The sequence below is a fragment of the Anopheles merus genome, unplaced genomic scaffold, assembly GCF_017562075.2.
Source record: "Anopheles merus strain MAF unplaced genomic scaffold, AmerM5.1 LNR4000110, whole genome shotgun sequence".
NCBI lineage: Eukaryota > Metazoa > Arthropoda > Insecta > Diptera > Culicidae > Anopheles > Anopheles merus.
In genome coordinates, this window is record NW_024427690.1 from 10,153 (window position 1) to 81,452 (window position 71,300).

The 71,300-nt window shown below is 37.0% G+C and overlaps 11 protein-coding genes across 11 annotated transcripts; 6 read left to right on the forward strand and 5 right to left on the reverse strand.

Annotated features, from left to right (window-relative positions):
• Positions 1–22,581: 22,581 nt before the first annotated feature.
• Positions 22,582–23,088, reverse strand: LOC121601521 (histone H2A). The gene has a single exon (XM_041930345.1). The coding sequence runs from the start codon at positions 23,026–23,028 to the stop codon at positions 22,654–22,656; it is 375 nt and encodes a 124-aa protein (XP_041786279.1). The 5' UTR covers positions 23,029–23,088; the 3' UTR covers positions 22,582–22,653.
• A 175-nt stretch (positions 23,089–23,263) lies between these two features.
• Positions 23,264–23,725, forward strand: LOC121601515 (histone H2B). The gene has a single exon (XM_041930340.1). It carries the CDS (start codon positions 23,311–23,313, stop codon positions 23,683–23,685), a length of 375 nt encoding a protein of 124 aa, XP_041786274.1. The 5' UTR covers positions 23,264–23,310; the 3' UTR covers positions 23,686–23,725.
• Positions 23,726–24,402: 677 nt separating this feature from the next.
• On the reverse strand, positions 24,403–33,021 carry LOC121601520. The gene is made up of 5 exons (XM_041930344.1): positions 32,561–33,021; positions 30,761–31,111; positions 25,216–25,414; positions 25,109–25,127; positions 24,403–24,947 (listed from the first exon to the last, which is right to left on the reverse strand). Exons 1-5 carry the CDS (start codon positions 32,966–32,968, stop codon positions 24,458–24,460), a joined length of 1,467 nt encoding a protein of 488 aa, XP_041786278.1. The 5' UTR covers positions 32,969–33,021; the 3' UTR covers positions 24,403–24,457.
• Positions 25,083–25,491, forward strand: LOC121601519 (histone H4). The gene has a single exon (XM_041930343.1). It carries the CDS (start codon positions 25,124–25,126, stop codon positions 25,433–25,435), a length of 312 nt encoding a protein of 103 aa, XP_041786277.1. The 5' UTR covers positions 25,083–25,123; the 3' UTR covers positions 25,436–25,491.
• LOC121601512 (histone H2A) lies at positions 30,241–31,189 on the reverse strand. The gene has a single exon (XM_041930337.1). The coding sequence runs from the start codon at positions 31,127–31,129 to the stop codon at positions 30,755–30,757; it is 375 nt and encodes a 124-aa protein (XP_041786271.1). The 5' UTR covers positions 31,130–31,189; the 3' UTR covers positions 30,241–30,754.
• LOC121601514 (histone H2B) lies at positions 31,364–31,821 on the forward strand. Its single transcript, XM_041930339.1, has one exon. It carries the CDS (start codon positions 31,412–31,414, stop codon positions 31,784–31,786), a length of 375 nt encoding a protein of 124 aa, XP_041786273.1. The 5' UTR covers positions 31,364–31,411; the 3' UTR covers positions 31,787–31,821.
• A 161-nt stretch (positions 33,022–33,182) lies between the features above and the next one.
• Positions 33,183–33,568, forward strand: LOC121601517 (histone H4). The gene has a single exon (XM_041930342.1). The coding sequence runs from the start codon at positions 33,224–33,226 to the stop codon at positions 33,533–33,535; it is 312 nt and encodes a 103-aa protein (XP_041786276.1). The 5' UTR covers positions 33,183–33,223; the 3' UTR covers positions 33,536–33,568.
• Positions 33,569–37,406: 3,838 nt separating this feature from the next.
• LOC121601511 (histone H2B-like) lies at positions 37,407–40,196 on the reverse strand. The gene is made up of 2 exons (XM_041930336.1): positions 39,782–40,196; positions 37,407–37,660 (listed from the first exon to the last, which is right to left on the reverse strand). Exons 1-2 carry the CDS (start codon positions 40,150–40,152, stop codon positions 37,639–37,641), a joined length of 393 nt encoding a protein of 130 aa, XP_041786270.1. The 5' UTR covers positions 40,153–40,196; the 3' UTR covers positions 37,407–37,638.
• LOC121601516 (histone H4) lies at positions 37,953–38,361 on the reverse strand. Its single transcript, XM_041930341.1, has one exon. It carries the CDS (start codon positions 38,318–38,320, stop codon positions 38,009–38,011), a length of 312 nt encoding a protein of 103 aa, XP_041786275.1. The 5' UTR covers positions 38,321–38,361; the 3' UTR covers positions 37,953–38,008.
• On the forward strand, positions 38,523–39,024 carry LOC121601510 (histone H3). The gene has a single exon (XM_041930334.1). It carries the CDS (start codon positions 38,576–38,578, stop codon positions 38,984–38,986), a length of 411 nt encoding a protein of 136 aa, XP_041786268.1. The 5' UTR covers positions 38,523–38,575; the 3' UTR covers positions 38,987–39,024.
• Positions 40,197–40,374: 178 nt separating the features above from the next.
• Positions 40,375–41,001, forward strand: LOC121601513 (histone H2A). The gene has a single exon (XM_041930338.1). It carries the CDS (start codon positions 40,435–40,437, stop codon positions 40,807–40,809), a length of 375 nt encoding a protein of 124 aa, XP_041786272.1. The 5' UTR covers positions 40,375–40,434; the 3' UTR covers positions 40,810–41,001.
• Positions 41,002–71,300: the final 30,299 nt, after the last annotated feature.

Below are 71,300 nucleotides of genomic sequence, written 5' to 3' on the forward strand. Positions count from 1 at the left end.
TTTATCCGGACGACGCGAAGTTTGATACAATTAAAAACTTCCCGATTCCTACTAATGCTGATGAAGCAAGACGTTTTGTCGCATTTTGTAATTATTATCGTAAATTTTTACAGAATTTTGCTAAGATAGCTAAACCAATTAATAATTTGATTAAGAAAGCCGTTAAGTTTGCATGGACTTCAGAATGTCAAGCAGCTTTCGATACATTGAAACAAAGCTTACTCTCACCCACAATTTTACAATATCCAGATTTTAAAAAGCAATTCATAATTACGACAGACGCATCGGATATGGCATGTGGTGCAGTGTTATCACAAATAACAGATGGAAACGATTTACCAGTCGCGTTTGCGAGTAAAAGTTTTACACCAGGAGAGAAGAATAAGCCAATTATCGAGAAAGAGCTTACAGCTATACATTGGGCAATTAATTATTTTAAACCTTATGTATATGGACAAACATTTATAGTTAGAACAGATCATAGACCACCAGCTTACTTATTTGGTATGAAAAATCCTACTTCTAAGCTTACTAGAATGAGGCTAGATTTAGAAAAATTTGACTTTGAAATAGAATATTTAGCAGGTAAAGCTAATGTTGCGGCAGACGCACTATCAAGAATAATCCTTAACTCGGATGACCTAAAGGCATCAATACCAAAATCCAAAACGATTTTAATGGTTAATACGAGAGCCATGGTTAAGAAAAATAACGTGAAAACTGATACAAACAAAGATAAACCAATCGCAACAACAGGAATTGATCACCCCGCGATGTGGAAAACAGATAGACCTTCAGAAGTGAGAAAGGTATTGAAAATATGTACGCAGAAAAATAAGAACAACGTTGAATTCATTATATACAACCATTCATATGGTAAAGCACTAGGAAAATTTCTTTTGAGAAAATATGTAAATGGAAGTCAAGCATTAGAGTTTGCTCTTCTAGAAATGTGCAAAATCGCGAAACAATATGGAAGAAACAAGCTAGCATGGTCAGAAGAAGACCACTTATTCAAAGAATATTCCCAACAAACTATTCAGGAAATCGCCAATAGAGCCATTACCAAGTTTGAAATAATCCTGTTTACTCCAACTAGATGGATAACAACAGAGAAAGATAGGCTGAGAATAATTTCAGATTATCATATGACCCCTTCGGGAGGACATATAGGCCAGTACAGACTGTACCAGAAAATAAGGGAAAATATAAATGGAAAAATATGAAAGATGATATCAAGAAATACGTACGAAATTGTAAGGCATGCATAGTTAATAAGACGATTAGACATACTAAGGAAGACACAGTTGTAACTACAACACCGACAAAACCTTTTAACATAATATCAATCGACACAGTAGGACCTCTAACAAAAACTAACAAAAACAACAGGTATGCAATAACCATACAATGTGACTTAACGAAATACATCGTAGTAATACCTATCCATAACAAAGAAGCAAATACTATAGCAAGAGCATTGGTAGAAAACTTTATTCTTACATTTGGAACATTTATCGAATTAAAATCAGATCAAGGACTAGAATATAACAATGAAATATTACACAAAATCTCAGAAATCTTAAAAATCAAACAGACTTTTAGCACAGCTTACCACCCACAGACAATAGGATCATTAGAGAGAAATCATAGATGTCTAAACGAATACCTAAGAAGTTATACAAACGAACATCATGATGACTGGGATGATTGGACAAAATTTTACGAATTTGTTTACAATACAACAGAACACACAGACACAAACTACACACCATACGAACTGGTATTCGGAAGAAAAGCGAATTTACCACAAGATATATTCAAAACAAAAATAGAACCAGTTTATAATATTGACCAATATTATTTCGAAATGAAATATAAACTCCAAAAATCAAACGAAATAGCTAGAGAAAATTTGATAAAAGCAAAGAATAAAAGACAGCACATCTTAAATAAAGATACAGTACTATCATTATAAAGATAGGAGATCAGGTATATTTGGAAAATGTAAACAGAAAAAAATTAGATCCAGTCTACATTGGACCTTTCACAGTAGTAAATGACCAAGGGCCTAATTGCGTAATACAAAACAATACAACAAAGAAAACCTCTAAAGTACACAAAAACAGACTAATAAAGTACACAGGAGAATAACTTCAATCATTGTAATTCATTACGTTATTCTATTAAAGGGGGAGGTGTAGCATATCTGCTATACAGAACATATTGTAATACACACTATCAGCCATAGACACATAGTAACACACTTTGGAAAGCCAAATCACACCATTGCAACACATCCATTATAAAACACTCAGCAAATCAGATCATACCATACACACCCGGAAGAGCTCAGGCCACACCGTTCATATAAAAACAATTGTGACACACTTAACAGAACCAACCGAAACGTACAACATAAGCAGGAACAGTTTATGCATTATAACCCAAAGCAGGAACATTTTATGCATTATAACCCAAAGCAGGAACAGTATAAGCATTAAACCCAAAACAGGAACTTAGTGACAAGAACCATCATTCTTGTCAACAAAAGACAAACGTAACTAGCTTAGTGAAAACAATAACTTTCCAACATACAACCCGGAACTAAATGTGAGAAACCCTTAACTTCTTATGAGTATAAATAAAACCAACTCCGATCATGGCAGGTCAGATTCGTTCGCACTGTCAGGATAGGACTATGCCCATCCTACATCTATCGAGTTCTCATTTAAAGAGTTTAGATATGTCCCCCTGCCCAAGGTAAGGCCTCTAAACTCCAACGTTTCCAGTAAGGGAATCCTCCTAAAGGTTTCTATGATCGCCTGGACGATCAAGTGTCGAACGTCCGCTTCGAAACAGTATCCACCTCAGTTCTACTTAATTCGGCAAACGATGACGAAGGCCACCCTGACCAACGCGAGTTCAAAGTTACTACATAGCAACCGTCCAAAAATCGAATATACCGTGACTATCCCAAAACATACCACATGGCAACCGTAACAGTCATCAAACACATTACAACCCTTTATACACATGCTCAAATTGACAGGTTTTCCCGAGTACAATGCCTTCACAGGCCATTTACTCGGCTACCAGTGAGTCTTATCTTTAAACCTATGTGCGGATCTTGTAGACCACTTCAATACCTTTCCAAAACTATCTTAATCATCACGCTAGAACACATGGTTACGAAGTTATGGCCATTTGAAGGAACATTCAACTACATCACTTGAGCTTTCTCGCCCTATGGCCATGCTTGAAATTTTGACGAAAATGCAAGGTCATCCATTATCGTTCTTATATCATTGAGGCTTCTTGAATAAGCAAACCAAAGCCCTGGGACACAATAACAAGGATCTAGGTGACGAAAAAGTTTCATTCTGGGTCATATTACCCTTTATACACATGCTCAAATTGACAGGTTTTCCCGAGTACAATGCCTTCACAGGCCATTTACTCGGCTATCAGTGAGTCTTATCTTTAAACCTATGTGCGGATCTTGTAGACCACTTCAATACCTTTCCAAAACTATCTTAATCATCACGCTAGGACACATGGTTACGAAGTTATGGCCATTTGAAGGAACATTCAACTACATCACTTGAGCTTTCTCGCCCGTCCCTATGGCCATGCTTGAAATTTTGACGAAAATGCAAGGTCATCCATTATCGTTCTTATATCATTGAGGCTTCTTGAATAAGCAAACCAAAGCCCTGGGACACAATAACAAGGATCTTGGTGACGAAAAAGTTTCATTCTGGGTCATATTACCCTTTATACACATGCTCAAATTGACAGGTTTTCCCGAGTACAATGCCTTCACAGGCCATTTACTCGGCTACCAGTGAGTCTTATCTTTAAACCTTTGTGCGGATCTTGTAGACCACTTCAATACCTTTCCAAAACTATCTTAATCATCACGCTAGGACACATGGTTACGAAGTTATGGCCATTTGAAGGAAAATTCAACTACATCACTTGAGCTTTCTCGCCCGTCCCTATGGCCATGCTTGAAATTTTGACGAAAATGCAAGGTCATCCATTATCGTTCTTATATCATTGAGGCTTCTTGAATAAGCAAACCAAAGCCCTGGGACACAATAACAGTCTTATCTTTAAACCTATGTGCGGATCTTGTAGACCACTTCAATACCTTCCCAAAACTATCTTAATCATCACGCTAGGACACATGGTTACGAAGTTATGGCCATTTGAAGGAACATTCAACTACATCACTTGAGCTTTCTCGCCCGTCCCTATGGCCATGCTTGAAATTTTGACGAAAATGCAAGGTCATCCATTATCGTGCTTATATCATTGAGGCTTCTTGAATCAGCAAATCAAAGCCCTGGGACACAATAACAAGGATCTTGGTGACGAAAAAGTTTCATTCTGGGTCATATTACCCTTTATACACATGCTCAAATTGACAGGTTTTCCCGAGTACAATGCCTTCACAGGCCATTTACTCGGCTACCAGTGAGTCTAATCTTTAAACCTATGTGCGGATCTTGTAGACCACTTCAATACCTTTCCAAAACTATCTTAATCATCACGCTAGAACACATGGTTACGAGTTATGGCCATTTGAAGGAACATTCAACTACATCACTTGAGCTTTCTCGCCCGTCCCTATGGCCATGCTTGAAATTTTGACGAAAATGCAAGGTCATTCATTATCGTTCTTATATCATTGAGGCTTCTTGAATAAGCAAACCAAAGCCCTGGGACACAATAACAAGGATCTTGGTGACGAAAAAGTTTCATTCTGGGTCATATTACCCTTTATACACATGCTCAAATTGACAGGTTTTCCCGAGTACAATGCCTTCACAGGCCATTTACTCGGCTACCAGTGAGTCTTATCTTTAAACCTATGTGCGGATCTTGTAGACCACTTCAATACCTTTCCAAAACTATCTTAATCATCACGCTAGAACACATGGTTACGAAGTTATGGCCATTTGAAGGAACATTCAACTACATCACTTGAGCTTTCTCGCCCGTCCCTATGGCCATACTTGAAATTTTGACGAAAATGCAAGGTCATCCATTATCGTTCTTATATCATTGAGGCTTCTTGAATAAGCAAACCAAAGCCCTGGGACACAATAACAAGGATCTTGGTGACGAAAAAGTTTCATTCTGGGTCATATTACCCTTTATACACATGCTCAAATTGACAGGTTTTCCCGAGTACAATGCCTTCACAGGCCATTTACTCGGCTACCAGTGAGTCTTATCTTTAAACCTATGTGCGGATCTTGTAGACCACTTCAATACCTTTCCAAAACTATCTTAATCATTACGCTAGGACACATGGTTACGAAGTTATGGCCATTTGAAGGAACATTCAACTACATCACTTGAGCTTTCTCGCCCGTCCCTATGGCCATGCTTGAAATTTTGACGAAAATGCAAGGTCATCCATTATCGTTCTTATATCATTGAGGCTTCTTGAATAAGCAAACCAAAGCCCTGGGACACAATAACAAGGATCTTGGTGACGAAAAAGTTTCATTCTGGGTCATATTACCCTTTATACACATGCTCAAATTGACAGGTTTTCCCGAGTACAATGCCTTCACAGGCCATTTACTCGGCTACCAGTGAGTCTTATCTTTAAACCTATGTGCGGATCTTGTAGACCACTTCAATACCTTTCCAAAACTATCTTAATCATCACGCTAGGACACATGGTTACGAAGTTATGGCCATTTGAAGGAAAATTCAACTACATCACTTGAGCTTTCTCGCCCGTCCCTATGGCCATGCTTGAAATTTTGACGAAAATGCAAGGTCATCCATTATCGTTCTTATATCATTGAGGCTTCTTGAATAAGCAAACCAAAGCCCTGGGACACAATAACAAGGATCTTGGTGACGAAAAAGTTTCATTCTGGGTCATATTACCCTTTATACACATGCTCAAATTGACAGGTTTTCCCGAGTACAATGCATTCAGAGGCCATTTACTCGGCTACCAGTGAGTCTTATCTTTAAACCTATGTGCGGATCTTGTAGACCACTTCAATACCTTTCCAAAACTATCTTAATCATCACGCTAGAACACATGGTTACGAGTTATGGCCATTTGAAGGAACATTCAACTACATCACTTGAGCTTTCTCGCCCGTCCCTATGGCCATGCTTGAAATTTTGACGAAAATGCAAGGTCATTCATTATCGTTCTTATATCATTGAGGCTTCTTGAATAAGCAAACCAAAGCCCTGGGACACAATAACAAGGATCTTGGTGACGAAAAAGTTTCATTCTGGGTCATATTACCCTTTATACACATGCTCAAATTGACAGGTTTTCCCGAGTACAATGCATTCAGAGGCCATTTACTCGGCTACCAGTGAGTCTTATCTTTAAACCTATGTGCGGATCTTGTAGACCACTTCAATACCTTTCCAAAACTATCTTAATCATCACGCTAGGACACATGGTTACGAAGTTATGGCCATTTGAAGGAACATTCAACTACATCACTTGAGCTTTCTCGCCCGTCCCTATGGCCATGCTTGAAATTTTGACGAAAATGCAAGGTCATCCATTATCGTGCTTATATCATTGAGGCTTCTTGAATAAGCAAACCAAAGCCCTGGGACACAATAACAAGGATCTTGGTGACGAAAAAGTTTCATTCTGGGTCATATTACCCTTTATACACATGCTCAAATTGACAGGTTTTCTCGAGTACAATGCCTTCACAGGCCATTTACTCGGCTACCAGTGAGTCTAATCTTTAAACCTATGTGCGGATCTTGTAGACCACTTCAATACCTTTCCAAAACTATCTTAATCATCACGCTAGAACACATGGTTACGAAGTTATGGCCATTTGAAGGAACATTCAACTACATCACTTGAGCTTTCTCGCCCGTCCCTATGGCCATGCTTGAAATTTTGACGAAAATGCAAGGTCATCCATTATCGTTCTTCTATCATTGAGGCTTCTTGAATAAGCAAATCAAAGCCCTGGGACACAATAACAAGGATCTTGGTGACGAAAAAGTTTCATTCTGGGTCATATTACCCTTTATACACATGCTCAAATTGACAGGTTTTCCCGAGTACAATGCCTTCACAGGCCATTTACTCGGCTACCAGTGAGTCTTATCTTTAAACCTATGTGCGGATCTTGTAGATCACTTCAATACCTTTCCAAAACTATCTTAATCATCACGCTAGAACACATGGTTACGAAGTTATGGCCATTTGAAGGAACATTCAACTACATCACTTGAGCTTTCTCGCCCGTCCCTATGGCCATGCTTGAAATTTTGACGAAAATGCAAGGTCATCCATTATCGTTCTTATATCATTGAGGCTTCTTGAATAAGCAAATCAAAGCCCTGGGACACAATAACAAGGATCTTGGTGACGAAAAAGTTTCATTCTGGGTCATATTACCCTTCATACACATGCTCAAATTGACAGGTTTTCCCGAGTACAATGCCTTCACAGGCCATTTACTCGGCTACCAGTGAGTCTTATCTTTAAACCTATGTGCGGATCTTGTAGACCACTTCAATACCTTTCCAAAACTATCTTAATCATCACGCTAGAACACATGGTTACGAAGTTATGGCCATTTGAAGGAACATTCAACTACATCACTTGAGCTTTCTCGCCCGTCCCTATGGCCATGCTTGAAATTTTGACGAAAATGCAAGGTCATCCATTATCGTTCTTATATCATTGAGGCTTCTTGAATAAGCAAACCAAAGCCCTGGGACACAATAACAAGGATCTTGGTGACGAAAAAGTTTCATTCTGGGTCATATTACCCTTTATACACATGCTAAAATTGACAGGTTTTCCCGAGTACAATGCCTTCACAGGCCATTTACACGGCTACCAGTGAGTCTTATCTTTAAACCTATGTGCGGATCTTGTAGACCACTTCAATACCTTTCCAAAACTATCTTAATCATCACGCTAGAACACATGGTTACGAAGTTATGGCCATTTGAAGGAACATTCAACTACATCACTTGAGCTTTCTCGCCCGTCCCTATGGCCATGCTTGAAATTTTGACGAAAATGCAAGGTCATCCATTATCGTTCTTATATCATTGAGGCTTCTTGAATAAGCAAACCAAAGCCCTGGGACACAATAACAAGGATCTTGGTGACGAAAAAGTTTCATTCTGGGTCATATTACCCTTTATACACATGCTCAAATTGACAGGTTTTCCCGAGTACAATGCATTCAGAGGCCATTTACTCGGCTACCAGTGAGTCTAATCTTTAAACCTATGTGCGGATCTTGTAGACCACTTCAATACCTTTCCAAAACTATCGTAATCATCACGCTAGGACACATGGTTACGAAGTTATGGCCATTTGAAGGAACATTCAACTACATCACTTGAGCTTTCTCGCCCGTCCCTATGGCCATGCTTGAAATTTTGACGAAAATGCAAGGTCATCCATTATCGTTCTTATATCATTGAGGCTTCTTGAATAAGCAAACCAAAGCCCTGGGACACAATAACAAGGATCTTGGTGACGAAAAAGTTTCATTCTGGGTCATATTACCCTTTATACACATGCTCAAATTGACAGGTTTTCCCGAGTACAATGCCTTCACAGGCCATTTACTCGGCTACCAGTGAGTCTAATCTTTAAACCTATGTGCGGATCTTGTAGACCACTTCAATACCTTTCCAAAACTGTCTTAATCGTCTCGCTAGGACACATGGTTACGAAGTTATGGCCATTTGAAGGAATGTCCAACTTTCCCATCCATCCATCCATATGGCCATGGTTGAAATTTTGACGAAAATGCAAGGTCAACCATTATCGTTCTTATATCATTGAGGCTTCTTGAATAAGCAAACCAAAGCCCTGGGACACAATAACAAGGATCTTGGTGACGAAAAAGTTTCATTCTGGGTCATATTACCCTTTATACACATGCTCAAATTGACAGGTTTTCCCGAGTACAATGCATTCAGAGGCCATTTACTCGGCTACCAGTGAGTCTAATCTTTAAACCTATGTGCGGATCTTGTAGACCACTTCAATACCTTTCCAAAACTATCGTAATCATCACGCTAGGACACATGGTTACGAAGTTATGGCCATTTGAAGGAACATTCAACTACATCACTTGAGCTTTCTCGCCCGTCCCTATGGCCATGCTTGAAATTTTGACGAAAATGCAAGGTCATCCATTATCGTTCTTATATCATTGAGGCTTCTTGAATAAGCAAACCAAAGCCCTGGGACACAATAACAAGGATCTTGGTGACGAAAAAGTTTCATTCTGGGTCATATTACCCTTTATACACATGCTCAAATTGACAGGTTTTCCCGAGTACAATGCCTTCACAGGCCATTTACTCGGCTACCAGTGAGTCTAATCTTTAAACCTATGTGCGGATCTTGTAGACCACTTCAATACCTTTCCAAAACTGCCTTAATCGTCTCGCTAGGACACATGGTTACGAAGTTATGGCCATTTGAAGGAACATTCAACTACATCACTTGAGCTTTCTCGCCCGTCCCTATGGCCATGCTTGAAATTTTGACGAAAATGCAAGGTCATCCATTATCGTTCTTATATCATTGAGGCTTCTTGAATAAGTAAACCAAAGCCCTGGGACACAACAACAAGGATCTTGGTGACGAAAAAGTTTCATTCTGGGTCATATTACCCTTTATACACATGCTCAACATGTTCTTATATCATTGAGGCTTCTTGAATAAGCAAATCAAAGCCCTGGGACACAATAACAAGGATCTTGGTGACGAAAAAGTTTCATTCTGGGTCATATTACCCTTTATACACATGCTCAAATTGACAGGTTTTCCCGAGTACAATGCCTTCACAGGCCATTTACTCGGCTACCAGTGAGTCTTATCTTTAAACCTATGTGCGGATCTTGTAGACCACTTCAATACCTTTCCAAAACTATCTTAATCATCACGCTAGGACACATGGTTACGAAGTTATGGCCATTTGAAGGAACATTCAACTACATCACTTGAGCTTTCTCACCCGTCCCTATGGCCACGCTTGAAATTTTGACGAAAATGCAAGGTCATCCATTATCGTTCTTATGTCATTGGGGCTTCATGAATAAGCAAACCAAAGCGCTGGGACACAATAACAAGGATCTTGGTGACGAAAAAGTTTCATTCTGGGTCATATTACCCTTTATACACATGCTCAAATTGACAGGTTTTCCCGAGTACAATGCCTTCACAGGCCATTTACTCGGCTACCAGTGAGTCTTATCTTTAAACCTATGTGCGGATCTTGTAGACCACTTCAATACCTTTCCAAAACTATCTTAATCATCACGCTAGAACACATGGTTACGAAGTTATGGCCATTTGAAGGAACATTCAACTACATCACTTGAGCTTTCTCGCCCGTCCCTATGGCCATGCTTGAAATTTTGACGAAAATGCAAGGTCATCCATTATCGTTCTTATATCATTGAGGCTTCTTGAATAAGCAAATCAAAGCCCTGGGACACAATAACAAGGATCTTGGTGACGAAAAAGTTTCATTCTGGGTCATATTACCCTTTATATACATGCTCAAATTGACAGGTTTTCCCGAGTACAATGCCTTCACAGGCCATTTACACGGCTACCAGTGAGTCTTATCTTTAAACCTATGTGCGGATCTTGTAGACCACTTCAATACCTTTCCAAAACTATCTTAATCATCACGCTAGAACACATGGTTACGAAGTTATGGCCATTTGAAGGAACATTCAACTACATCACTTGAGCTTTCTCGCCCGTCCCTATGGCCATGCTTGAAATTTTGACGAAAATGCAAGGTCATCCATTATCGTTCTTATATCATTGAGGCTTCTTGAATAAGCAAACCAAAGCCCTGGGACACAATAACAAGGATCTTGGTGACGAAAAAGTTTCATTCTGGGTCATATTACCCTTTATACACATGCTCAAATTGACAGGTTTTCCCGAGTACAATGCCTTCACAGGCCATTTACTCGGCTACCAGTGAGTCTTATCTTTAAACCTATGTGCGGATCTTGTAGACCACTTCAATACCTTTCCAAAACTATCTTAATCATCACGCTAGAACACATGGTTACGAAGTTATGGCCATTTGAAGGAACATTCAACTACATCACTTGAGCTTTCTCGCCCGTCCCTATGGCCATGCTTGAAATTTTGACGAAAATGCAAGGTCATCCATTATCGTTCTTATATCATTGAGGCTTCTTGAATAAGCATCCAAAGCCCTGGGACACAATAACAAGGATCTTGGTGACGAAAAAGTTTCATTCTGGGTCATATTACCCTTTATACACATGCTCAAATTGACAGGTTTTCCCGAGTACAATGCCTTCACAGGCCATTTACTCGGCTACCAGTGAGTCTTATCTTTAAACCTATGTGCGGATCTTGTAGACCACTTCAATACCTTTCCAAAACTATCTTAATCATCACGCTAGAACACATGGTTACGAAGTTATGGCCATTTGAAGGAACATTCAACTACATCACTTGAGCTTTCTCGCCCGTCCCTATGGCCATGCTTGAAATTTTGACGAAAATGCAAGGTCATCCATTATCGTTCTTATATCATTGAGGCTTCTTGAATAAGCAAATCAAAGCCCTGGGACACAATAACAAGGATCTTGGTGACGAAAAAGTTTCATTCTGGGTCATATTACCCTTTATACACATGCTCAAATTGACAGGTTTTCCCGAGTACAATGCCTTCACAGGCCATTTACTCGGCTACCAGTGAGTCTTATCTTTAAACCTATGTGCGGATCTTGTAGACCACTTCAATACCTTTCCAAAACTATCTTAATCATCACGCTAGAACACATGGTTACGAAGTTATGGCCATTTGAAGGAACATTCAACTACATCACTTGAGCTTTCTCGCCCGTCCCTATGGCCATGCTTGAAATTTTGACGAAAATGCAAGGTCATCCATTATCGTTCTTATATCATTGAGGCTTCTTGAATAAGCAAATCAAAGCCCTGGGACACAATAACAAGGATCTTGGTGACGAAAAAGTTTCATTCTGGGTCATATTACCCTTTATACACATGCTCAAATTGACAGGTTTTCCCGAGTACAATGCCTTCACAGGCCATTTACTCGGCTACCAGTGAGTCTTATCTTTAAACCTATGTGCGGATCTTGTAGACCACTTCAATACCTTTCCAAAACTATCTTAATCATCACGCTAGAACACATGGTTACGAAGTTATGGCCATTTGAAGGAACATTCAACTACATCACTTGAGCTTTCTCGCCCGTCCCTATGGCCATGCTTGAAATTTTGACGAAAATGCAAGGTCATCCATTATCGTTCTTATATCATTGAGGCTTCTTGAATAAGCAAATCAAAGCCCTGGGACACAATAACAAGGATCTTGGTGACGAAAAAGTTTCATTCTGGGTCATATTACCCTTTATACACATGCTCAAATTGACAGGTTTTCCCGAGTACAATGCCTTCACAGGCCATTTACTCGGCTACCAGTGAGTCTTATCTTTAAACCTATGTGCGGATCTTGTAGACCACTTCAATACCTTTCCAAAACTATCTTAATCATCACGCTAGAACACATGGTTACGAAGTTATGGCCATTTGAAGGAACATTCAACTACATCACTTGAGCTTTCTCGCCCGTCCCTATGGCCATGCTTGAAATTTTGACGAAAATGCAAGGTCATCCATTATCGTTCTTATATCATTGAGGCTTCTTGAATAAGCAAACCAAAGCCCTGGGACACAATAACAAGGATCTTGGTGACGAAAAAGTTTCATTCTGGGTCATATTACCCTTTATACACATGCTCAAATTGACAGGTTTTCCCGAGTACAATGCCTTCACAGGCCATTTACTCGGCTACCAGTGAGTCTTATCTTTAAACCTATGTGCGGATCTTGTAGACCACTTCAATACCTTTCCAAAACTATCTTAATCATCACGCTAGAACACATGGTTACGAAGTTATGGCCATTTGAAGGAACATTCAACTACATCACTTGAGCTTTCTCGCCCGTCCCTATGGCCATGCTTGAAATTTTGACGAAAATGCAAGGTCATCCATTATCGTTCTTATATCATTGAGGCTTCTTGAATAAGCAAACCAAAGCCCTGGGACACAATAACAAGGATCTTGGTGACGAAAAAGTTTCATTCTGGGTCATATTACCCTTTATACACATGCTCAAATTGACAGGTTTTCCCGAGTACAATGCCTTCACAGGCCATTTACTCGGCTACCAGTGAGTCTTATCTTTAAACCTATGTGCGGATCTTGTAGACCACTTCAATACCTTTCCAAAACTATCTTAATCATCACGCTAGAACACATGGTTACGAAGTTATGGCCATTTGAAGGAACATTCAACTACATCACTTGAGCTTTCTCGCCCGTCCCTATGGCCATGCTTGAAATTTTGACGAAAATGCAAGGTCATCCATTATCGTTCTTATATCATTGGGGCTTCATGAATAAGCAAACCAAAGCCCTGGGACACAATAACAAGGATCTTGGCGATGAAAAAGTTTCATTCTGGGTCATAGTCCCCAAAGCAAATTGAAGGTTTTCCACAAAACTTCAACTTCAGAGGCCATTTACTCTATGTTCCGTTGCTATGAGCGAAACTTTGTTCGGACTTGTGCGCAACTTCAATACCTTTCCAACGGTGAAGAGATTACGTCTCTAGCACTTGGTTACAAAGTTATGGCCATTTAAGGAAGGTTTTTTCTTCAAAACTGCTTTCTCACCCGTCCCCATGGCCATGCTTGAAATTTTGACGAAAATGCAAGGTCATCCATTATCGTTCTTATGTCATTGGGGCTTCATGAATAAGCAAACCAAAGCCCTGGGACACAATAACAAGGATCTTGGCGATGAAAAAGTTTCATTCTGGGTCATAGTCCCCCAAAGCACACTTGAAGACTTTCCACAAAACCTTCAACTTCAGAGGCCATTTACTCTATGTTCCGTGGTCTGAGCGGAACTTTGTTCGAAGACTTGCTGCGCAACTTTTAATTTCTTTCCAACGGTGAAGAGATTACGTCTCTAGCTCTTCTGGTTCCAAAGTTATGGCCGTTTAAAGTTAGAGGTTTTTTTCTCAAAACTGCTTTCTCACCCGTCCCTATGGCCATGCTTGAAATTTTGACGAAAATGCAAGGTCATCCATTATCGTTCTTATGTCATTGGGGCTTCATGAATAAGCAAACCAAAGCCCTAACACAATAACAAGGATCTTGGCGATGAAAAAGTTTCATTCTGGGTCATAGTCCCCCAAAGCACACTTGAAGACTTTCCACAAAACCTTCAACTTCAGAGGCCATTTACTCTATGTTCCGTTGCTCTGAGCGAGAACTTTGTTCGAAGACTTGCTGCGCAACTTTTAATTTCCTTTCCAACGGTGAAGAGATTACGTCTCTAGCTCTTCTGGTTCCAAAGATATGGCCGTTTAAAGTTAGAGGTTTTTTTCTTCAAAACTGCTTACTCACCCGTCCCCATGGCCATGCTTGACATTTTGACGAAAATGCAAAGTCATCCATTATCGTTCTTATGTCATTGGGGCTTCATGAATAAGCAAACCAAAGCCCATAAACACAATAACAAGGATCTTGGCGATGAAAAAGTTTCATTCTGGGTCATAGTCCCCCAAAGCACACTTGAAGACTTTCCACAAAACCTTCAACTTCAGAGGCCATTTACTCTATGTTCCGTTGGTCTGAGCGAGAACTTTGTTCGAAGACTTGCTGCGCACTTTAATTCCTTTCCAACGGTGAAGAGATTACGTCTCTAGCTCTTCTGGTTCCAAAGATATGGCCGTTTAAAGTTAGAGGTTTTTTTCTTCAAAACTGCTTACTCACCCGTCCCCATGGCCATGCTTGACATTTTGACGAAAATGCAAAGTCATCCATTATCGTTCTTATGTCATTGGGGCTTCATGAATAAGCAAACCAAAGCCCATGAACACAATAACAAGGATCTTGGCGATGAAAAAGTTTCATTCTGGGCCATAGTCCCCCAAAGCACATTTGCAGACTTTCCACAATTTACTATTTACTTCAGAGGCAATTTACTATATGTTCCGTTGCTCTGAGCGTGAAGTTTTTTCGAACATTTGCTTTGCAATTTTTAATTTCCTTTCCAACGGTTCAAAAATTACGTCTCCAGCTCTTCTAGTTCCAAAGTTATGGCCGTTTAAAGTTAGAGGTTTTTTTTCTGTCAAACTGCTTTCTCACCCGTCCCCATGGCCATGCTTGAAATTTTGACGAAAATGCAAGGTCATCCATTATCGTTGTTATGTCATTGGGGCTTCATGAATAAGCAAACCAAAGCCCTGGGACACAATAACAAGGATCTTGGCGATGAAAAAGTTTCATTCTGGGTCCTATTACCCTTTATACACATGCTCAAATTGACAGGTTTTCCCGAGTACAATGCATTCAGAGGCCATTTACTCGGCTACCAGTGAGTCTTATCTTTAAACCTATGTGCGGATCTTGTAGACCACTTCAATACCTTTCCAAAACTATCTTAATCATCACGCTAGAACACATGGTTACGAAGTTATGGCCATTGGAAGGAACATTCAACTACATCACTTGAGCTTTCTCGCCCGTCCCCATGGCCATGCTTGAAATTTTGACGAAAATGCAAGGTCATCCATTATCGTTCTTATGTCATTGGGGCTTCATGAATAAGCAAACCAAAGCCCTGGGACACAATAACAAGGATCTTGGCGATGAAAAAGTTTCATTCTGGGTCCTATTATCCTTAATACACATGCTCAAATTGACAGGTTTTCCCGAGTACAATGCCTTCACAGGCCATTTACTCGGCTACCAGTGAGTCTAATCTTTAAACCTATGTGCGGATCTTGTAGACCACTTCAATACCTTTCCAAAACTATCTTAATCATCACGCTAGGACACATGGTTACGAAGTTATGGCCATTTGAAGGAACATTCAACTACATCACTTGAGCTTTCTCGCCCGTCCCCATGGCCATGCTTGAAATTTTGACGAAAATGCAAGGTCATCCATTATCGTTGTTATGTCATTGCGGCTTCATGAATAAGCAAACCAAAGCCCTGGGACACAATAACAAGGATCTTGGCGATGAAAAAGTTTCATTCTGGGTCCTATTACCCTTAATACACATGCTCAAATTGACAGGTTTTCCCGAGTACAATGCCTTCAGAGGCTATTTACTCGGCTACCAGTGAGTCTTATCTTTAAACCTATGTGCGGATCTTGTAGACCACTTCAATACCTTTCCAAAACTATCTTAATCATCACGCTAGGACACATGGTTACGAAGTTATGGCCATTGGAAGGAACATTCAACTACATCACTTGAGCTTTCTCGCCCGTCCCCATGGCCATGCTTGAAATTTTGACGAAAATGCAAGGTCATCCATTATCGTTGTTATGTCATTGGGGCTTCATGAATAAGCAAACCAAAGCCCTGGGACACAACAACACGGATCCTGGCGATGATAAAGTTTCATTCTGGGTCATATTACCCTTTACACACATGCTCAAATTGACAGGTTTTCCCGAGTACAATGCCTTCAGAGGCTATTTACTCGGCTACCAGTGAGTCTAATCTTTAAACCTATGTTGTGACACAATAACAAGGATCTTGGCGATGAAAAAGTTTCATTCTGGGTCATATTACCCTTTACACACATGCTCAAATTGACAGGTTTTCCCGAGTACAATGCATTCACAGGCCATTTACTCGGCTACCAGTGAGTCTAATCTTTAAACCTATGTGCGGATCTTGTAGACCACTTCAATACCTTTCCAAAACTATCTTAATCATCACGCTAGGACACATGGTTACGAAGTTATGGCCATTTGAAGGAACATTCAACTACATCACTTGAGCTTTCTCGCCCGTCCCTATGGCCATGCTTGAAATTTTGACGAAAATGCAAGGTCATCCATTATCGTTGTTATGTCATTGGGGCTTCATGAATAAGCAAACCAAAGCCCCGGGGACACAATAATAAGGATCTTGGCGATGAAAAAGTTTCATAATGGGTCATATTACCCTTAATACACATGCTCAAATTGACAGGTTTTCCCGAGTACAATGCATTCACCGACCATTTACTCGGCTACCAATAAGGCTAATCTTTCAACCTATGTACAGATCTTGTAGACCACGTCAATACCTTTCCAAAACTATCTTAATCATCACACTAGGACACATGGTTACGAAGTTATGGCCATTTGAAGGAACATTCAACTACATCACTTGAGCTTTCTCGCCCGTCCCTATGGCCATGCTTGAAATTTTGACGAAAATGCAAGGTCATCCATTATCGTTGTTATATCATTGGGGCTTCATGAATAAGCAAACCAAAGCCCTGGGACACAATAACAAGGATCTGGGCGATGAAAAAGTTTCTGTTCAATCTTGCGATTTCGGATAATGTTATTTCGCGTTTCGGTGTTGCTTTTTCTAGCGTTTTATAATTACCGGGTGTTGTTGCTTGTATTGCATAATTAGAAGAGAGTTTATATGGCGTAATTCACTTATACTTATAAACTAATCGATCGTGCCCGAACGCTCCGAACTCAACGAATGATCTTCGTGTTTCGTTAAACACGAATCAACTGGCAGGGCTTCCGTACCTAAGCCTGAACATCCTCCCCCCCTTGACGCAAGTCAATAATCAAAACAATAACAAATAAAGATAATGGAAGTTAAAAGTATGTGCCTTCGCGTTCAGATGCAGGTAAGATACAAAATCTCATGATGGGGCATGTTATGATACCTTTCGTTATTTTCAGCTTTACCATCCGTGCCAGCTTATCGTCTTCGGTGTGCGCATGCCGTGTGGTGTTGCGAAGGAGCAAACCGATCTCCGGGATAATCTGTCTGCCAGGTAAGCTAAACTGTTGTTGTTCATCATCGCCATAGAATAAACGCGTTGTACTTCTTGTAGGCATCCGTCGACAAATGCTGAAACTATGTGCCGACTAGGATATGCGCTAAGTTTAAGTGACGACTAATCGATAGGGTCATCAGGCATCGATAGAAGAGGACGCGAACGCGTCGCTGCCTCGATTAAGTATAGACCGGTAGTGCAGGTGAAAGCTGCAGTGTACGTGATTATCGCTTGACGGTCTTCGCTGCTGCCTTCCACAATCCGCAAGAGGGTGGTGGTGTGGGTAGAAGAAAATGCCAAGTGCAAATTCGGTTGCAATCTGTAACGAATAAGTATAGTTGTTCGCCGCGGAACAGATTAACTAGCTCATGAAGCTCGCTTGTGGCACTCGCGCTGTGTGCTGGTAAACCGCGCCGCGCAGTCAATCTTGGTAGTGATAAAGGTGTAGTTGTTAAACTGTCGGTTGCTGTCGTGTGCACCGACAAAAAATTATATCAACTGACCAATACAAAATTAGCCTTCCATCTAACGGCCAATGCTCCTCCCGTACCGTCGTGTGCAATGATCTTCCTTCTTGCTGATGAAGCTCCGTGTAACGGCACTTGTCGATCATGTGCGTAAACGACTGCATTTTAGGAGGCAGGGCAGGATGCTTTGCATGATAGGGCAGCTGAGTATGCCGTAATATTTCTCCTACTCGAATGATTCCTAGAGGGTCTAGGAGTGAAGCTAGTGTTCGCCAGGGTGTTTGTTTCGTCACCACGTTGCCTTTTTCGGGCTGCCCGAGATCCATTGAAAATGCATCCAGCTGCGCTGTATGGTGTAGCACAGTGTTTGCAGTTTTCATGCGCTCGGTAGTGATGATTAAAGGTGCGTGGTGGTGTGCTGCTGTTCGTTGAGTGCGTGACCTTTCCTTAGTGCTACGTGCGCAGTGAATGCAGTATGCAACGATACGCGACAATCGCCTGTAGCTGTAACACGTAAACAAAGGAAAATTAGTAGGCGTTATCATTACGGTAGCACTCACCATATGAATCTCAAGATTCGTTTCTTCGTTTGGTTCAGGGTTAGAGTTGGGCCAGATGGAAGCGGGTAGACAAAACCAATCCAGACCGAAGCTCCGCTGCTTATTTTTCAGAAATTCTTCTGACATACCGTGAAAAACGAAATCTGCAGGATAATACGCGTAGGATAAATGCTTCCACGATCGCTGGTGCGAAAGGTGCTGCACATCGAAGCATGAATCATCTTGCTCTGGATCATATAAAACAACGTGAGTCTTTACCTCCTCGTATGGTAAAAGCTTTCGCGCCGAGCGTGTCTCGATCTGTTCAGCATATAAAACGGCGAGCACATTAAGTGAATTGGATACGTCATACGTTTTATCTAAATGTAGCTCAATAGTTAAGTGAACAGCTTGGTGTTTTGTCACTTCGTGAAACTTTTCGTGCTTTCGTAATTTGAGTGCATATCTATCATTATTTTGAGCTTCTTCTTCTTTACAGAATCGCTCGGTGGATTCATAATAATTCTTCTTTGGCTCAACAACCGATGCCGGTCAAGGCCTGCCAACCCACTTGTGGGGTTGGCTTTCAGTGACTTATTGATTTCCCCCCATAGCAGGATAGTCAGTCCTACGTATGGCGGCACGGTCTATTTGGGGCTTGAACCCATGACGGGCATGTTGTTAAGTCGTACGAGATGACGACTGTACCATGAGACCGGCTAGGATTCATAATAATAATAATAATAATAATAATAATAATAATAATAATAATAAATAAATAAATAATCAAAACATCAACATCCAGCTCGGAGTGGGTGGCTTTGGACGCAAACTTCGCAAGCACCGTGTTTTGCACCGGGATGGAAAATTGATCCGCACCAATCAGAGTGATGTCGATCGAATTATGTTTTGTGTTTGATGTATAAGCGAATCGATCGCTGATTGGAATAAGCTGAGTTACACCATCTAACTGTGCGTTTGCAGGATTATACTATGTGCATCGCTAGCATGAATAACCGCAGTTTGAGACAGAACTTTCTTAGAAGTTTGTCTCAGTGCTGCATCACTGTTTGTTTGAGTGCTTGCCGTGTGATCGTCAGTGTTGTGTGTGTGTCACCGGAGCATTTTGCGCAGCTGGCTTGGTTGCAGTGGAAAATGCACCGATTTTATGTGTGTAACACGCGGGAACATTTTGCGCAGCTGGCGTCGGTGCAGTGGCAAATGTGTCGATGTTTTGTGTATTACACGCAGGAGCATTTGGCGCAGCTGGCTTCGGTGCAGTGGCAAATGTGCTGGTGTAGTGCGGTGTGTGTATCAGTGTGTGGTGTGCTGAACTACAGTGCTTACACTTGTGTTGCGACGAGCAATCACGCGTGTGGTGATTGTCGTGCAAGCAATTTAGGCAGAGCTTGAGTGTATTTGCGTTCTGATATCGTTCATCCGAATTCATGAGCATAAATTATAATAAATTATGCCTGCGCTTTCATTTCGCGGCAAACGCTTTTTGTTTGATTTTAACACGGCTTCTATGCGTATCAAACGGTCATCGTAGTAATCGCGTACAACGGCATTATGCACAATTTCGTCGTGTGTGACTGCTGCGTCTTCTAATTGGCATTGCACAGTTTCCAAGTTGATGGAAAGCTGTTCGATTTTTGCAATGAGAGGGTCGATCTGCATTGCATCCCGTTCTGGGTAAAAGTCTATGCGAAACTTTTCGTAATCCGGTAACATCGCTAGCAACGCTGCCCTTCTGGACGATAGGATGCGTTGTTGGGTTGGCATAGTTCGGTTTTAGGATGACGCTAAATTTCGCGAACACAGTGAGCTCGGTCGACGGTGTTGCGACTAAAGCATAGTTACACGCACATAATCACAAATTGAGCCGGTCTCATGGTACAGTCGTCAACTTGTACGACTTAACAACATGCCCGTCATGGGTTCAAGCCCCAAATAGACCGTGCCGCCATACGTAGGACTGACTATCCTGCTATGGGGGGAAATCAATAAGTCACTGAAAGCCAACCCCACAAGTGGGTTGGCAGGCCTTGACCGGCATCGGTTGTTGAGCCAAACAAGAGAAGAGAGAATCACAAATATCGCGAAAATCGGTAAAATTATTTCAACCAGAATCAGTCGTTATCCTGGTCACGGCACCAATGTTCAATCTTACGATTTCGGATAATGTTCTTTCGCGTTTCGGTGTAACTTTTTCTAGCGTTTTATAATTACCGGGTGTTGTTCCTTGTATTGCACAACTAGAAGAGAGTTTATTTGACGCAATTCACTTATACTTATAAACTAATCGATCGTGCCCGAACGCTCCGAACTCAACGAATGATCTTCGTGTTTCGTTAAACACGAATCAACTGGCAGGGCTTCCGTACCTAAGCCTGCACAAACATAGATATGGATTTTAGCATATGAAACTTATTTATTCATATGCCAATCTTTCGGTAAAACTAGAATATGGAACATTATAAAAGTATTTATCAACCTCGTTATGAGCCCTTTAAAGCCCCACGCACCCAAAATAATTATCTTTCAAAATGGCCATAAACGTAAACTTTATGAGCAGTTAATTTATTTCACAGGTTTAATTTATTTCCATATACTTTCAATATTTTATATTTTATACTTTGGCAATGTTACTCCAATTAAAGGCTTTGAGGGTTTTAATAACTTTAAACTGTAAGACTATTTTGCTTAAATCATAGTGTTTAATGCAAATAATAAATCTGTGTTTTACTTCTAATTTTAAAATTATATCACATTTCAATCGATTTACCCTAGAGCAAAAAGCTTATATTTTCATCAAATTGTTTAAAAATTCATTTAAGTAATGTACAGTGGTCGATCGCGAAGCTGACGCAACCTCTATAAAATGATGCTTGGGAATTTTAAAAGGCAAGTAACGCTTCTCCTTTGTAACGTAAAGCACTGAGCCTTACTTTAACCAATTATTTAGATGGCGTTACTATTGGTTGCAGGGACTTTGATCACCACTAGATGGCGTTATTGAATGTGGAGTTGCACATGCGTTAGGGGCATTTCAATTTATTGTTTTTTATTGGCATTCCTACATTGCTAATGAAAATATTGTTTAAAAAAATATTATAAAATGCTACATATATTTATATGGTTATTTAAATGAAGGGTGAAGGGAAACATTATTGAGTGTGTTTATTTATATGAATGTTCCTAATTTTTGGTCCACCTTTTTTAAAGCCATTTTCAACGTTTCCCAATCAATTGGCCAAGTCAAACTTTTGTGAGAACCTAACCTTACCTGAACACACAACATTTTTCGACAACCAACACTTTTAACATTTGACCGTAGTTAACGATAAATCAGATAAACGTGTCCTTTAGCGTTTCCAGAAAAAAAGGTCAACACACAGGTATCACTGCTTGCATTTGCTATGGTAAAACCAACCCTCACTACCAAGCTACCTGGAAATTTTTACACATCGCTTATGATATGCTGCATTTTTCAGAATTCGCAGGGTTAGAGAATTGAAAACAGTAAATGATGCTTTTTGTGCCCAAAGGAGGCACATTTTTTCATTTACATTTTGTACACACTTTCAATCACGGTTCTATATTAGAAAATGTTCTTACTTCTGGTTGTCCCATATCAGCATAAATAGAATAAAATGTCTTTGGCAAAGTTATTTGTCGCCCTGAAAAGGACGGTTTTGGGTTTGAGATGAAAGAAGCTTTGTCACACAGTTTAAGCCTTCTTTTCGGTCTTCTTGGGCAGCAGCACGGCCTGAATGTTGGGCAGCACACCACCCTGAGCGATGGTTACTCCGGACAGCAGCTTGTTCAACTCCTCGTCGTTGCGGATGGCCAGCTGCAGATGACGCGGGATGATGCGCGTCTTCTTGTTGTCACGGGCAGCGTTTCCGGCCAACTCAAGCACTTCAGCGGCCAAGTATTCCATGACGGCTGCCAGATACACGGGCGCTCCGGCACCGACGCGCTCGGCATAGTTACCCTTGCGCAGGAGACGATGAATACGGCCAACGGGGAACTGAAGACCGGCACGATTGGAACGGGACTTTGCCTTTCCCTTTACCTTTCCTCCCTTTCCACGGCCAGACATGGTTAGATTTTATTGGGGAACGTTTGTAAGGGATCACGAACAACACGATGTTCTCTTTGATAAGGGTCTTTTTATAATGGAGCAATCTCGACCCGACCGATGCTTATATAGCAGCTTATTCGTGCTGCGCGATACTCGTTTGGAATTTTTCGAGCTGCACGATACGTATCCTCTCTCACGGCCCGTTATAAGCGATCAGAGAGCTCGGATTTTTTCTAGAACGCAATCACCCCTTGAATCGAACACATCGTGTCCCAGTGTTGAGTGAATTTTTCGGTCGAAATGGCACCCAAAACCAGTGGAAAAGCTGCGAAGAAGTCTGGCAAAGCCCAGAAAAATATTTCCAAGTCCGACAAGAAAAAGAAGCGCAAGACCCGCAAGGAAAGCTACGCTATTTACATCTACAAAGTGTTGAAGCAAGTCCACCCGGATACTGGCATCTCTTCGAAGGCCATGAGCATCATGAACAGTTTCGTTAACGATATCTTCGAACGCATTGCTGCCGAGGCATCCCGCTTGGCGCATTACAACAAGCGTTCGACGATCACGTCCCGCGAAATCCAAACCGCTGTTCGTCTGCTGCTGCCTGGTGAGCTTGCCAAGCACGCCGTCTCCGAAGGAACGAAGGCTGTCACAAAGTACACCAGCTCGAAGTAAGCCACTGAAATGATTGGCTTCTTTACATGAACGTCTCTTAAATCGGTCCTTTTCAGGACCACAAACCGTTTTCAAACAAAGAATTATCCTTCGTTTCATCCGCAAAGGTTGGAAGCGTTTTGCGAGGGGTATCATGAATTATAAATAGAAGTCGTTTCGCTCATTGTATGAAAATCTTTTTTTTTTAATTTAAATTTTCCTCGCGCGTACGAGGATAATTTATCGACAAAGCAACCACTTGCAGCTTATGTGTCGTGAGTTAAATGTTGTAATAGATTTGTTCGATTTTAATGTTGCTTTATAAGTATTGAAGGATCGTTTTCGTATATGTTTGCATTTTCGTGCCCATGAGTAACAGTTTAGCTGTTTGTGTCGAACATTTGTTGTAAAATATATAGTCATACTATTCGTTCATGGTTTGTTGTAAGCTGCGATGTTGGTAATATAGTGATAGGTAATATAGATGGCAATGAAGTATTGGTAAACATCATCAAAATCCTCAGCAGCCTTATAAAAAGCGAAACTTTGTCAAGAAAAAGTTAAATTACCTCCCATAACGATGATTGTTTGAAACGAATATTCCCCGTTCTCATGATTATCTCGTAAAAACAAAACGACATACGCGTTAGTTTGCCTTCACATGTACCATTTCATAATAGCAATCGAAAGATAATTCTTGGTATGTTCAATAGTATTGGTGGTCCTGAAAAGGACCGTTTTGAGAAGGAAATGTCCCGTTGAGACAGGGACTGCTTCCGGATGCATGGACGATTTAGGCACGCTCTCCGCGGATGCGACGGGCCAGCTGGATGTCCTTGGGCATGATGGTGACGCGCTTGGCGTGGATGGCGCACAGATTCGTGTCTTCGAACAGACCAACCAGGTACGCCTCGCTGGCTTCCTGCAGCGCCATCACGGCTGAGCTCTGGAAGCGGAGATCAGTCTTGAAGTCCTGGGCGATCTCACGCACCAAGCGCTGGAAGGGCAGCTTGCGGATGAGCAGCTCGGTCGACTTCTGGTAGCGACGGATTTCTCGGAGGGCCACCGTTCCCGGACGGTAACGATGCGGCTTCTTCACTCCTCCGGTGGCCGGGGCACTTTTACGAGCAGCCTTGGTGGCCAGCTGCTTGCGAGGAGCCTTACCTCCAGTCGATTTACGAGCGGTTTGCTTGGTACGAGCCATTTCACTGCGGGAGCGTAGGTTTCGTTGAGCACGGAGCAAACTTGTTTCTTTAACAAAAGTTGAACGTTGAATGAGGAAACTGCTCGAACAACAGCTCTATTTATGCGCTTGTCAACCCCTATTTTCTCTCATCTTAAGAGCAAGAGGGAATGCGTGGATGAAAAAGTATAAATAGGGACGTTGAGCTCGAAAACGCTCATTCGTGATCGTCAATTTAAAGTGTGAACATCGTGCACGTACAATCCTGTGCTCATCATGACTGGAAGAGGAAAGGGAGGAAAAGGTCTGGGTAAAGGAGGAGCCAAGCGTCACCGAAAAGTGCTGCGGGATAACATCCAGGGCATTACCAAGCCCGCCATCCGCCGTTTGGCTCGGCGCGGAGGAGTGAAACGTATTTCCGGCCTCATCTACGAGGAAACCCGTGGCGTCCTGAAAGTGTTTCTGGAGAATGTGATCCGTGATGCGGTCACTTACACTGAACACGCCAAGCGCAAGACCGTCACTGCTATGGATGTGGTGTATGCTCTGAAGCGTCAGGGCCGTACTCTGTACGGTTTCGGAGGTTAAATTCAACGTGCTCTCACAAACCTCCAAATGGAGTCTCAAATCAAACGGTCCTTTTCAGGACCACAATACATTACTCAAGAGCTGTGTCTTTCGCAACATTCAACAATTATTATTTGAGAAAAAAGTTCTATGATATATTACTCGCATAACAAGCACTCACACTGCTGCATATTCAGTGCATTTACATTCAATGGTGTTTTGTAAATCTGTTTTTTTAACTTATACCTATGCGTTTGAAGCTTACATAAAAGCGACGATTGAAGCGTTTGTTTAAAGAAATAATTTTTATTTATTTTTTTATATATTGATTTATTTTATATTTTCTAATAAAAATATTTTCTTTTTCAGGGCAAATCTCGCATCCTCTTGAAGCAATAATCGCCGCGTGGAACATACCGTTTTTTTGCATCAGCTCAAATCTGACCAACACATGCGCATCGTTCATTGATACTTGGGATAATTCATCAAAAGAAGGAAAACGGGTGAAAAAAACAACACTGTTCACATGAGGTTTGTGAATTTATTATACAGCAACAGCTAACAGCGTCAATGCTGCCTTTGAATCCGTAAATCACTCAATGCTAATTTCAAAACTATCAAGCTACGGAGTAAATAGGGCGCTAGTTCATTTGCTCTCTTGTTATTTAAGTGATAAGCATATTACAGTGAATATTTCCTCCTCTCTATCTGCACCATTCACCAACCCGTCCGGGGTTCCACAATGCAGCATTCTCGGCCCTTTTCTTTTTAACATTTTCATAAATGATGTTATTCACGTTATGCCGGATTGCGAAAAATTGTTTTATGCAGGTGATATGAAAATGTTCCTACCGGTATCAGATCAAACCAATTCTTTAACTCTTCAAATCTGTTTAACTTGATTTAACGCGTTGTGTAATTCCAATTGTATGCGTCTCAACATATCAATATGTTCTGTTACATCCTACACTAGGAAAAGATTTCCCATTATTTGCGAATATAAAATTGATGATAGATCAAAGCCGCGTAAAAATGTGTTTCATGATTTAGGCGCTCATGTAGATAGCAGACTAACGTTATAGAACCACTATAAAGCAATACTTTAAAAAGCTTTCCGTTTGTTAGGATTCATTTTGCGTGTTGAGAAAGACTTCAAAGATCCATTCAGTAAAAATGCTGTGTATTGTGCAATTGTCCGTCCTACCTAAGAATTTGCTAGTATTATTTGGACACCGACATAGCAACATTTAAAATATAGGCTAGAATCGGTTCAACGCAAGCTTACTCGTTCAAGGTTTTATCATCTCCCGACGTCTCGTAATTCTGTTTGTCCCTCTTACCGTACAAGGTGCCTGTTATTTGGACTAGAACCTCTGCAACATAGAAGCAAGAAGTGCTTATTTATACACAAACTTGTTAGCGGATCTTTCGAAGGCCCGTCATTTTTTAATAAATAGAACTTTCAGGCCCCAATAAGAATGTTAAGGACCAGAACTTTATTCAACATATAATTAAGATCGACTAATGTTGGATATAACGATCTTTTATAACAATTTACGGTCTTTTTTAGATAGCTTAGTGAGACGCATCCACAGTTTATGTTATGTTGTTTATTTATTTGGTTAATTGACAGTTAAACTAATTATGTCTTTCGATGCGTTTTTGTTAGCACTGTTCTATAGCATTTATTATAGAAACGAGAATGTTATATAAGCTTATGTTAGCTTGAAAACTTTCGGAGTAGATAAAAATAATAATAACAATAAGCTTCTTTTCAAAAAGTACATTTTTTTTCGTTTCTATACATTCTATTTCTTTTCTTAATTTTTGATTACAATAAAACCTTTTCCGCGCACACACAAAACATTGCCTCAACTGAAAACCTTAAAACAGTTTACATCACCAGACTTTTAAAAAACTAAAAATGTGTATTGTGTGTTAATTTGAAGATTTTTGAAGGAATCTTAAGCCTGTTCGGAATATGTATCAAATCGTTTGCAATATGAAACATGAGCTCGAAACTGTCCAGGAAACGAATCAAAATTTCCATGCAGATTAATGATATTTAAAATTGTTTCGAGTAAAATAATTGAGAATCTTGATTTTTTAATCAAATGTACTAGGTTTGCGATTGGTTTGTGATTAATACAATAGTTTTGCCAATTGAAATTGCATAAGTAAAACAATATTAATTGCCAAAAATGATTAAAGTAGTTACAATTCAACGCTATTTCGGTGCAAAGTTTATATAAATAAATAAAATTCTAAATTATATTTTAAGTTTACGAAGCATTATGAATTATTGCGTCTTAGAAAAGATAAATCTCACCACTTGAGTTGTTTATAAGAGCAAAATTTTGCAAATGTACCATATTCTCCAGAGATCGTTAACAAGTGTTAAGCAAGAGCTACCCGCCAAATACTTTATGCAAGATTTGCTAGCAGGATGATATGAAGATGTAGAAATTAACTCAACCTCCAAAATCCAGAATGTTAACTGAATGTCATACATTTTCTTGGGATACAATTTTTACAATTGGTGATTGTTCCCCAGCTGTCGTTATCATACAAATGTTTCCCAGTTATTATCCAGGACAAACACCCTGGGATCTCATGAACACCCGCCCTCTACGTTACGCCAGCGTTACACGTAACGCCTGTTTAGCGCAAACCCAAGCAGCATTTTTTAACGCCTGGTTTTACCATCGTAGATAAGCAAATTGGTAGATTATTAATCATGTCTTAATATTGATTATTTGTATGCAATAATGAGAGAATAACAATATAGAACACAAATAAAAAGTAGTTCAGGATTTTTATTAAAAATGAATACATTGATAATTTATGTGTATAAAATTTTTTTAACATAAATATTATCTTATTATTGTTCACATCAATTAGAGTTCTAACAACTTAAAGAAATGCTTTTAGAACAATTAAAAACATAGATATGGATTTTAGCATATGAAACTTATTTATTCATTTGCCAACCTTTTGGTAAAACTAGAATATTGAACATTATAAAAGTATTTATCAACCTCGTTAAGAGCCCTTAAAAGCCCCACGCACCCAAAATAATTATCTTTCAAAATGGCCATAAACGTAAACTTTATGAGCAGTTAATTTATTTCACAGGTTTAATTTATTTCCATATACTTTCAATATTTTATATTTTATACTTTGGCAATGTTACTCCAATTAAAGGCTTTGAGGGTTTTAATAACTTTAAACTGTAAGACTATTTTGCTTAAATCATAGTGTTTAATGCAAATAATAAATCTGTGTTTTACTTCTAATTTACTTCTAATGCCACAAGGAAGCAATATTGGCCCGCTTCTCTTCATATTGTTTATCAACGATGTTACCCTGGCTTTACCTCCCGACAGTATCAGTCTGTTTGCTGACGACGCAAACATTTTTGCGCCTATTCACAACACAGGTGATTGTACATTCCTGCAAGACTGCATCGAAATTTTCTGTTCGTGGTGCAAGCGTAATGGACTGACTATCTGCATCGAGTAATGTTACTGTGTGTCTTTTAGTCGATGCAGGAGCCCAGTGACTGGGACCTACTTCATGGACGGCACTGCAGTTAATCGACAGAATCATGCCAAAGACCTGGGCGTTCTGCTTGACTCTAGTTTGAACTTTAAACAGCATATCGATGACGTTGTAGCCAGAGGAAATCAATTACTTGGCGTGGTTATCCGGACAACTAATGAATTCCGCAACCCCATGTGCATCAAAGCTGTGTACAACTGCATCGTTCGTTCGGTTCTGGAATATTCGTGCGTAGTCTGGAGCCCAACTACCGCTTCTTCAATTGCTCGACTCGAGGTGATTCAACGTAAGCTCACGAGATATGCCCTACGCCTACTTCCCTGGCAGGATCGCAATAATCTTCCTCCGTATGCTGCGCGGTGCCGTCTTCTAGGCCTTGAACCTCTTTCGGTTAGAAGACGCAATGCACAGTGCTCTTTCATCGCTGGATTGCTAAATGGCTCTATCGACTCATCGCCTTTGTTGCATCGAGTCGATATCTATGCACCATCCCGAACACTTAGGTCTAGAGAAACTCTACGGCTCGCTCAACCCCGCTCCAGTGCTGGTCGGTCTGACCCTATGTTCCGCATGTCGGCTGTCTTCAACACTGTCTCGGATTGCTTCGACTTCGACATCTCAACTCAGTGCTTCAAGGAACGTCTCCGGCTTTTGCCGTGGCCGCAGTGAATTGCGATGTAAATCTTATTTTTGCTATGTATTTTTTTTCTCAATTGAACTGTTACATCTTAATTAGGCCATACGGCCCGTTGAAGATTAAATAAATAATAATAATAATAATAATATTAATAATAATAATAATTTTAAAATTATATCACATTTCAATCTATTTACCCTAGAGCAAAAAGCTTATATTTTCATCAAATTGTTTAAAAATTCATTTGAGTAATGTACAGTGGTCGATCGCGAAGCTGACGCAACCTCTATAAAATGATGCTTGGGAATTTTAAAAGGCAAGTAACGCTTCTCCTTTGTAACGTAAATGGCTGAGCCTTACTTTTACCAATTATTTAGATGGCGTTACTATTGGTTGCAGGGACTTTGATCACCACTAGATGGCGTTATTGAATGTGGAGTTGCACATGCGTTAGGGGCATTTCAATTTATTGTTTTTTATTGGCATTCCTACATTGCTAATGAAAATATTGTTTAAAAAAATATTATAAAATGCTACATATATTTATATGGTTATTTAAATGAAGGGTGAAGGGAAACATTATTGAGTGTGTTTATTTATATGAATGTTCCTAATTTTTGGTCCAACTTTTTTAAAGCCATTTTCAACGTTTCCCAATCAATTGGCCAAGTCAAACTTTTGTGAGAACCTAACCTTACCTGAACACACAACATTTTTCGACAACCAACACTTTTAACATTTGACCGTAGTTAACGATAAATCAGGTAAACGTGTCCTTTAGCGTTTCCAGAAAAAAAGGTCAACACACAGGTATCACTGCTTGCATTTGCTATGGTAAAACCAACCCTCACTACCAAGCTACCTGGAAATTTTTACACATCGCTTATGATATGCTGCATTTTTCAGAATTCGCAGGGTTAGAGAATTGAAAACAGTAAATGATGCTTTTTGTGCCCAAAGGAGGCACATTTTTTCATTTACATTTTGTACACACTTTCAATCACGGTTCTATATTAGAAAATGTTCTTACTTCTGGTTGTCCCATATCAGCATGAATCAAATAAAATGTCTTTGGCAAAGTTATTTGTCGCCCTGAAAAGGACGGTTTTGGGTTTGAGATGAAAGAAGCTTTGTCACACAGTTTAAGCCTTCTTTTCGGTCTTCTTGGGCAGCAGCACGGCCTGAATGTTGGGCAGCACACCACCCTGAGCGATGGTTACTCCGGACAGCAGCTTGTTCAACTCCTCGTCGTTGCGGATGGCCAGCTGCAGATGACGCGGGATGATGCGCGTCTTCTTGTTGTCACGGGCAGCGTTTCCGGCCAACTCAAGCACTTCAGCGGCCAAGTATTCCATGACGGCTGCCAGATACACGGGCGCTCCGGCACCGACGCGCTCGGCATAGTTACCCTTGCGCAGGAGACGATGAATACGGCCAACGGGGAACTGAAGACCGGCACGATTGGAACGGGACTTTGCCTTTCCCTTTACCTTTCCTCCCTTTCCACGGCCAGACATGGTTAGATTTTATTGGGGAACGTTTGTAAGGGATCACGAACAACACGATGTTCTCTTTGATAAGGGTCTTTTTATAATGGAGCAATCTCGACCCGACCGATGCTTATATAGCAGCTTATTCGTGCTGCGCGATACTCGTTTGGAATTTTTCGAGCTGCACGATACGTATCCTCTCTCACGGCCCGTTATAAGCGATAGGAGAGCTCGGATTTTTTCTAGAACGCAATCACCCCTTGAATCGAACACATCGTGTCCCAGTGTTGAGTGAATTTTTCGGTCGAAATGGCACCCAAAACCAGTGGAAAAGCTGCGAAGAAGTCTGGCAAAGCCCAGAAAAATATTTCCAAGTCCGACAAGAAAAAGAAGCGCAAGACCCGCAAGGAAAGCTACGCTATTTACATCTACAAAGTGTTGAAGCAAGTCCACCCGGATACTGGCATCTCTTCGAAGGCCATGAGCATCATGAACAGTTTCGTTAACGATATCTTCGAACGCATTGCTGCCGAGGCATCCCGCTTGGCGCATTACAACAAGCGTTCGACGATCACGTCCCGCGAAATCCAAACCGCTGTTCGTCTGCTGCTGCCTGGTGAGCTTGCCAAGCACGCCGTCTCCGAAGGAACGAAGGCTGTCACAAAGTACACCAGCTCGAAGTAAGCCACTGAAATGATTGGCTTCTTTACATGAACGTCTCTTAAATCGGTCCTTTTCAGGACCACAAACCGTTTTCAAACAAAGAATTATCCTTCATTTCATCCGCAAAGGTTGGAAGCGTTTTGCGAGGGGTATCATGAATTATAAATAGAAGTCGTTTCGTTCGTTGTATGAAAATCTTTTTTTTTTATTTAAATTTTCCTCGCGCGTACGAGGATAATTTATCGACAAAGCAACCACTTGCAGCTTATGTGTCGTGAGTTAAATGTTGTAATAGATTTGTTCGATTTTAATGTTGCTTTATAAGTATTGAAGGATCGTTTTCGTATATGTTTGCATTTTCGTGCCCATGAGTAACAGTTTAGCTGTTTGTGTCGAACATTTGTTGTAAAATATATAGTCATACTATTCGTTCATGGTTTGTTGTAAGCTGCGATGTTGGTAATATAGTGATAGGTAATATAGATGGCAATGAAGTATTGGTAAACATCATCAAAATCCTCAGCAGCCTTATAAAAAGCGAAACTTTGTCAAGAAAAAGTTAAATTACCTCCCATAACGATGATTGTTTGAAACGAATATTCCCCGTTCTCATGATTATCTCGTAAAAACAAAACGACATACGCGTTAGTTTGCCTTCACATGTACCATTTCAAAATGAAAATCGAAAGAAAATTCTTGATATGTTCAACAGTATTGGTGGTCCTGAAAAGGACCGTTTTGAGAAGGAAATGTCCCGTTGAGACAGGGACTGCTTCCGGATGCATGGACGATTTAGGCACGCTCTCCGCGGATGCGACGGGCCAGCTGGATGTCCTTGGGCATGATGGTGACGCGCTTGGCGTGGATGGCGCACAGATTCGTGTCTTCGAACAGACCAACCAGGTACGCCTCGCTGGCTTCCTGCAGCGCCATCACGGCTGAGCTCTGGAAGCGGAGATCAGTCTTGAAGTCCTGGGCGATCTCACGCACCAAGCGCTGGAAGGGCAGCTTGCGGATGAGCAGCTCGGTCGACTTCTGGTAGCGACGGATTTCTCGGAGGGCCACCGTTCCCGGACGGTAACGATGCGGCTTCTTCACTCCTCCGGTGGCCGGGGCACTTTTACGAGCAGCCTTGGTGGCCAGCTGCTTGCGAGGAGCCTTACCTCCAGTCGATTTACGAGCGGTTTGCTTGGTACGAGCCATTTCACTGCGGGAGCGTAGGTTTCGTTGAGCACGGAGCAAACTTGTTTCTTTAACAAAAGTTGAACGTTGAATGAGGAAACTGCTCGAACAACAGCTCTATTTATGCGCTTGTCAACCCCTATTTTCTCTCATCTTAAGAGCAAGAGGGAATGCGTGGATGAAAAAGTATAAATAGGGACGTTGAGCTCGAAAACGCTCATTCGTGATCGTCAATTTAAAGTGTGAACATCGTGCACGTACAATCCTGTGCTCATCATGACTGGAAGAGGAAAGGGAGGAAAAGGTCTGGGTAAAGGAGGAGCCAAGCGTCACCGAAAAGTGCTGCGGGATAACATCCAGGGCATTACCAAGCCCGCCATCCGCCGTTTGGCTCGGCGCGGAGGAGTGAAACGTATTTCCGGCCTCATCTACGAGGAAACCCGTGGCGTCCTGAAAGTGTTTCTGGAGAATGTGATCCGTGATGCGGTCACTTACACTGAACACGCCAAGCGCAAGACCGTCACTGCTATGGATGTGGTGTATGCTCTGAAGCGTCAGGGCCGTACTCTGTACGGTTTCGGAGGTTAAATTCAACGTGCTCTCACAAACCTCCAAATGGAGTCTCAAATCAAACGGTCCTTTTCAGGACCACAATACATTACTCAAGAGCTGTGTCTTTCGCAACATTCAACAATTATTATTTGAGAAAAAAATTCTATGATATATTACTCGCATAACAAGCACTCACACTGCTGCATATTCAGTGCATTTACATTAAATGGTGTTTTGTAAATCTGCTTTTTAAACTTATACCTATGCGTTTGAAGCTTACATAAAAGCGACGATTGAAGCGTTTGTTTAAAGAAATAATTTTTATTTATTTTTTTATATATTGATTAATTTTATATTTTCTATTAAAAATATTTTCTTTTTCAGGGCAAATCTCGCATCCTCTTGAAGCAATAATCGCCGCGTGGAACATACCGTTTTTTTGCATCAGCTCAAATCTGACCAACACATGCGCATCGTTCATTGATACTTGGGATAATTCATCAAAAGAAGGAAAACGGGTGAAAAAAACAACACTGTTCACATGAGGTTTGTGAATTTATTATACAGCAACAGCTAACAGCGTCAATGCTGCCTTTGAATCCGTAAATCACTCAATGCTAATTTCAAAACTATCAAGCTACGGAGTAAATAGGGCGCTAGTTCATTTGCTCTCTTGTTATTTAAGTGATAAGCATATTACAGTGAATATTTCCTCCTCTCTATCTGCACCATTCACCAACCCGTCCGGGGTTCCACAATGCAGCATTCTCGGCCCTTTTCTTTTTAACATTTTCATAAATGATGTTATTCACGTTATGCCGGATTGCGAAAAATTGTTTTATGCAGGTGATATGAAAATGTTCCTACCGGTATCAGATCAAACCAATTCTTTAACTCTTCAAATCTGTTTAACTTGATTTAACGCGTTGTGTAATTCCAATTGTATGCGTCTCAACATATCAATATGTTCTGTTACATCCTACACTAGGAAAAGATTTCCCATTATTTGCGAATATAAAATTGATGATAGATCAAAGCCGCGTAAAAATGTGATTCATGATTTAGGCGCTCATGTAGATAGCAGACTAACGTTATAGAACCACTATAAAGCAATACTTTAAAAAGCTTTCCGTTTGTTAGGATTCCTTTTGCGTGTTGAGAAAGACTTCAAAGATCCATTCAGTAAAAATGCTGTGTATTGTGCAATTGTCCGTCCTACCTTAGAATTTGCTAGTATTATTTGGACACCGACATAGCAACATTTAAAATATAGGCTAGAATCGGTTCAACGCAAGCTTACTCGTTCAAGGTTTTATCATCTCCCGACGTCTCGTAATTCTGTTTGTCCCTCTTACCGTACAAGGCGCCTGTTATTTGGACTAGAACCTCTGCAACATAGAAGCAAGAAGTGCTTATTTATACACAAACTTGTTAGCGGATCTTTCGAAGGCCCGTCATTTTTAATAAATAGAACTTTCAGGCCCCAATAAGAATGTTAAGAACCAGGACCAAATTCAATATAGAATTAAGATCGACTAATGTTGGATATAACGATCTTTTATAACAATTAACGGACTTTTTACATAGCTTAGTGAGACACATCTACCGTTTATTTATAACTTTTCATTATCATAAAGAATCATTGGGTCATATCTTTAAAAAAGCTTATTATTTTTGTTCAAACTAGGTCTTTTCTCATTATTGCATACAAATAATCAATATTAAGACATGATTAATATTCTACCAATTTGCATTTCTATGATGGTAAAACCAGGCGTTAAAAAATGCTGCTTGGGTTTGCGCTAAACAGGCGTTACGTGTAACGCTAGCGTAACGTAGAGGGCGGATGTTCATGAGATCCCAGGGTGTTTGTCCTGGATAATAACTGGGAAACATTTGTATGATAACGACAGCTGGGGAACAATCACCAATTGTAAAAATTAAAACGGGAACATCGCTCGCGGAGTATCGCTTAGCTAGTATCGCAAATGAAGTATCCCAAGAAAATATATGGAATTCAGTTAACATCCTAGATGTTGGAGGTTGAGTTAATTTCTACATCTTTATATCATCCTGCTAGCAAATCTTGCATAAAGTATTTGGCGGGTAGCTCTTGCTTGACACTTGTTAACGCTCTCTGGAGAATATGGTAAATTTGAAAATTTTTGCTCTTATAGAAAACTCGAGTGGTGAGATTTATCTTTTCTAGGGCGCAATCCTGCATAATGTTTCGTAATATAAAATATAAATTAGAATTTTTATCTATATTTATAAACTTCACACCGAAATTGCGTTGAATTGCAGCCACTTTAGGCATTTTTGGCAATTAGTATTGTTTTACTCATGCAATTTCAATTGGCAAAACTATTGTATTAATCACAAACCAGTCGCAAACCTAGTACATTTGATTGAAAAATCAAGATTCTCAATTATTTTACTAGAAACAATTTTAAATATCATTAATCTGCATAGAAATTTTGATTCGTTTCCTGGACAGTTTCGAGCTCATGTTTCATATTGCAAACGATTTGATACATATTCCGAACAGGCTTAAGATTCCTTCAAAAATCTTCAAATTAACACACAATACATATTTCAGTTTTTTCAAAGTCTGATGATATAAACTGTTTTAAGGTTTGATGCTCGAACAATGAAGGAATTGAGGCAATGATTTGTGTGTACGCGGAAATGGGTTTAGTGTAATCAAAAATAAAGAAAAGAAATAGAATATATAGAAACGAAAAAACAAATTTGTTGAAAAGAAGCTTATTGTCAATATTTTTTTTATCGATGCCGAAAGTTTTCAAGCTCACATAAGCTTACATAACATTCTCGTTTCTATAAATAATGCTATAGAACAGTGCTAACAAAAACGCATTGAAAGGCATAATAAGTTTAACTGTCAATCAACCAAATAAATTAACAACATAACATAAACTGTGGATGCGTCTCACTGAGCTATCTAAAAAAGACCGTAAATTGTTATAAAAGATCGTTATATCCAACATTAGTCGATCTTAATTATATGTTGAATAAAGTTCTGGTCCTTAACATTCTTATTGGGGCCTGAAAGTTCTATTTATTAAAAATGACGGGCCTTCGAAAGATCCGCTAACAAGTTTGTGTATAAATAAGCACTTCTTGCTTCTATGTTGCAGAGGTTCTAGTCCAAATAACAGGCACCTTGTACGGTAAGAGGGACAAACAGAATTACGAGACGTCGGGAGATGATAAAACCTTGAACGAGTAAGCTTGCGTTGAACCGATTCTAGCCTATATTTTAAATGTTGCTATGTCGGTGTCCAAATAATACTAGCAAATTCTAAGGTAGGACGGACAATTGCACAATACACAGCATTTTTACTGAATGGATCTTTGAAGTCTTTCTCAACACGCAAAATGAATCCTAACAAACGGAAAGCTTTTTAAAGTATTGCTTTATAGTGGTTCTATAACGTTAATCTGCTATCTACATGAGCGCCTAAATCATGAATCACATTTTTACGCGGCTTTGATCTATCATCAATTTTATATTCGCAAATAATGGGAAATCTTTTCCTAGTGTAGGATGTAACAGAACATATTGATATGTTGAGACGCATACAATTGGAATTACACAACGCGTTAAATCAAGTTAAACAGATTTGAAGAGTTAAAGAATTGGTTTGATCTGATACCGGTAGGAACATTTTCATATCACCTGCATAAAACAATTTTTCGCAATCCGGCATAACGTGAATAACATCATTTATGAAAATGTTAAAAAGAAAAGGGCCGAGAATGCTGCATTGTGGAACCCCGGACGGGTTGGTGAATGGTGCAGATAGAGAGGAGGAAATATTCACTGTAATATGCTTATCACTTAAATAACAAGAGAGCAAATGAACTAGCGCCCTATTTACTCCGTAGCTTGATAGTTTTGAAATTAGCATTGAGTGATTTACGGATTCAAAGGCAGCATTGACGCTGTTAGCTGTTGCTGTATAATAAATTCACAAACCTCATGTGAACAGTGTTGTTTTTTTCACCCGTTTTCCTTCTTTTGATGAATTATCCCAAGTATCAATGAACGATGCGCATGTGTTGGTCAGATTTGAGCTGATGCAAAAAACGGTATGCTCCACGCGGCGATTATTGCTTCAAGAGGATGCGAGATTTGCCCTGAAAAAGAAAATATTTTTATTAGAAAATATAAAATAAATCAATATATAAAAAAATAAATAAAAATTATTTCTTTAAACAAACGCTTCAATCGTCGCTTTTATGTAAGCTTCAAACGCATAGGTATAAGTTAAAAAAACAGATTTACAAAACACCATTGAATGTAAATGCACTGAATATGCAGCAGTGTGAGTGCTTGTTATGCGAGTAATATATCATAGAACTTTTTTCTCAAATAATAATTGTTGAATGTTGCGAAAGACACAGCTCTTGAGTAATGTATTGTGGTCCTGAAAAGGACCGTTTGATTTGAGACTCCATTTGGAGGTTTGTGAGAGCACGTTGAATTTAACCTCCGAAACCGTACAGAGTACGGCCCTGACGCTTCAGAGCATACACCACATCCATAGCAGTGACGGTCTTGCGCTTGGCGTGTTCAGTGTAAGTGACCGCATCACGGATCACATTCTCCAGAAACACTTTCAGGACGCCACGGGTTTCCTCGTAGATGAGGCCGGAAATACGTTTCACTCCTCCGCGCCGAGCCAAACGGCGGATGGCGGGCTTGGTAATGCCCTGGATGTTATCCCGCAGCACTTTTCGGTGACGCTTGGCTCCTCCTTTACCCAGACCTTTTCCTCCCTTTCCTCTTCCAGTCATGATGAGCACAGGATTGTACGTGCACGATGTTCACACTTTAAATTGACGATCACGAATGAGCGTTTTCGAGCTCAACGTCCCTATTTATACTTTTTCATCCACGCATTCCCTCTTGCTCTTAAGATGAGAGAAAATAGGGGTTGACAAGCGCATAAATAGAGCTGTTGTTCGAGCAGTTTCCTCATTCAACGTTCAACTTTTGTTAAAGAAACAAGTTTGCTCCGTGCTCAACGAAACCTACGCTCCCGCAGTGAAATGGCTCGTACCAAGCAAACCGCTCGTAAATCGACTGGAGGTAAGGCTCCTCGCAAGCAGCTGGCCACCAAGGCTGCTCGTAAAAGTGCCCCGGCCACCGGAGGAGTGAAGAAGCCGCATCGTTACCGTCCGGGAACGGTGGCCCTCCGAGAAATCCGTCGCTACCAGAAGTCGACCGAGCTGCTCATCCGCAAGCTGCCCTTCCAGCGCTTGGTGCGTGAGATCGCCCAGGACTTCAAGACTGATCTCCGCTTCCAGAGCTCAGCCGTGATGGCGCTGCAGGAAGCCAGCGAGGCGTACCTGGTTGGTCTGTTCGAAGACACGAATCTGTGCGCCATCCACGCCAAGCGCGTCACCATCATGCCCAAAGACATCCAGCTGGCCCGTCGCATCCGCGGAGAGCGTGCCTAAATCGTCCATGCATCCGGAAGCAGTCCCTGTCTCAACGGGACATTTCCTTCTCAAAACGGTCCTTTTCAGGACCACCAATACTATTGAACATACCAAGAATTATCTTTCGATTGCTATTATGAAATGGTACATGTGAAGGCAAACTAACGCGTATGTCGTTTTGTTTTTACGAGATAATCATGAGAACGGGGAATATTCGTTTCAAACAATCATCGTTATGGGAGGTAATTTAACTTTTTCTTGACAAAGTTTCGCTTTTTATAAGGCTGCTGAGGATTTTGATGATGTTTACCAATACTTCATTGCCATCTATATTACCTATCACTATATTACCAACATCGCAGCTTACAACAAACCATGAACGAATAGTATGACTATATATTTTACAACAAATGTTCGACACAAACAGCTAAACTGTTACTCATGGGCACGAAAATGCAAACATATACGAAAACGATCCTTCAATACTTATAAAGCAACATTAAAATCGAACAAATCTATTACAACATTTAACTCACGACACATAAGCTGCAAGTGGTTGCTTTGTCGATAAATTATCCTCGTACGCGCGAGGAAAATTTAAATAAAAAAATGATTTTCATACAACGAACGAAACGATTTCTATGCATAAATCACGATACACGAAACTTCATTTACAATTTCACTTCGGAAAACGCTTCCAACCATTGCGGATGAAATGAAGGATAATTCTTTGTTTGAATGTGGTTTGTGGTCCTGAAAAGGACCGATTTAAGAGACGTTCATGTAAAGAAGCCAATCATTTCAGTGGCTTACTTCGAGCTGGTGTACTTTGTGACAGCCTTTGTTCCTTCGGAGACGGCGTGCTTGGCAAGCTCACCAGGCAGCAGCAGACGAACAGCGGTTTGGATTTCGCGGGACGTGATCGTCGAACGCTTGTTGTAATGCGCCAAGCGGGATGCCTCGGCAGCAATGCGTTCGAAGATATCGTTAACGAAACTGTTCATGATGCTCATGGCCTTCGAAGAGATGCCAGTATCCGGGTGGACTTGCTTCAACACTTTGTAGATGTAAATAGCGTAGCTTTCCTTGCGGGTCTTGCGCTTCTTTTTCTTGTCGGACTTGGAAATATTTTTCTGGGCTTTGCCAGACTTCTTCGCAGCTTTTCCACTGGTTTTGGGTGCCATTTCGACCGAAAAATTCACTCAACACTGGGACACGATGTGTTCGATTCAAGGGGTGATTGCGTTCTAGAAAAAATCCGAGCTCTCCGATCGCTTATAACGGGCCGTGAGAGAGGATACGTATCGTGCAGCTCGAAAAATTCCAAACGAGTATCGCGCAGCACGAATAAGCTGCTATATAAGCATCGGTCGGGTCGAGATTGCTCCATTATAAAAAGACCCTTATCAAAGAGAACATCGTGTTGTTCGTGATCCCTTACAAACGTTCCCCAATAAAATCTAACCATGTCTGGCCGTGGAAAGGGAGGAAAGGTAAAGGGAAAGGCAAAGTCCCGTTCCAATCGTGCCGGTCTTCAGTTCCCCGTTGGCCGTATTCATCGTCTCCTGCGCAAGGGTAACTATGCCGAGCGCGTCGGTGCCGGAGCGCCCGTGTATCTGGCAGCCGTCATGGAATACTTGGCCGCTGAAGTGCTTGAGTTGGCCGGAAACGCTGCCCGTGACAACAAGAAGACGCGCATCATCCCGCGTCATCTGCAGCTGGCCATCCGCAACGACGAGGAGTTGAACAAGCTGCTGTCCGGAGTGACCATCGCTCAGGGTGGTGTGCTGCCCAACATTCAGGCCGTGCTGCTGCCCAAGAAGACCGAAAAGAAGGCTTAAACTGTGCGACAAAGCTTCTTTCATCTCAAACCCAAAACCGTCCTTTTCAGGGCGACAAATAACTTTGCCAAAGACATTTTATTTGATTCATGCTGATATGGGACAACCAGAAGTAAGAACATTTTCTAATATAGAACCGTGATTGAAAGTGTGTACAAAATGTAAATGAAAAAATGTGCCTCCTTTGGGCACAAAAAGCATCATTTACTGTTTTCAATTCTGTTACCCCTTACTCCGATTTCTACAAAATGCAGCATATCATGAGCGATGTGTAAAAATTTCCAGGTAGCTTGGTAAAGAGGGTTGGTTTTACCATAGCAAATGTAAGCAGTGATACCTGTGTGTTGACCTTTTTTTCTGGAAACGCTAAAGGACACGTTTACCTGTTTTATCGTTAACTACGGTAAAATGTTGGAAGTGTTGGTTGTCGAAAAATGTTGTGTGTTGAGGTAAGGCTAGGTTTTCATAAAAGTTTGGATTTCAATATATCGGGAAACGTGAGAAATGGCTTAAAAAAAGGTGGACCAAAAATTAGGAACATTCATATAAATAAACAAACTCAATAATGTTTCCCTTCACCCTTCATCTCAATAACCATGTAAATATGTCTAGCATTTTATAGTAATTTTTTAAACAATATTTTCATTTACAATGTAGGAACACCAATAAAATACAATGAATTGAAATGCCCCTAACGTATATGCAACTCCACATTCAATAACGCCATCTAGTGGTGATCAAAGTCCCTGCAACCAGTAGTAACGCCATCTAAATAATTGGTTAAAGTGAGGTTCAGCGCTTTACGTTACAAAGGAGAAGCGTTACTTGCCTTTTAAAATTCCCAAGCATCATTTTATAGAGGTTGCGTCAGCTTCGCGATCGACCACTGTACATTTCTCAAATGAATTTTTAAACAATTTGATGAAAATATAAGCTTTTTGCTCTAGGGTAAATCAATTGAAATGTGATATAATTTTAAAATTTGAAGTAAAACACAGATTTTTTATTTGCATTAAACACTATGATTTAAGCAAAATAGTCTTACAGTTTAAAGTTATTAAAACCCTCAAAGCCTTTAATTGGAGTAACATTGCCAAAGTATAAAATATAAAATATTGAAAGTATATGGAAATAAATTAAACCTGTGAAATAAATTAACTGCTCATAAAGTTTACGTTTATGGCCATTTTGAAAGATAATTGTTTTGGGTGCGAGGGGCTTTTAAGGGCTCTTAACGAGGTTGATAAATACTTTTATAATGTTCAATATTCTAGTTTTACCAAAAGATTGGCATATGAATAAATAAGTTTCATATGCTAAAATCCATATCTATGTTTTTAATTGTTCTAAAAGCATTTCTTTAAGTTGTTAGAACTCTAATTGATGTGAACAATAATAAGTTAATATTTATGTGATAACTTTTTTATGCACATAAATTATCAATGTATTCATTTTAAATAAAAATCCTGAACTTCTTTTTATTTGTGTTCTATATTGTTATTTTAGAACACATACAAATAATCAATATTAAGACATGATTAATAATCTATCAATTTGCTTATCCACGATGGTAAAACCAGGCGTTAAAAAAATGCTGCTTGGGTTTGCGCTAAACAGGCGTTACGTGTAATGCTAGCGTAACGTAGAGGGCGGGTGTTCATGAGATCCCAGGGTGTTTGTCCTGGATAATAACTGGGAAACATTTGTATGATAACGAAAGCTGGGGAACAATCACCAATTGTAAAAAATTAAAACGGAAACATCGCTCGCGGAGCACGCTTAGCCAGTATCCCAAATGAAGTTTGTATCCCAAGAAAATATATGGCATTCAGTGAACAGCACAGAATTTGGAGTTGGAATTAATTTTTACATATTCATGCTTGCTTGATGCTTGTTACCGGTTTATATTTCAAATTTCCAAACTTTTGCATTCATAGAAAATTCGAATTGCGAGGTCCTTCTAAACCAGCGTGGAATCCTACAGAATGCTTTGTAAACATAAATATTACTTTGATTATTAATATTTTTAAAGCATATTGTATTAAAACTTAGTTATTTTATTGCCTTTTTAGGTTTTCCTATCATCATACTTTTTCAATTGGTATCTGTCAAATCTCTGTATAACTCACTTAATGATCGCAAAAAAATGATGGTTTCTAATTAATTTAATCGAAACATTGTAAAATCTCATGAATATTCATCAATATTTTGACTTACATTCTTGACAATTTCAAGCGCATGATTAAAACTACAGATGATTTGATTCAAAATCCGAACAAACTCAAGATTCCTTTTATAATCGTCAAATTATTACAAAAAAAAAAACGTTTTCATTAGTTTTGAACTTGTTTCATGGTCTGGATACATGACTATACAGGGTGGCATCGTAGAAGTGATACACTTTGTTTTTGTAATAAAATTGACACCAGGTTTGATTTCTCTTAGGAATCGATTTAAATAGCTTCTATTGGTACTAAACTTGCATTTCACTTAATTTATTTCAAATCTTTCACCTTTACACTTGATAACCGCCCTAAGGCGCTTTTGGAAAGGCATGCAGGCCGCACGCACAACTTCATCCGGCATTTCCTCCCATATCTTTAACAACCGTTTCTTGAATCGGTCCAAATGCAAATGTTTGATGTCGCCTAACTTTCTAAGCATGTATCCCCATATGCCGAAGTCCAACGGGTTTAAATCTGGAGACGACGTAGGCCATTCCGATGCATGCGCCATTGCGATGATAAAACATGGCAAATGGTCCTTGCCCAACTTCTGAACGATCGAAGCCTTATTGAGCCTTTGGCTGGAGCTGAATCTTGTTGGAAGCAAAAGCTGTCGTTGCCAAAAAGCTTCTAAGCGTATGGTTTCAAGTGTCCTTCAAGAACGTATTCTACAATGTACTCCTTGTTGATCTTCACGCCTTTGTCGATAAATAATAACGGAAACTTCCCTTTGGCCGAGATAGCTCCCCAAACCATCACAACAGACGCATTTTTATATCGTTCGACTGTTCTTTTATCGGCTGTTATGTCCCGAATACATGCTCCATGAATACTATCATTCTGCTTATTCAAGGCTTCCTCCAGAGTGAACAGTTTTTCGTTTGCAAAGATGATGTTGTGGCCTGCGTGCGTCTTCAGCAACAAGCGAGACCTGGTCACCCTTTTGGTAATATTTTTGCTGGTTAAGCCGTGAATTTTTTGCTTTTTAAACGCTCTGTAACCAAGGTCCTTTTTCAGAATGCTTTGCATGGAAAAGTGACTCATGTTCATTTAACTCGCCATTTTTCTTCCCGACTCGACGCTTCGTTTTTTGCCCGGTTTCTTCTTTGGAACAACTGTGCCTGTCTCCTCGTATCGCTTGATGGTCCGGTAGACGAATAATCGACTTAAATTGAGATAGTTTCTGCCTGATCTGCATGTTTATCAATGCATGAAAATGCAAGATTTTTATTTGTTCGCGACTTGAATCCATTATAATATATGAGAAAACTGAAATGAAAACTAAGTATACGTTTTTCACGAGAAATAGTAAACAAATAAAGCTGTCAAAATATGCCCATGACTTTGACACACAGTGTCAGAAAACACAATACTGGGGTACTCGAATAGGTGTATCACTTTTACGATGCCACCCTGTAGATGTTGGTATCCTTCGTACGGTACAAAATAAAAGACAAATTTTAATATAATTCAGAGCAAAATATGATAAATTTCTGATGTTTCCTAGTCAATAACCACTTCCACAATATATTAGAATGTTTTTTAATGCACTTGGACGAGATTCATAGAAATCATCGAAAATATAACACTGGCGTCGGTTTGAAGTGTAAAACATTCTGAGCGGTTTGCTCTGGTGGAACCGAGAAAATATTCAACTACTATGGTATCAGGGGTCCGACATGTTTATAACAAGTTGAATTATCTGGTTTCCCACGGGATAAAATTGATGTCTCGTTTTAATTAAAAATTGTAGAATATGCAATGTTAGGAGTAAAAAACAATGATTAAAATGATAACAATGACTTTAACACAAAGCTTCGATTCTTTTTATCGGTCGTAATTACCTTATGAAATTCAAATCTGCTATGACAATCATCCGTTTGTATACCACTGAGTTTTTGTTTTAACACAGAGTTTATCGCACCCATGTACCATATACCAGATACAGGTACTTCCCGATATATGATATTAATGCGGACTGGAGGCCATCGCGTATCTCGAATATTCGCGTAAGACGAGTTTTGAGATTTTCATTTCAATTATAGCTAATTTGCAAATCATGTTGCTTGAAGTAGTAGGTTTAAGCCACTTAATTTGTTATTTGATCTGATTTCAACTGAGAATTCCAATTTTATACAGGTATTCCCCGATGTACGCTATTTATGCGGACAGGAGGCAATAGCGTATCTCGAATTTTTATGTTTAAGCTTAAATTATAGCTAATTTTGGTACCACTCTGCTTGAAAGGGTGGGTTTTAGAAATTGAAATAGTAATTTGATCTGATTTCAACAAAACATACAATTTTGTTTCACTTAAAATGGTTTTTCAAAATCGCCTAAAAGGGAATTTATTTTTAGTCAGACATTTGATGCATCATATTAGTATAAAAATTGTCAAATTAACAAAACCGCGTATAGCGAGTATGGCGTGTATCGAGGACTACCTGTACCTTTTAAAATGGTTTTTAAAATTCAACCAAGGGAAAGTTATTTTGCATTTGACTTTCGATGTGTCTTATGAGTACAATTTGTTTAATTTAAAAAATACCGTGTACCAAAATCGCGTGTATCGGGAGATATCTGTTTCTTTATAAAATGTGCTAAAAAGTTATCACGATAGCGAAACCTTGTGCGAGCTTGCAAACTGCTCGAGTTTGCTAGCGGGTTTTAACGTGTAAACTGCACTTCACACCGTATGTCAAAGTTATGGGAACAAAAAGAACAATCTTGTATGAGAGTTAGAATATTGCAATAAAATAAAGGTCAGTGTAATATCTGCGCATTCTGTAAGTCTTCAAACCCATTCTCATGCCAAAATAAGTTATTGGCAAAATTTCGTTGAAAATGATGGAGGTTGCTGGCAACAAACACCATGACATGAGATGTTGAAATTTATATAGATAGAGATTTATTCTAGTACATCATGGGAAACATCTAAAATGAAATAGCAGCATGGCCAGGGACTGGCCATGAAGACATGAAATAAAAACATGCCATGTATACGCAATTTGAAGCTGTCCATCATTTGTTTCCATCATAACGATACCTCACTTTGAGTATCACATTCCTGTGCTGCTCAAATATTTGATATTGGAGTTTGCACATCCCCAAAAAATAATTTCTGGGCATTAATGTTTGAATTTATATGCAACTTATATTTGAAGAATGTGTAGAAAATGTTCAAAAGTATTTTTAACCATAGAATTTTTTTTCTCTAAATTGTTGTTTAATTTAAATAATTTACAGTTGGTATCGGAAGCTTCTATTACAACCCCTTCTTGTTCGTCATACATTTGCCACGGGTTCGCCTTTGCTGCAACTGATGAGTGCATGTTAGGAATGCAATTACAAAATCGAGAGACGATTAGCAAAAATGACGAGAACTAGCAATAAAAAAAAGACTCAGTTTTGCTTTCATAATGCTCTTACTTACTTACTTAATGCATAACTCACAATGCTCACTCATAAAAAAATTTGAAAGAACTACATACCTCGGTACATGGTCATACAATTAAGGAAAACGTTTGTGTAAAAAAATTACAAAACACGTCAATTCAGAACTAAAACATTAGAAACGTATGACATACAGCAGTGAAACAAATTTTTACTATAGATTCAGTGTCTATATGATAACAAGAACCAAAACAAGATGCTTTACGGTTGTAAAAGTTGTCACACAAAAATTATAGTCCAGCTGGAAAGGTTAAACGATTCGCTGGCTTATTGTGTTGTAAAAGTAAAGGATAGGAACCAGCATATGTTTAAAAATAAGTTTCAAGTTTTGTTCATTTTGTTCGCAATATAATAAAGCTCAAAGATACTCTAAAGCACATTTAATGAAAGTTCATCATTAGATTGCAGCTTGGTTGCGTGATGGTGGTTTACGTGTTTTTTTTTACAACTTTTGGTGCTTTACATTAGCGTTGAAAACCCGAAAAAGTAGTTAGAGCAGTTTGCGAGCTCGCATGAAGCCTCGCAATCGTGATAACTTTAAAGCGCATGAAAGCAGGTTGTGTGGGTAAGCAGTCTTTTCGACCTTAATTTTAACAAATACAGCGCCAACCACAACAATATGGACAGTCGTTTTTCGCTATTTGCGGAAAATCCATAATAGATAGATACAAACAGTGAATGTATGAGTTGTGCAGAATACTATTTCACATCTTCGTATGTATTTTTTCTACTTTTTTTTAACACGTTGTTACACGACTTATGACAAAAACAAAAAACAAATTAATGGTCATACCATAACTATAAAAACGCTACGAAAAACTGATTTTATTTGGTAACTACCCCATTTACAAACCGTTTAAAAATAAAAATACATATTCTTGAAAGATTTCAAATGAAACATATTTTTGAACGATTTAAAAAAATGGTTTTATATCTTATGTTAAGGGTTAATAAGTTATAAAAATTATCACAAGTCCCAGTCAATGCTTGTAGTGGTCTATGAGAATATCGTTGGTGAAGTGGGTGATGGGAGAAAAAAAATATCAGAGTAGCAATACTTTCCTTAATTTTGTATGTGGCAACAGCAAATATTTGGATTCTGATACAAAATCGTTGTTAAGCTTTTTGTGCCGATTTTTTTTTTGTTTTTTGATCGAATCTGTTTTGAACCGTTGTTCACAAAATTGGTAAGATTCTCGTGGCAATTTCAAAATATTTTTTGAAAATCTTTTAGCATACTTTGTTTTGCAGTTACAACACCATAATTAAAGGCGAAAAAAAATTTTTTTGTGAAATTTTTTGATGTTGAAAAACAAACTTTTTTTATATTTACTATTTACTCTTAAAAAATTTTAAATGCTTGAAAGTAAGTTTTAAACAATTTTTAATTTTTAATTTTTAACAATCGTTTAAAAATATATTTCTTAAAACCTTTCTTACGTATGTTTTTTTATATTTTTGAACGATTCATAAATGAATATGTTAGCACATATTTTTTAGCACATATACACAACCTCTTTTTCGAAGTGTCTTTATAGTTTTTGTACGACCATAAATTTGTTTTTTCATCATAAGTCGTGTAAAAACTTGTTAACAAATTTGAAAAAAAATAAACAAAGATGTAAAATAGTATTCTACACACCTGAAACATTCGCTGGTTTTATCTAACTCTTATAGATGTTCTGCAATTCGCGAAAAGTGACTGTCCATATAGTTGTGGTAGGCACTGTATAATTTTTAGCTTAAAAACTTGAAATAATATATTTTATTTGGAATAGACACAAAAAGGCCGTTAGCAATCATTCTGAAACAAAAAACATAAAATTATTAATAAGCTTAAATTTAAATGAATTTTTAAAATACTACACACTACATACTACAGGCAACCCTAGCAATGTTCAACGGAAAGCCTTGTGAGCTAGGATGCTGTCTCTCACGCGTTATCACTAACACTTACTCTAATCGTTCCTTAGATTATGGCTTCTTGAATGCTATTAACCTTACTGCATACATCTAGACGCTAACATTTCCCGACCAACAAAATTGAAAATTTTACAATTCACGTCAACATAATTCAATCCCTTAGGTACTTCCCTTCTATGATCAATACTGTGCTATTTATGAGCTACATTCGAGTTCATACAGCATGCTTCATAATTCATAATACTTCTTATAATACAATAAATATATTAGTTAATATTTGATTATGCTCCTCACTTTCGTACATTTTATGCAAAAAATGCCTCGATTCATGTGTTTCCTTTCATCGTATTATGTCCATTGCCTTCCATCGGTAGTACGCAAACTCTACTAACTGGCCTCTTTAGTTCTTTTGCTTGTGGTGTATGTAAAGTGACTACTCTTACTGTGTCGTCTGGTCCTGGGTGTACATCGATTATTCTCACTAATGGCCATTTTAGCGGTGGCAAATTATCTTCTCATACGATAACCAGAATTCCAGGGCAGATCAATCGTACTGGGCCTCTCTATTTGGGTCTAGTCCGCAATTGTTGAAGATATTCCACATGCCAGCGCTTCCAAAAGTGCTGTAGTCGATGTTGAACGTGTCTCCAATGGTTCAAGTGGTTCTCGGGGATATTTTGTACGTCTACTTCCGCTAAATGTTGCATATTTGAACCTGTGAGAAAAAGACCTGGCGTTAGTACTTCATAATCATTTGAATCGTCCGACAATGGTGAAATCAGACGGGAATTCAAACATGACTCATTCTCGGCCAAAAGTGTTACCATGTCTTTGTGTGACACCAATGATGTGCTCAACACACGCAGTAAATGACGCTTCATTGACTTCACTGCTGCTTCCTACAAGCCTTCAAAGTGTGGTACGCGAGGCGGGATAAACTTCTATCTAATCTGCTGTTCAGCTGTCCGGACACAAATACTTTGCTGCTGATCAGTAGAGTTGAATCGCTCATTCAACTTGTTTAACTCATCCGCTGTTCCCTTGAAGGTACCAACTTCAACCAATGGTACCAACATTATCAGAATGAATTTCCGTTACCGTTCCTCTTCTAGCGAAAAATCTCCGTAATGCTGCCAGAAACGCTGATGTGCTTAGGTCGGACACCAATTCCAGGTGCGCTGCGCAAAACACATAAACACTGCACGGTAAATAGCTCCAGTAAAGGCGTTTTTACTGGAGCTATTCGCCAATGGCTCCCCTTCAAGAAAACTGGACCGAAATAGTCGACACCAGATACTGCAAACGGCTTTGCTTGGGAAACTCTACACATTTCTACAACTACATTTCGGCAAATCTCCCATCAGTTGTTCAGTAGATTTCGGGTTGCACCAAACACATATAATACACCGATAATAAATCGTCTTTACCACTGACCTTGCACCGATGATCCAAAATTCCTGACGCAATATAGATAGCATCATTTGTGGGCAGCCATGATGATATTTTATATGGCAATAATATGGCAGCAATTTCACCAACATATGTTCTTTGAGGGCGGTCTCGTGGTACAGTCGTCAACTCGAACGACTCAATATCATGCCCGTCATGAGTTCAAGCCCAGAATGGACCATTCTCCCGTAGCAAGGATTGACTATCCGGCTACGTGGTAATGAATTAAGTCTCGAAAGCCTGTATAGGCCGGTATGTCCGCGTAGGATGTTACTCCAAATAGAAGAAGAAGAAGAAGATGTCCTTTCGGAATGATTATCGGGTACTTCATCGAATGGCTTGTTACCGCATGCCGTAGTCTGCCATTCACGCGCATCAGACCTTCCTCATCAATCCATGGATCACATACTCGTACTGCCGAGGAACGGTCCACTCCCCTTCCGGTCTTCAACTCCTTCATCTCTTGGGCAAATCCATCCATTTGTGCCATTTTACACAGTATCTTTTCTGACCTTTGTATTTCCTCGCTAGTGAGACGTTCAATCACAAGTCCTCTTTTCTTCGTTTTGGAGCCTCTCCTTATGTTGTCTAAAAACCGTACACAGTATCCCATAACTCGCGGTCTAAGAGAACATCGATGATGAAGTGGGTGGTGGGAGGAAAAATATATCAGACTAGGATAATGTTCCTCAACTATGTATGTAACAGCAGCAAATATTTAGATTCTGCTAAAAAATCATTGTTGAGCTTTTTGTGTCGCTTTTGTTTGATCGGATCAGTTTTTAACCGTTGTTCACAAAATTGAAAAGGTTCTCATGGCAGTGTAGCATATCTACTATACAGAACTTTTTATAATACGCACTATCAGCTATAGACACATTGTAACACACTTCGAAAAGCCAAATCACACCATTGCAACACATTCATTATAACACATCAGCAAATCAAATCAGCAAGCAAACCTTAGCAACACACCCAGACCATACCGTTCATAGAAAAAACAATTGAAAGACTTTTATCGAAAACAACCGAAACGCGCAACCAAAGCAATTCAAGCGTTACTGTAACAAAATAGACAAACTGAGAACGCATAGCAACTTAACGCTAAAAGCGCTGCTTAGGCAAAGATCGACCAACGCACTCGTTCCTTGGCTAGGACAGTTGAAACTTTCCAGAACCTTTGTAAAAACACTGAAAGCGCACCATAGGCACAAATTGACAGACACCTCAATCCAATACAATGTATGAATTGCACCTCATATCAATAACCTTTAATTAGGACAAAAACACATTCCAAAACCAAATGTACGAAACATATTGAGTATAAATAAAACCAATTCCGACCGTGGCAAGTCAGATTCGTTCGGACTGCCAAGATAGGACGTTACGCTTCCTAATACATCGCCTTCCAACTTATTTCAAGAGTTTAGTTATGTCCCCCTACCCAAGGTAAGGCTTCTAAACTCCAACGTTTCCAGTAAGGGAAACCTCCTAAAGGTTTATATGATCGCCTGGACGATCAAGTGTTGAAAAGTCCGCTTCGAACAAAGTGCTATTCCACCTCGGCTCATGTCAGTAAAAACTGACGTACCGCGACGGTACTTGAGGTACAGTTGTACGCTCATCGTATGGCGACCGTAGCTATCGCTTAACCCATTACATGGCGACCGTGACCATAATCTGCAATCGACGGGCAGAAGTTAAAGTAAAAACAAGAAAAATGTGATACGTATAACGGTAACGTAAATCGCAAGTTAACTCGCCGAATGTCATGTGAGCAGTGTCACGTAGACGCATGAACAAAAGTTTGAAATGTGCATTTTTTTACGGAAATTTAATCAGTGAAGATAGCACAAGTGTAAATGTAAATGTAAACAATAACGGTGTATGAACTGCCAGAAACAAGTGCAGTACAGAAAGAAAAATAAAAACATGTATTGCAGTGTAGTGCAAAAAGAATTGATGAACAAACATTCCCCGTACACACTGTTGTGAGAACCTATCCCAATGTGTAAAAACATATGAACTCCAATGCGATAGATTTACCAATACAGTACATATTTATAAAATGGGTAACGACGCATCAAACCCCAAATCTAATGTTAATGGTGATAATGATCTTGCCATTATTCAAACACAAAATGTTCACTCAGAGCAACATGAAACCCACGAGTTAAAACTGAACATTGTGCTGATACTTCTTGCTATCATACTCATGCAAAAAGTAATTAAAACCGTTTTCAAAATATTGAAAACTCTAGCAAAACGTGATGCAATCAATAACATACAACTGCCTATATAATATAACTCATTTTGGTAATCTATACGATTCGTGGAGCAAGTGATATGGAATATTAAAAAGCAGTGCAAAACAAGTTTTGGCCAGCGAGATTGAAAGGAACAGCCGTTCCCAACGTGGAAGACGAAAAGACAAGACCAGCTCACTGCCCAATCTGGATTGGCAAGCGAAAATGGACAAGTGTCCCAACCCCGAAAAGACATCGAGCGACGAATGATGACACCGTAGAACTTCACATCAAGCACCGATTAAACACCAAGCACCGGTAACGAGCGTAGCACTATCAGCAACAACAACAAATACATGCTATGTATTTAAACAAGGTACTGTAAATATGCAATTTTACTTGTGAGGCTGCATAAATATGCAGAAACTATTCGAAAAAATAGAAATATTAGATAGAATTTATGAACAGGTGAGACAGCTGAACAAATGTTATAGGCTTTGAGCGTTAACAAAATTAAGGGATAATACTAAGGAAATATATAACAAAATACAATAACTCCTACGAAAGCACGAATCGTCTATTAAAGATGAAATATTAACAAAGCTAGTTAAAAAAAGTAGATACGTATACTACGAAATAAATAAGTGCATAAAAATACATTTCGAAAAGCATCCAGATTCATTAAAAACTACATTATCAGATAACCAATTTGACATAACAATAGAAACGAAACCTGACAAAATGGCAGACACTATGGAATTAATTAAAATCACCACTTCTCTCATATCAAAGTATGATGGTACTGAGAAGGATTTGAAAGGTGTGGTGTCAAACTTAAATGTATTAAAGAAAATAGTAAAGCCAGAAAATAAAGAAACAGTAATAGAACTGGTACTAGGACGTCTTACAGGAAAAGCGCGAATTGTCGTAGGGGAAACCCCAACCTCAATTGAAGATATAGTTAGCAAATTACAAGACAGGTGCAGCATAAAGGTAACACCAGAGATCCTAGTGTCAAAAATGGACAATACTAAACAGACTGGAACGATAGAAGCTTTTGGCAGCGTTATTGAAAAATTAACACAACAACAATAAGAAGCATATATTGCGGAAGAGATAGCGCCAGAAGTAGCCAGAAAAAAGGCAACTAAATCAGGAATCAGTGCATTGAGTTATGGACTTAAAGATGGTGAGACCAAAATTATAATGAGATCGAGTAAATTTGAATCCTTGCATGAAGCAATAGAGCAAGCAGTAAAGTTGGAGCTAGAAGACAAAACGAAAAAGGGAAGGAATGATCAGACAAAGATCCTATATTCAAACGCTACCAGGAACAATAGAGGGTATGGAAACAACTACCAGGGAAGGAACAATTTCAACAAATTCCCAGATAATAATAGGTTTCGAACACAAAACCCACCCAGGTTCCCACCCGTAAGTTATGGATAGAACAACAACCGAAATAATAATAACTTCAGATATAACAACAATAACAATACTAACAACAACAGAAATCAGCAGCCAAATCGACAAAAAAATGCCAATAGAAATCACTACGTACATTCAAGTCAGAGGCAATTACTCGAGCGCCTATTCATAACACAGTAACAGCAGAAGAACAGAATAATTTTTTAGCCCACTCTCAGGCATCAGAAAATACCCTATACTAACCATAAATACTAATGCAGATAATTTTGTTAAAGTTAAAATATAAATTGCAAAGGAAATCTATAGCACACTCATCATAGATACAGGAGCAACCGTATCCGCACTTAAAGCTAGTAAATTAAAACCAGGTTGCAAGATCAATACATCTAAAAAAATAACTTTGATAAGCTCTAGTGACCATGAATCAGAGACTTTAGGAACTGCTATGACAACAATTGACTTTGGCGATTATTCCATAATACACGAATTTCATAAAATAGAAGACGTAGAATCCATTTTTTCTGACGGACTGTTAGGAAAAGACTTTATAAAGCACAGATGTATTGTTGATTATGTTAATTGGATGATATACTTCTCATCTGATAACGGATTGATTTCACATCCAATAGAAGACAATGTAAATGGAAATTATATTTTACCAAAACGAAGTGAAGTAGGGTAAACGTACCTATAGTGGTGCTAGTACCAATAGTGGTGGTATTTCACTAAAATGCGTCTCATACGATAAATTAACAGTAGTTAAGTTATCTACGATAGTGTGAAATGTTCTAGTTAACACGACATCACAGCACCGAAAGCAAAACACCAGCACCGAAACAATGCAACACCATTCATAGCGAAATATGCTATGATCAACAAAGTAATCATCGGAACCAGAACCAGCACCAACATCGTATCAACATCTGGCCAAATCAAATATCTAATAAATAACCGTAGCATAAACATAATAACCATAGCATAAACAATGAAAAGTAGGGAACCGAACATATATAACATGAAATCAGGAAAGGTTAGGCAGTTCTAATCAACATCTTGAACTCAGAATATGTGCGCAACAAATTGGATAAATAAAATTATTTTTTATTACAATTACAACGCATGTGTTCTTAACTGGCGCCCGAATAGGGACCCGATATTGTGAAGTTTTTATAAAATTGTTTTGTGAAGTGACTACGTAAGAGTAATGTTGCAACAGGACAGTTTGTTAAAAACGAGTGTTACCTATCGCCCCGCCAAAAAGTGACATTTTTCAGTGGCAGCAGTTCGTGTGATACCGTAGTATCAACAAGTGATTAAAAGCTCATCTTGTTGAAAAAAGGAACCATTATCTACGAATCGAGAATTACCGCAACATTATCGGGTCAACGCCACGACTGAATGATTTCCACCGTAAGAGGACAGGAGCAGCAGTCGTCATAAGAATTTCAGAAACATCGCCGTAAGAGGACAGATACTGATTTTCTTCGCAGAGAATTCCAGACCATCACTGTAAGAGGCAAGAGGCGGAATTTTCATAATCATTTTGAGGTATCCCCTAAAATGAAACTTATGTAAGTAAAAGTGAAATGAGCGTGAGTATAAAAAAAATCAAAAGCAAAGTGAATCGAAAATATAAAGTGAAAATAATAAGAGTTTCCAAATTGATTTTCAAAAATTTCTATAAAAAAAAACATAAAATTAATAAATAATTTAAATCAATTTATAATAATCCTGGACGAATAAATAGAATCATTATATAATTCTTCATTCAAAATTACTCAACAAAAGTAGTGGATAGAATTCTAAGCAGACTAGCTGCTTTAGAAGCACAACAACAATCGATACCTGGAGTAATAGATTACTCGGATCCCCCATTACATTTTACGAAAATTGACGGAACAGCCGTAAGTCCTGAATCATTCGATAAAATACCTGATCTTGTAAAAGATTTGCCTGTTTTCTATGGTGAACCAAGTGAGTTAAATAGCTGGATTGATGATGTTGATGGTATAGTAAAACTATACCAAACCAACAGTACCAATACCGTGGAACAACAAAACAGATTCCACATGGTTTGTAAATTCATTCGAAGAAAAATTAGAGGCGAGGCTAACGATTCCTTAGTGGCCTCAAATGTTGGAAGAAATTGGAATTTAATCAAGAAAACCTTAATAAAATATTACGGAGAGAAACGCGATCTTGAAACACTTGACTTCCAGATAATGTACGTACAACATAAGGGTCGGTCGTTAAAAGTGTATTATGACGAAGTCAATAGACTATTGTCATTAATAGCAAACCAAATTCATACTGATGATCGATTCTCTCATCCAGAAGCATCTAAAGCTCTGATTGAAACTTACAATAGGAAAGCCATTGATTCCTTCATTAGATGACTTGATGGAGATGTGTACAAATTCATAAGAAATTATGAACCCACATCATTGGCCGCTGCTTACAGTTATTGTATTACATTCCAAAACATCGAGTGTCGGAAAATGCTTACTACACCAAAATCATACATACCACCTTCCGCACCCAGGAATCTTATCCCAATAGTACCAAGAATACCAACAAAACCAAATATGTATAGACCACCAACCACTCCAAACCACCCTAATTCACCAATTTACTACAGACCTCCTACCTATCTAACTCCGCAAAATAGACCAAATCAAACTTTTTACAACCCACATTTACGCATTAGACCACCTGTAATTCCACAGAGAAATCCGTTTAAACCACCAGTCGCACAAAACCCGCCACAACCAGAACCCATGGAAGTTGATAGTTCCATCCGCTCTAAACAGGTAAATTACGGTAATCGTCCTAATTTTTCAGGAACATATAAACCACCATTAAAAAGAACAAGAGCATTGAATATAGAAACAAACACAGGAAACGAGCAAGTAGAATATGAAGAGGAAATGGCAAAAACATTAGAAGAATGTGACGATGATGTGCTCTCCGCCCATGATCGATACTTGGCATGCATTAACAGACAAGATGGATCAGAAACATCCGGAAATGGAGAAGAAGCCGAATTGAATTTTTTAGAATGAGTTCCACATTACCATATTTCCTTTACTATGGTAATGCAAAAGAACCATTACGAATCTTAGTAGACACAGGATCTAACAAAAACTATATACAGTGAACCCTCTCTTATTTGACACCTCTCCAATTTGAGAAACCTCTCTTATTGGAACATTTTGCACAGTCCCTTGATTTCCAGTACATTTTTGTTCCTCTAATTTGGAAAACCTCTGAAATCTGTGTCCCTCTTATTTGTGTATGGTGTTGCCATGGTTATTGAATGATGTATGCTCAAATTGGCGATTCTGTTCGCATTTTCCTATAGCAACAGTTAAGGCTGCATACTAAATGCTCTGTCTCTTTCTTGTTTGTATGGACCTTTCATTCACTTTTAACCTCTGTAATTTGAAAACCCCTCTTATTCGACAGTCCCATCGCTTCTCAAATAAGAGAGGGTTCACTGTTCATCCAAAATATGCAAAAATTTCTCACGACTTCGAAAAACCATTTTTTATCTCAACTATAGCAGGAGACATCAAAATAACCAAATATTCACAAGCTAGATTACTTAAACCATACTCGGGCAAGATGATAAAATTTTTTCATCTTGAACAACTGAAATCGTTTGATGCTATTTTAGGTTGGGATTCTTTAAAGGAAAATGGTTCATGGATAAATACAGTACAAGACACATTTATAGTAAATGGAAAATATACTATTCCATTATTGCTATACAAGCTTCAAGAAGTTAATCAAATAAATATTCGCGATGAACATTTACAAACTCAAGAAAAAAATGATTTAAGAAATATGCTCCACGATTTTCAAGATATATTTCAGCCTCCCGATAAAAAACTACCTTTTACAACAAAGGTTAAAGCTGAAATAAGAACTACCGATCAATCACCAGTTTACAGTAAAACATACCCATAACCTTCTTCTTCTTCTTCTTTGGCTCAACAACCGATGCCGGTCAAGGCCTGCCAACACACTTGTGGGGTTGGCTTTCAGTGACTTATTGATTTCCCCCCATAGCAGGATAGTCAGTCCTACGTATGGCGGCACGGTCTATTTGGGGCTTGAACCCATGACGGGCATGTTGTTAAGTCGTACGAGTTGACGACTTTACCATGAGACCGGCTCAACACCCATATCCACAAGCACTAAAATCGGAAGTGCATTCCCAGATAAACAAACTTTTAAACGATGGAATTATACGACCATCTCGATCTCCATACAATTCACCTGTATGGATTGTCCCTAAAAAACTTGATGCTTCAAACGAAAAAAAAATATAGACTTGTCATAGATTACAGAAAATTAAACTCAAAAACCATAAGTGATAGATACCCTATTCCAGATACTGCATCCGTTTTGGCCAATTTAGGTTCAAATAAATATTTTACTACATTAGACTTAGCTTCAGGATTTCATCAAATTCCTATGCATGAAAAAGACATAGAAAAAACTGCGTTTTCAATTAACAATGGCAAATACGAATTTGTACGTATGCCTTTTGGTTTAAAAATGCACCATCGATTTTTCAAAGAGTAATGGATGACACATTACGTGAACATATTGGAAAAATTTGCTATGTTTACATAGATGACATAGTAGTCTTTGGAAAAACTGTTGAAGAACATTTAAAAAATTTAAAAACTGTGTTAGAAACACTTAGAGAAGCTAATTTTAAAATACAACCAGATAAATCAGAATTTCTCAAATCAGAAGTTGAATTTCTTGGCTTCATTATTTCTGCAGAAGGTCTTAAACCAAACATGAAAAAAGTAGAATGCATCAGAAAATATCCCGAACCGAAGACATTAAAAGATTTAAGAGCATTTCTAGGACTCTCCGGATATTATAGACGTTTCGTAAAGAATTACGCAGAACTTGCGAAACCCCTTACGAAACTTTTAAGAGGAGAGGATGGCCATCGGCAAATTCCCAAAAACCAGTCAAAAAATTTCACCATAACTTTTGATGAATCAGCAAAAAAAATCATTCCAATACCTTAAAGAAGTGCTATGTTCAAATGATGTTTTAGCTTTTCCGGATTTAGAAAAACCCTTCATTCTTACTACAGATGCATCAAGTATAGCATTGGGAGCAGTACTTTCGCAACAAACCTCGGATGGAGAGAGACCAATTACATTTATTTCCAGAACTCTTTCCAGAACGGAAGAAAATTACGCGACTAACGAAAAAGAAATGCTAGCAGTAGTAAGGGCATTACAAACTCTAAGAAATTTTATCTACGGAGCAAAACTTAAAATTTTTACCGATCACCTCCCACTAACATTTACACTTTCCCCAAAAATAATAATGCAAAACTTAAAAGATGGAAATCATTTTTAGAAGAACATGATTATGAATTGTGTTATAAACCAGGTAAAGCAAACATTGTTGCAGATGCTTTATCACGTGTTCAAATTAACTCCTTAACACCCACTCAACACTCAGCAGAAGATGTTGATAACGATTATATTCTTTCAACAGAGGCACCCATTAATGTTTTCCGAAATCAACTTATATTCCGATTAACCCCTAATTCCTCCTATCAACTAACAATACCATTTCAAGGGTATAAAAGACACACCTTCTGTGAATCTGAATTTTCAAGTGACTTCATTAAACAAACTTTTAAAAAATTCCTCAATCCTAAAGTACGTAATGGTATATATTGCGATCAATCCATAATGGGAAACATTCAAGAAATTTTCAAATCAATGTATAATTCAAAAGTAATAAAAATTCGTTATTCTCAATTGATAGTAGAAGATTTGCAAACAGAGAAACAACAATTAGAAAAAATTAAAGAAATACATAACTTTGCACATAGAAATGTTAAAGAAAATTCTATACAATTCATAAAGAAATATTATTTCCCTGGAATGCGTAAATCCATTCAAAACTTCATTCAAAATTGTGAAATTTGCAAACTAGAAAAATATGATAGAAAACCACAGAAGTTCATTCCAATTAAAACCCCGATACCTACCTACCCAGGAGAAATAGTTCACATAGATATTTTTGCCTATAATGCAAATAATCTTTTTATTACATCCTTGGACAAATTTTCTAAATATTTAAAAATCAGACCTATAAAATCAAAATCAATAGCCGATATTAAAGATGTCTTGTTACAGCTTTTATATGACTGGAATCTTCCAGCAGAAATAGTAATTGATAATGAGTCTTCTTTTGTATCAAATGTTGTAGAACAATCAATATTGAATTTAGGCGTGAAAATATTTAAAACTCCGGTTAATAGGTCAGAAACAAATGGTCAAGTAGAAAGATGTCATTCAACTATACGAGAAATAGCCAGATGCATTAAATCTCTTAATCCAGATATGAGTATCACTTGCCTTGTACAACAAGCCACTTACAAATACAACAACTCTATACATAGTTTCATTAAAGATACACCGAGAAACATTTATATTGGAGAATTTTCAAATGACCATTCATTTGCAGAAAGATCAAAAATACGTGAAGAAAAAGATAGGAAAATCGCTCAACTTTTCAAAGAAAAAGAAGAGAAAATAGTCGATCAGGAATATCAGATTTATGAACCAGGAAGCATTGCAAATGAAAAAATAAAACAAATAACAAAAGAGAGAGTAGATACTATCCCATAAAAATTAAAGAAAATCACTCAACTTATATAATCGATTCTAATAACAGAAAGGTACACAAAGTTTACCTTAGGAAAACCAACTAACAAAAAAATTACTAACATTTAACTTTTTTTTTCTCTTTTCAGACTCGCCATTTGCGTCATTTACAATTGTTTATGCTAACATAGGAATACATGATATAACCAACAACCCTTTAGCAGTAATTCCATTAGGTCAAGCACGAGTCAAGACAGGAAACATAAGAATCATACACCCAATCAAGATAGATCTTTTAGAACAAGTTCTCATAAACAATGATGCAGAATTAAAACACCATGTGAACGATAATCCTCTTTACAATATTATAAAATTAAAAGTTAATAAATTGCATGAAACATTTTACAAGATTAGGCCACACACGAACAGAGAACGACGATGGGATACTATTGGCACCATATGGAAGTGGATCGCAGGAACACCTGATGCTGAAGATTTACGTGTTATAAACTCCACTATTAACTCCTTGATTGAGCAAAATAATCAACAAGTACTGATTAACGACGAAATTGATAGACGCTTGTATGATATAACCAGAATTGCAAACAGCGTACTCCAACTGGAAGAAGAAAGATTTCATCAAAGATCGAATGAAATCATCCAACTAATTATCATCTCAAATCTCGATACTCTGCAAAACTATTTAGAAACACTGGAAGATGCTATTTTACTAGCAAAACATGGAATACCCAGCAGCAAACTATTATCTCTTGACGACCTCATCCAAATGGTTAAGTTTTTAGCTGAGCACAACATACATGTATCATCAACCGAAGAAATGTTGATAAGATCCACAGCTCAGGTAACAATGAACAAAACACATATCATATATATGTTGAAATACCCATTTGAATCCAAACATACTTTTGAATACAATTATATTGATTCAATTATAAAAACTGACAAAAGAATTCTCTTACATCACAACTATATACTGAAGAACAACACTCATGTATTTGAATCTTCACAGCCCTGCGAACAAATAGATATGGGTAATTATCTTTGTGACAGCATACACCTAGAACCATCAAGTAAGTGTATTCAAAAACTAGTACATGGACATCATTCCGATTGTACTTATGAAAAAGTATATTCCGATGGAATAATTAAACGTATTCATGATGCCGTTATACTCATTAACAATGCCACAGTCAGAATTTCATCGAGTTGCAACAATGACACACAATTTCTCACAGGCTCATATATAATACATTTTGAAAAATGCAACATCTACATCAACGGAGAAGAATTTTTAAACCTGGAAATAACAATACCAAACAAAGCATTTCAACCAACACTGGGGTTAATAGCAACCGAAACCGACGTCATCGACATACCACCATCAAAATATCTAAACAATCTAACTATTGAGCATAGAGAAATATTGAAAAAAATCAAACTAGAGAACAAATCTTTGTCATGAAAAGTTAATTTGTTTGGATCAATAAGTGGTTCAATTGTATTCATTGTGTTTATCGTAATAGCCGTATTGATAAATATTTACAGATATCAAAGCCTGAGGTTCATATTACCATCTGCATCAAGGGAAACAACATAAAGTAAACGAGAGCATCTAGAAACTTCGAGGACAAAGTCATTTAAGAGGAGAGGAGTTAACACGACATCACAGCACCGAAAGCAAAACACCAGCACCGAAACAATGCAACACCATTCATAGCGAAATATGCTATGAACAACAAAGTAATCATCGGAACCAGAACCAGCACCAACATCGTATCAACATCTGGCCAAATCATATATCTAATAAATAACCGTAGCATAAACATAATAACCATAGCATAAACAATGAAAAGTAGGGAACCGAACATATATAACATGAAATCAGGAAAGTTTAGGCAGATCTAATCAACATCTTGAGCTCAGAATTTGTGCGCGACAAATTGGATAAATAAAATTATTTTTTTATTACAATTCCAACGCATGTGTTCTTAACTTGCTTATTTCTAAAATCTTAGAATTTCAGAAATTGTAGCGCAGTATCGTCTTTTGCTTATTTCTAAAATCTTAGAATTTTCGGAAATTGTAGTTCAGTATTCTCTTTTACTTATTTCTTAAATTTAAGAAGTTTCGGAAATTGTAACTCAGAATAGTCTTTTGCTTATTTCTAAAATTTAAGAATTTAAGAATTTGTAGCTCAGTATAGTCGATTGCTCATTTCTTATATTTTAGAATTTTTGGAAATTGTAGCTCAGTATAGTCTTTTGCTTATTTCTAAAATCTTCGAATTTTTGGAAATTTTAGTTCAGTATTATCTTTTACTTATTTCTTATATTTTAGAAATTTTGGAAATTGTAACTCAGTATAGTCTTTTACTTATTTCTTAAATTTAAGAATTTCAGAAATTGAAGCTCAGTTTAGTCTTTTGATTATTTCTTAAATTTTAGAATTTCAGAAATTGAAGCTCAGTATAGTCTTTTGCTAATTTCTAAAATTTTAGAATTTCAGAAATTTTAGCTCAGTATAGTCGTTCGCTCATTTCTTAAATTTTAGAAATTCAGAAAATGAAGCTCAATTTAGTCTTTCGCTTATTTCTAAAATTTAAGAATTTCAGAAATTGTAGTTCAGTATTGTCTTTTACTTATTTATAAAATATTAGAATTTTTGGAAATTGTAATTCAGTATAGTCTTTTGCTTATATAAAAAAATTAAGAATTTCAGAAATCGCAGATCAGTATAGTCTTTTAATTATTTCTTAAATTTTAGAATTTCAGAAATTGTAGCTCAGTATAATCTTTTGCTTATTCCTTAAATCTAAGAATTTCAGAAATTGTAGCTCAGTATCGTCTTTTGCTTATTTCTGAAATTTTAGAATTTTTGGATATTGTAACTCTGTATAGTTTTTTAATTATTTCTAAAATTTTATAATTTTTGGTAATCGTTATTCAGTATAGTCTTTTGCTTATTTCTAAAATTAAAAAATTTCAGAAATTGTAGCTCAGTATAGTCTTTTGCTTATTTCTAAAATTTTAGAATTTTTGGAAATTGTAACTCTGTATAGTCTTTTGCTTATTTCTATAATTGTAGTATTTATGGAAATTGTAACTATGTATAGTCTTTTACTTATTTCTCAAATTTTAGAATTTTTGGAAATTGTAAATCAGTATAGTCTTTTGCTTATTTCTAAAATTTAAGAATTTCAGAAATTGTAGCTCAGTATAGTATAGTTTTTGCTTATTTCTAAAATCTTAGAATTTCAGAAATTGTAGCGCAGTATCGTCTTTTGCTTATTTCTAAAATCTTAGAATTTTCGGAAATTGTAGTTCAGTATTGTCTTTTACTTATTTCTTAAATTTAAGAAGTTTCGGAAATTGTAGCTCAGTATCGTCTTTTGCTTATTTCTAAAATTTTAGAATTTTTGGAAATTGTAGCTCTGTATAGTCTTTTACTTATTTCTTAAATATTAGAATTTTTGGAAATCGTAATTCAGTATAGTCTTTTGCTAATTTCTAAAATCTAAGAATTTCAGAAATTGTAGCTCAGTATAGTCTTTTGCTTATTTCTAAAATCTTAGAATTTCAGAAATTGAAGCGCAGTATCGTCTTTTGCTTATTTTTAAAATCTTAGAATTTTCGGAAATTGTAGTTCAGTATTGTCTTTTACTTATTTCTTAAATTTTAGAAGTTTCGGAAATGGTAACTCAGAATAGTCTTTTGCTTATTTCTAAATTTAAGAATTTCAGAAATTGTAGCTCAGTATAGTCGATTGCTCATTTCTTATATTTTAGAATTTTTGAAAATTGTAGCTCAGTATCGTCTTTTGCTTATTTCTAAAATTTTAGAATTTTTGGAAATTGCAGCTCATTGTTATCTTTTTCTTATTTCTTATATTTTAGAAGTTTTGAAAATTGTAGCTCAGTATAGTCTTTCGCTAATTTCTAAAATTTAAGAATTTAAGAAATTGTAGTTCAGTATTGTCTTTTACTTATTTATAAAATATTAGAATTTTTGGAAATTGTAATTCAGTATAGTCTTTTGCTTATTTTTTAAATTTAAGAATTTCAGAAATCGTAGATCAGTATAGTCTTTTGCTAATTTCTAAAATCTAAGAATTTCAGAAATTGTAGCTCAGTATAGTCTTTTTCTTATTTCTAAAATCTTAGAATTTCAGAAATTGTAGCGCAGTATCGTCTTTTGCTTATTTCTAAAATTTTAGAATTTTTGGAAATTGTAACTCTGTATAGTCTTTTGCTTATTTCTATAATTGTAGTATTTATGGAAATTGTAACTATGTATAGTCTTTTACTTATTTCTAAAATTTTAGAATTTTTGGAAATTGTAACTCAGTATAGTCTTTTGCTTATTTCTAAAATTTAAGAATTTAAGAAATTGTAGCTCAGTGTAGTCTTTTGCTTATTTCTAAAATCTTAGAATTTCAGAAATTGTAGCGCAGTATCGTCTTTTGCTTATTTCTAAAATCTTAGAATTTCAGAAATTGTAGCGCAGTATCGTCTTTTGCTTATTTCTAAAATTTTAGAATTTTTGGAAATTGTAACTCTGTATAGTCTTTTGCTTATTTCTATAATTGTAGTATTTATGGAAATTGTAACTATGTATAGTCTTTTACTTATTTCTAAAATTTTAGAATTTTTCGAAATTGTAACTCAGTATAGTCTTTTGCTTATTACTAAAATTTAAGAATTTAAGAAATTGTAGCTCAGTATAGTCTTTTGCTTATTTCTAAAATCTTAGAATTTCAGAAATTGTAGCGCAGTATCGTCTTTTGCTTATTTCTAAAATCTTAGAATTTCAGAAATTGTAGCGCAGTATCGTCTTTTGCTTATTTCTAAAATTTTAGAATTTTTGGAAATTGTAACTCTGTATAGTCTTTTGCTTATTTCTATAATTGTAGTATTTATGGAAATTGTAACTATGTATAGTCTTTTACTTATTTCTAAAATTTTAGAATTTTTCGAAATTGTAACTCAGTATAGTCTTTTGCTTATTACTAAAATTTAAGAATTTAAGAAATTGTAGCTCAGTATAGTCTTTTGCTTTTTTCTAAAACCTTAGAGTTTCAGAAATTGAAGCGCAGTATCGTCTTTTGCTTATTTCTAAAATCTTAGAATTTTCGGAAATTGTAGTTCAGTATTGTCTATTACTTATTTCTTAAATTTAAGAAGTTTCGGAAATTGTAACTCAGAATAGTCTTTTGCTTATTTCTAAATTTTAAGAATTTCAGAAGTTGTTGCTCAGTATAGTCGATTGCTTATTTCTTATATTTTAGAATTTTCGGAAATTGTAGCTCAGTATCGTCTTTTGCTTATTTCTAAAATTTTAGAATTTTTGGAAATTGCAGCTCAGTGTTATCTTTTACTTATTTCTTATATTTTAGAATTTTTGGAAATTGTAGCTCAGTATAGTCTTTCGCTTATTTCTAAAATTTAAGAATTTCAGAAATTGTAGTTTAGTATTGTCTTTTACTTATTTATAAAATATTAGAATTTTTGGAAATTGTAATTCAGTATAGTTTTTTGCTTATTTTTAAAATTTAAGAATTTCAGAAATCGTAGATAAGTATAGTCTTTTGCTAATTTCTAAAATCTAAGAATTTCAGAAATTGTAGCTCAGTTTAGTCTTTTGCTTATTTCTTAAATCTTAGAATTTTCGGAAATTGTAGCTCACTATAATCTTTTGCTTATTTCTAAAATTAAAGAATTTCAGAAATTGTAGCTCAGTATCGTCTTTTGCTTATTTCTAAAATTGTAAAATTTATGGAAATTTAACTATGTATGGTCTTTTACTTCTTACTAAAATTTTAGAATTTTCGGAAATTGTGAATCAGTATAGTCTTTTGCTTATTTCTAAAATTTAAGAATTTCAGAAATTGTAGCTCAGTATAGTCTTTTGCTTATTTCTAAAATCATAGAATTTCAGAAATTGTAGCGCAGTATCGTCTTTTGCTCATTTCTAAAATCTTATAATTTTCGGAAATTGTAGTTCAGTTTTGTCTTTTACTTATTTCTTAAATTTAGGAAGTTTCGGAAATTGTAGCTCAGTATCGTCTTTTGCTTATTTCTAAAATTTTAGAATTTTTGGAAATTCTAACTCTGTATAGTCTTTTGCTTATTTCTTAAATTTTAGAATTTCAGAAATTGAAGCTTAGTTTAGTCTTTTGATTATTTCTTAAATTTTAGAATTTCATAAATTGAAGCTCAGTATAGTCGTTCGCTCATTTCTAAAATTTAAGAATTTCAGAAATTGAAGCTCAATGTAGTCTTTCGCTAATTTCTAAAATTTAAGAATTTCAGACATTGTAGTTCAGTATAGTCTTTTGCTTTTTTCTAAAATTTAAGAATTTCAGAAATTGTAGCTCGGTAGAGTCTTTTGCTTATTTCTAAAATTTAAGAATTTCAGAAATTGTAGCTCAGTATAGTCTTTTGCTTATTTCTAAAATTTTAGAAATTTTGGAAATTGTAGTTCAGTATTGTCTTTTACTTATTTCTTAAATTTTAGAAGTTTCGGAAATTGTAACTCAGTATAAACTTTGGTTATGTCTAAAATTTTAGAATATTCAGAAATTATAGCTCAGTATAGTCGTATGCTCATTTCTAAAGTTTTAGAATTTTAGAAATTATAGCTCAGTGTAGTCGTTTGCTCATTTCTAAAATTTAAGAATTTCAGAAAATGAAGCTTAGTATAGTCTTTTGCTAATTTCCAAAATTTAACAATTTCAGAAATTGTAGCTCAGTATAGTCTTTTGCTAATTTCTAAAATCTTAGAATTTCAGAAATTGTAGCTCAGTATCGTCTTTTGCTTATTTCTTAAATTTTAGAAGTTTCAAAAACTGTAACTCTGTATAGTCTTTTATTTATTTCTAAAATTTTAGAATTTTTGGATATTGTAATTCAGTATAGTCTTTTGCTTATTTCTAAAATTAAAGAATTTCAGAAATTATAGCTCAGTATAGTCGTTTGCTCATTTCTTAAATTTTAGAATCTCAGTAATTGTTGCTCAGAATCGCCTTTTGCTTATTTCTAAAATTTTAGAATTTTTGGAAATTGTAACTCTGTATTGTCTTTTACTTATTTCTTAAATTTAAGAATTTTTGGAAATCGTAATTCAATAAAGTCTTTTGCTTATTTCTAAAATTTGAGAATTTCAGAAATTGTAGCACAGTATAGTCTTTTGCTAATTCCTAAAATTAAACAATTTCAGAAATTGTAACTTAGTATAGTCTTTTACTTATTTCTAAAATTTTAGAATTTTTGGAAATTGTAACTCTGTATAGTCTTTTTCTTATTTCTAAAATTGTAGTATTTTTGGAAATTGTAGCTCAGTATAGTCTTTTGCTTATTTTTAAAATTTAAGAATTTCAGATATTGTAGCTCAGTATAGTCTTTTGCTGATTTCTAAAATATTAGAATTTTAGAACTTGCAACTCAGTATAGTCTTTTGTTTATTTCTAAATCTAAGAATATTCCGAAATTGTAGCTCAGTATAATCTTTGCTTATTTCGAAAATCTAAGAATTTCAGAAATTGTAGCTCAGTATAGTCTTTTGCTTATTTCTGAAATTTAAGTATTTTTGGAAATTGTAACTATGTGTAGTCTTTTACTTATTTCTTAAATTTTAGAATTTTTCGAAATTGTAGCTCAGTATAGTCTTTTGCTTATTTCTTAAATTTAAAAATTTCAGATATTGTAGCTCAGTATAGTCTTTTGCTAATTTCTAAAATTTAAGAATTTCAGAAATTGTAACTCAGTATTGTCTTTTGCTAATTTCTAAAATTTAAGAATTTTAGAAATTGTAACTCAGTATTGTCTTTTGCTTATTTCTAAAATTTTAGAATTTTTGGAAATTGTAACTCTGTATAGTCTTTTACTCATTGCTAAAATTTAAGAATTTTTGGAAATTGTAATTCAGTATAGTCGTTTGCTTATTTCTGAAATTTAAGAATTTCAGAAATTGTAGCTCAGTATCATCGTTTGCTCATTTCTTAAATTTTAAAATGTTTGGAAATTGGAGCTCAGTATAGTCTTTTGCTAATTTCTAAAATTTAAGAATTTCAGTAATTGTAGTTCAGTATAGTCTTTTGCTTGTTTCTTAAATCTTAGAATTTTCGGAAATTGTAGCTCACTTTAATCTTTTGCTTATTTCTAAAATCTAAGAATTTCAGAAATTGTAGCTCAGTATCGTCTTTGGCTTATTTCTAAAATCTTAGAATTTTCGGAAATTGAAGTTCAGTATTGTCTTTTACTTATTTCTTAAATTTTAGAAGTTTCGGAAATTGTAACTCAGTATAGTCGTTTGCTTATTTTTAAATTAAAAAAATTTCAGCAATTGTAGCTCAGTATAGTCGTTTGCTTATTTCTAAAATTTAAGAATTTTCGGAAATTGTAGCTCAGTATAGTCGTTTGCTTATTTCTTAAAATTAAGAATTTCAGAAATTGTAGCCCAGTCTAGTCTTCTGCTTATTTCTAAAATTTAAGAATTTACGAAATTGTAGCTCAGTATAGTCGTTTGCTCATTTCTTAAATTTAAGAATTTTAGAAATTGAAGCTCAGTATAGTCTTTTGCTTATTTATAAAACTTAAGAATTTCAGAAATTGTAGCTCAGTATAGTCTTTTGCTAATTTCTACAATCTTAGACTTTCAGAAAATGTAGCTCAGTATCGTCTTTTGTATATTCTAAAATCTTAGATTTCGGGAATAGTAGTTCAGTATTGTCTTTTACTTATTTCTTAAATTTCAGAAGTTTCGGAAATTGTAACTCAGTATAGTCGTTTGCTTCTTTCTAAAATTTAAGAATTTCAGAAATTGTAGTTCAGTATTGTCGTTTGCTCATATCTTAAATTTTAGAATTTTCGGAAATTGTAGCTCAGTATCGTCTTTTGCTTACTTCTTAAATTTTAGAATCTCAGTAATTGAAGCTCGGTTTCGTCTTTTGCTGATTTCTAAAATTTAAGAATTTCAGAAATTTTACTTCAGTATAGTCTTTTACTTATTTATAAAATTTTGAAATTTTCGGAAATTGTAATTCAGTATAGCCTTTGCTTATTTGTAAAATTTAAGAATTTCAGAAATTATAGCTCAGTATAGTCGTTTGCCCATTTCTTAAATTTAAGAATTTCAGAAATTGAACCACAGTATAGTCTTTTGCTAATTCCTAAAATTAAAGAAATTCAGAAATTGTAACTCTGTATAGTCTTATACTTATTCAGAAAATTTAAGAATCTCAGTAATTGTAGCTCGGTTTCGTCTTTTGCTGATTTCTAAAATTTGAGAATTTCAGAAATTTTACTTCAGTATAGTCTTTTACTTATTTATAAAATTTTTAAATTTTCGGAAACTGTAATTCAGTATAGCCTTTGCTTATTTGTAAAATTTAAGAATTTCAGAAATTATAGCTCAGTATAGTCGTTTGCCCATTTCTTAAAAATAAGAATTTCAGAAATTGAAGCTCAGCATAGTCTTTTGCTAGTTTCTTAAATTTAAGAACTACAGAAATTGAAGCTCAGTATTGTCTTTTACTTATTTCTTAAAAATTTAGAATTTTTGGTTATTGTAAATCTGTATAGTCTTTATCTTATTTCTAAAATTTTGGAATTTTTTGAAATTGTAATTCAGTATAGTCTTTTGCTTATTTATAAAACTTAAGAATTTCAGAAATTGTAGCTCAGTATAGTCTTTTGCTAATTTCTACAATCTTAGACTTTCAGAAATTGTAGCTCAGTATCGTCTTTTGTATATTTCTAAAATCTTAGAATTTTCGGGAATAGTAGTTCAGTATTGTCTTTTACTTATTTCTTAAATTTCAGAAGTTTCGGAAATTGTAACTCAGTTCAGTCGTTTGCTTCTTTCTAAAATTTTAGAATTTCAGAAATGGCAGCTCAGTATAGTCTTTTGCTTATTTCTAAAATTTAAGAATTTTCGGAAAGTGTAGCTCTATATAGTCTTTTGCTTATTTCTAAAATTTAAAAATTTCAGAAATTGTAGCTCAGTATAATCTTTTGCTTATTTCTAAAATCTAAGAATTTCAGAAATTGTAGCTCAGTATCGTCTTTTGCTTCTTTCTAAAATTTTAGAATTTTTGGAAATTGTAACTCTGTTGTGTCTTTTACTTATTTCTAAAATTGTAGTATTTTTGGAAATTGTAGCTCAGTATAGTCTTTTGCTTATTTCTAAAATTTTAGAATTACAGAAAATGTTCCTCAGCATAGTCTTTTGCTAATTTCTAAAATTTAGGAATTTTTGGAAATTGCAACTCTGTATAGTCTTTTGCTAATTTCTAAAATGTAAGAATTTCAGAAATTATTGTTCAGTATTGTCGTTAGCAAATTTCTAAAATTTTGGAATCTAAGAAATTGTAACTCAGTAAAGTTTTTTGTTTGCTACTAAGATTCAATAAATTCAGAAAATGTAACTCAGTATAGTTGTTTGCTTATTTCTAAAATGTAAGAATTTCAGAAATTGTAGCTCAGTATCGTAGTTTGCTTATTTCTAAAATCTAAGAATTTCGGAAATTGTATCTCAATATAGTCGGTTGCTTATTTCTAAAATTTAAGAATTTCAGAAATTGTAACTCAGTAAAGTTTTTTGTTTGCTTCTAAGGTTAAATGAATTCAGAAAATGTAACTTAGTATAGTCGTTTGCTCATTTCTAAAATTCAAGATTTTCAGAAATTGTATCTCAGTATAGTCGGTTGCTTATTTCTAAAATTTAAGAATTTCAGAAATTGCAAAACAGTATAGTCTTTTGCTTATTTCTAAAATTTAAGAATTTCAGAAATTGTAGCTCAGTATAGTCTTTTGCTAATTTCTAAAATCCTAGAATTTCAGAAATTGTAGCTCAGTATCGTCTTTTGCTTATTTCTATAATCTTAAAATTTTGGGAAATTGTAGTTCAGTATTGTCTTCTACTTATTTCTTAAATTTAAGAAGTTTCGGAAATTGTAGCTGAGTATAGTCTTTTGCTTATTTCTAAAATTTAAGAATTTCAAAAATTGTAGCTCAGTATAGTCTTTTGCTTATTTCTAAAATTTTAGAATTTTTGGAAATTGAAATACAGTATAGTCTTTTGCTAATTTCTAAA

Bases quoted from the DNA above. Each gene is read 5' to 3' on its own strand.
- LOC121601511 (XM_041930336.1), bottom strand. From the start codon at position 40,152: ATGGCACCCAAAACCAGTGGAAAAGCTGCGAAGAAGTCTGGCAAAGCC. The intron at 37,661-39,781 runs GTAAGCCACTGA...TTTCTTTTTCAG, and splicing joins ACAAAGTACACCAGCTCGAA to GGCAAATCTCGCATCCTCTT.
- LOC121601519 (XM_041930343.1), top strand. From the start codon at position 25,124: ATGACTGGAAGAGGAAAGGGAGGAAAAGGTCTGGGTAAAGGAGGAGCC.
- LOC121601514 (XM_041930339.1), top strand. From the start codon at position 31,412: ATGGCACCCAAAACCAGTGGAAAAGCTGCGAAGAAGTCTGGCAAAGCC.
- LOC121601521 (XM_041930345.1), bottom strand. From the start codon at position 23,028: ATGTCTGGCCGTGGAAAGGGAGGAAAGGTAAAGGGAAAGGCAAAGTCC.
- LOC121601510 (XM_041930334.1), top strand. From the start codon at position 38,576: ATGGCTCGTACCAAGCAAACCGCTCGTAAATCGACTGGAGGTAAGGCT.
- LOC121601512 (XM_041930337.1), bottom strand. From the start codon at position 31,129: ATGTCTGGCCGTGGAAAGGGAGGAAAGGTAAAGGGAAAGGCAAAGTCC.
- LOC121601520 (XM_041930344.1), bottom strand. From the start codon at position 32,968: ATGGCTCGTACCAAGCAAACCGCTCGTAAATCGACTGGAGGTAAGGCT. The intron at 31,112-32,560 runs TAAATCGTCCAT...GGCCGTGGAAAG, and splicing joins GCATCCGCGGAGAGCGTGCC to GGAGGAAAGGTAAAGGGAAA. The intron at 25,415-30,760 runs GCTTAAACTGTG...GAAACCGTACAG, and splicing joins CCAAGAAGACCGAAAAGAAG to AGTACGGCCCTGACGCTTCA.
- LOC121601516 (XM_041930341.1), bottom strand. From the start codon at position 38,320: ATGACTGGAAGAGGAAAGGGAGGAAAAGGTCTGGGTAAAGGAGGAGCC.
- LOC121601517 (XM_041930342.1), top strand. From the start codon at position 33,224: ATGACTGGAAGAGGAAAGGGAGGAAAAGGTCTGGGTAAAGGAGGAGCC.
- LOC121601515 (XM_041930340.1), top strand. From the start codon at position 23,311: ATGGCACCCAAAACCAGTGGAAAAGCTGCGAAGAAGTCTGGCAAAGCC.
- LOC121601513 (XM_041930338.1), top strand. From the start codon at position 40,435: ATGTCTGGCCGTGGAAAGGGAGGAAAGGTAAAGGGAAAGGCAAAGTCC.